Here is a 72,089-nt window from a genome sequence, read left to right as displayed (position 1 = left end):
AAAAACAAGATTACAAACATCACAAAACAAACGGGTCAGACTACTACTTGACCTTACTCCTAAAACCCACCTCACCTCTGCCCACTTTGACTACCTAGGATGGCTTAGAGTAGATGACAGAGTACAGCAACTTGCAATGGGCCTGGTCTACAAGATACACTACACCACACAGGTGCCCATGTACATGTCGAAATACTTCCCAAAGGTTAGTGAATACCACGCCCACAACACCAGAGGGAGTTCCACAAATCATGTGCAACCCAGATTCGGCACAAACAAGGGACTAAACACATTTCGCAATTATGCCACAACAATGTGGAACGCCCTACCCACAGCCGTAAAAAGATGTGAATCCCTACCCACATTCAAAACCGCTCTTAAAGAGGTCCTACGGGAGGCTGCAATTTGAAACTGGCAACCGTAAATGCCCAACCCCCCCCCCCCCCTCCTAATAGACAGTCTCCTCCCCACCGTATGTATATATTTTATCCCCACTGTATGTATATTTTTCTCCCACCCCCTCCTGTATGTACAGTCTCCTCCCCATCATATGTATATATTCTCTGTTAGGATCTATGAGTAACAGTAACAGTACTGTATATTTGCATATCGTATATGTCACAAATGTAACAGTACTATATACCTGTATGTCATGTATGTCCCTATGCCATAAATGTCATGATGTCATGTATGTCATAAATGTCACTATGAATTGAAAATGGGGGACCCTGATGTAAACAAGACAAACGTCTTTCTCTGGTCTGCATCTCCTTAACAATATTGTGTGTATTGAGCCGTACTGTATTGTACCCATTCTGCAATCTGTTAAATACAGTTTTCAATTAATTAATTTATTCATTCATTCACATATACAGTAAGTATATAAGTATATTCGGTTGTTAAAGAAACCCGGACGCCTATCGTAAAGAGTAGGGGGCTCCCCGACGTTCCTGGCCAAATTCCCAATCAGGTCTCTGACATCAAGGCCACCTAATCATCCCTTCCCCTTAATTGGCTGATATCAATCCCTGTCTCCTGAGCCGTTCAGCCATGGTGTAGTGTGATGTGTGCCGGGTGCCAGTGTATGGTAGCCATTTAGCCTGCGAGTGCATATCCCAAGGTTGGGTGCTACCAGTGGTGGTGAAGGAGGCTATTTCCACCCTACATTGTAAAGCGCTTTGAGTGTCTAGAAAAGCGCTATATAAATGCAAGTAATTATTATTAGTGGGAAAAGAGACAGCTTCTTCTTTACAAATGTAACAGTATACTGTATATCTGTATGTCATAAATGTCATGATTAGATTAGATTATTATATCTGTATATCTGTATGTTGTGTATGTCATAAATGTCATTATGAATTGAAAATGGGGGGCCCTGATGTAAACAAGACAAAAGTCTTTCTCTGGTCTGCATTGATTGATTGATTGATTGATTGATTGATTGAACCTTTCCTGGACAAATAATGTTTTTTTCCTTTTTAACAACGGGAGCTTTATAATTATGATTTCCTCCCGCATGACTTGATTGATTGAAAAGTGTATTAACAGATTGCAGAATGGGTACAGTACAGCTCAATACATACAATTGTTAAGGGGATGCAGACCAGAGAAAGACTTTCGTCTTGTTTACATCAGGGTCCCCCATTTTCAATTCATCATAACATATATGACATACAGATAGACAGTACTGCTACATCTATACATTTATGACATATCAGATTTGCAAATACAGTACTGTTTGTGATACAAAGTGTCCAGAAAAAGAGTGTATATACATTTGACGTAGAAACTGTACATTGGAGGAGGTTGGGTGGGTGGGTTTGGGCTGTACATTGGAGGTGGGGGGGGGGGGTTTGGTAGGGGGGGGACACACACTGTACACTGTACATTGGAATACTGACAAAGCCATACTTGGTCATTTACTGTACAACTGGGTTAGGACATTTGTAGGGGCCAGTTTCGAATTGCAGTCTCCTGTAGGTGTTCTTTGAGAGTGCTTTTGAAAGTGGGTAGTGATTCACATTCCTTTACAGCTTTGGGTAGGGCGTTCCACATTGATTTGGCATAATTGCTAAACGTGTTTAGTCCCTTGTTTGAGCCGAATCTGGGTTTAACATGATTTGTGGAGCTCCCTCTGGTGTTGTGATCGTGGTATTCACTGACCTTTGGGAAGTATTTTGACATGTACATGGGTAACTTGGTCGCGTAGCACCCCCGCACCAGGCGTTCCACACTGGGAGACCGAGCTTTCGCTGCAGCTGCCCCCAGACTGTGGAACTCCCTCTCCCCCCTCATCCGAGGCTCTGACACCATCAACCTCTTCAAAACCAAGCTAAAAACCCACCTGTTCACACTTGCCTTCACGCAACATGGCCCCGCTCCCAAGTAGCTCATGTGGTAGTTTTCTCAACAAAACTGTGTAAAATTGTACTGTACACCACAGACTCAGAATGGCGAATTGGACGGAGGTAAATTGCAACATTATATACATAACTAACTCAAAGCTACCCCCCCCCTCCATTGCTCTAAACTGTCCTTATTTGATCTCCTGGAGAGGAGGCGAATAAGCAGCTGAGTAAATTAGCACATACTGACATTCCTACCATAGGCGGCTGTTTACAAGTCTCAGGATCAAATACACTTCTTGGAAGCAAGATTTAGAGATAATGTTGATTGTAAAGAAGAGCCAGACAGTTGGTCTCAAAGTATAATAAGATCAGAGGAAGCCTTTTGTTGAGGGGAGGGGGGAAACACGTAGGTGTTTTGCACCCGACCCCTGAGAACAAAAGCAAGTCGGAACTAGCTCAGATTAGAAAGTACCCCTTTAGAAACCAATTCTGCACACCCCTTCTTTTAGAAACTGCTAGAAAACTCCTAATAAGGAATTCCGTTCTGTCGCTATTCAAGGGTGGGTAGCCTATCAACAGACAGGGCTACTGGTCTTCCAATAAGGGAGCTCGGTAACGCTCAGAACGACCCGCCCTCATGACGTAATGTTGGGGGCGGAGACCTAGACTTTAAGATGACGGACTCTGAGAGAGAGCGTCAGAACCCCCACGAACGACAGACAGGAAACAACAGCGAATCTACACTCTTCCTCCACTGGACAAAGGAGACAGCGGCGAGACGACCCCGGAGCAGACGAGAGCTAACAACGGAAGAACGAGAATAAGACGTCGAGCCCATAGATATTGAATATTTAGCCTAAAGTCTGATGAACCTCGGCATAGTGAGGGCATCCATCAGGTTTTATTGCAATTGTTCTTTCAAATCGTTGATTTGTATTGATTGAAATCCTTTTTCATTAAACACGGATTCTTCAAAGTATCAAACTGCTCGGACCTCACTTTCTCAAGCCGTCGTAACCACCGGTGGCCGTGCCGCAGCAGCAAACCATTACCTGGTATTGCTTGTTTGTAAATATAGTACTTCAGGGCTTTTTAAGGTTTAACACAACGCAGAGCAGATAGGGGTTTAGTTTCTGATAAAATCAGAAACAATAAGCTAGAAAAGTACTACATTTGGTGTCGCGACCCCAGAACGAGAAGCGGCCGTGGAACGAGAATTTTTTTTCCCTTCTTCATTCATCACCCTCAACAAAACAACATCGTCGACCGGAGCTGCACCAGTTTCGATCCTGGTAAATAGGTGAGTGATGACGAGGAATATGGTCGTTCAGTTCGAACCAAAGGGGGGGTTGATAAGGTATTACCTCATATTATAGTGAATATGAAGACATGTTAGGGGGCACAACTAACTGGTTTATGGTGTAGGTCGAGGCGTCGGACTGCAGCAGATGAGATGCTTACTGATCATGGGCGCGGTATATCTGGTATTGGCATGTTCGACAGATGCGTATTCTGGGTTATGAAGACCTAATACATTTCTCAGAAGATGGGCGCAATAATGTTGGTAATTTTTGCATATCTGAACAGTGGGGGAGCTATGTGTTTGCGCCGGGGAGGTGGGACAGGTCTCGCCGGGGTGGTGGGTACTCAAGACAACGCCCAGGCGAGGTGTGTTTCACCGGGACGTGGATGCAGTGGCTCAAACGCTGTTTGGATTATGTAATCAGATGTGGTAAAATGAAGGGGCGATCGGTATAAATCAGGGGACTTGTTGTGGGTCGCAGGAACAAATCGAGTTATGAGCAATGTGTGAGCGATTAGGGACTGCTTAGGAGTACGCAGGTTGTTGCAATGTTGGTACGATTGGTAGCAGAGGAGGTTTCAATTCGACGAATCTGCGTTCCTGGTACTGAATATCGGCCGAACTAAATGGAGAATTATACCTGATTTTAAGGTGTTTTTCAAGTAGATTGAGTTGACGAAGGGCTGTCCACATGTTGAGAATGTGGATTTCAGAAGCTCCAGAGTCGCCAGATCTTATCTAGTGGGTGACTGTCTGAGACATATTGTTAGAACTCGATCGCTGTGATAGCTGGCGAACATATTGGTACTTTAATGACATGTTGTATGTATGGTAAGACCAGCCGCATTTCATTGTATACCGTGACAATTAAAACTCTTGACTTGACTTGACTTGTTTCAACGTACTTATTGTATTTTGAATGATAGGGGCGATTACAATAGACTATTGCGCTTGATCTCGTTTTTTATAAACACAGAGGATATTAAGAATTGTAATAATACAATGTGAACTTGTAAAGGTGTATAATCAGGTTATGAATGTGTGGCTGGTTAAATGAGTATGAATGTGTGGTTGAATAGAAGTGTATCGCATAACAAGAGGACTTATGGTTGTGTTATACGTTAATTGATAGAATATGGATTAAATCTGTACACTAGCGCTTATGATATGATTAAGAACTGTTTTTAACGTTATACCAGTGTGTGCGCCACGTCCGTTGTGCCACTGAACCATGAAGCGGGGGCGCGTGCATGCTTGTCGTGGCTCGTGCTACAAGTGGAAGCGCGTTCTCGACAGAGACTCGTGTGCGGCAGGGCGCGTGCGTGTCGTGGCGCGCAAGGCGGTGTGTGACTGAATAAATGTAATGATGTGATTAACTCGTCGGGGCTCGTTATGATATTGGTAAATACTGCATGGTGTGGATAGGACGATGGTTCAGTGTAACTGATATTGTCTATAGATATTGAATGAAATGTATGGGATGCAGTGTTGGCCGGTGTTGATACGAGTGGTGTGTATGAGACGTTCGCGCATGCGCATTGATGAAATGGGTGAAGTATGTGTGATGTGGATGGAGGATGGGAGGAGGGGAGTGAGATGTGGTTATAAGTACACTAGGTGGCGCCAGAGTCTGGGCAAGGGGACCATTGGGGGGGAATTATATAGTCAGAGGTGATGTGGGTGGAACTGCGCTAGGGGGCGTTAGAGGCAAAGTTAAAACTCTCGTCCAAAGCTATTGTGGAAAGTTAGGCGGCTGCAGAATGTGTCGCTCTTTTGGGAACCCCACAGTCTCTCTCTCTCCCCCCCTCCCTCTCTCTCTCTCTCTCTCTCCCTCTCCACATCTCCTTCCTTTCCCTCCCTCCCTCTCTCCTTTTCTCTCCCCCCCTCCCTCTCTCTCTCTCTCTCCCTCTCCACACCTCCTTCCTTTCCCTCCCTCCCTCTCTCCCTTTCTCTCCCTCTTTCTCCTTCCCTCCCTCCTCTCTCCCTCCTTTCTCCTCTCTCTCTCCCTCTCCACACCTCCTTCCTTTCCCTCCCTCCCTCTCTCTCCCTTTTTCTCCTTCCCTCCCTCCTCTCTCCCTCCTTTCTCCTCTCTCTCTCTCCCTCTCCACACCTCCTTCCTTTCCCTCCCTCCCTCTCTCCCTTTCTCTCCCTCCTCTCTCTCTCCTTTCTCTCTCCTCTCACTCTCTCTCTCTCTCTTCCTCTCCCCCTCTCTCTCCCTCCCCCTCCACGGGAGGCATTTGGGCGGTTGCAATGTATGACGTATTGTGTGATATATTTTACGGTTAGGAACGGGTCTGTTTGGGACCACATGCCCCCCCCCCTTCTCCATTGTTTTCTCTCTCTCTCCATTTTTTCTCACTCTTTCCCTTTGCTCTCTCTCTCCCTTCCCTCTCCCCCCCCTTCTACATTGCTTTCTCTCTCTCTCCCTTTTTTCTCCCTCTTTCCCTTTGCTCTTTCTCTCCCTTCCCTCTCCCCCCCCCCCCTCTCCCTTTTTCCTTCTACCCCCCCCCTCCGTTGCCCTTCTGCTCCCTTCTGCCCCCCCCTCTCTCTCTCTCCCTCTTTTCCTTTCTTTTCTGCTCGCCCTCCCTTCCCTTACTCTCCCTCCTGCTCCCTTCTATCCTCCCCCCTCCGTAGTTTCCTATATTTCTCCCTCTTTCTCTTTCCCTTTTACCCCCCTTTACATTGCTTCCTCTTTCTCTCCCTCTTTTCCTTTCTCTTCTACCCCCCCCCCCCCTGCATTACTTCCCTCTTTTCCCTTCTACCCCCCCTCTCCATCCTTTACCTCACTCCCTGAACCCTTCTCTCTCTCTCCCCCCTCTTCCTTCTTAATCCGGCCTAGAGTTACATGTTTTCCCACTGGCCCGGTCCTCTCTTGATCGGTCGGCGGTCTCGTCACGGCCTCTCTCTCCTGCCCACCAAGGGGTGCCGGTGTGTCCTGGTATTGTGTTTAGGTTGGGGCCTTCGTGTCAGTGGACTGTGGAGTGTGTAGTTATAAAGCTATGTTGTTATTTGTGGGGATTGCAGGACATATTAGGACACGCGCCGGTGAAGGAGGAACGAGGAGGAGGACGGAACACTCGACATGGTTCCTGGTTTGAGTGGAAATAGTAGGCGGGTGCTTCTGGGGTGTGCTGTTGCAATGGTTTGGTTGTGTGTGTTGGCCAGCGTGATACTGTATGGTCCATTTCAGCGGCCTGAACTGCCAGAGGTGGTGGTAGTGGGTAAAAGGTCGCTGCCAGACCATCGCGGGAATCTGTTTTTGGGGATGGCGAGAACAGTGGCTAAGATGGCTAATAGGTCAGATTGCTATGTGTGCGGCTTGTCCCCACAAGCGGCCGACGCGGGCCTTCCTCTGATTGCGCACCCCATAACGAAGTGTCATGCCAACGTGTTAAGGGATTCGCCTGCCCCTCACCTGTGCGACGGGGTGGGACATGATAGAATTGAGAAGTATTTGGGCCGAGGGTCAGGTGCAAATAAAGTTGTAGGGTATGGAGCACTGAGGGACAGTAGCCCCATTCCGGTAGCGTATAGGGCGGCTGGGTTTGAGATGTGCGTGGAGGGGAAATCCGATGGTAAAAGCGTGGGGTATTTGGACGGCTGCTTGGGAGATAGTGGGGTCTGGGGTAAGGATTCAGAGGCGCCAGCCCCTAGTGGGGCGTTTTGGATTTGTGGTGAGTTTGCGTATGCCGCGTTACCGATTAACTGGAGGGGAAGGTGTGCGTTGGGGTATTTAGTACCGGCTATGAGGGTATCAGACGTTTTGCCAGCGCTTCCCAAGACAAGGAGAAGGAGGGATGCGGACCACTTTTTCAGGGTGGCGTTTCCCTGGTATGGGACGTATGCAAACATGGGTGAACTGGACCATTTAGCTAGGGTATTTGAAGATATGGCGGCTACGACCGCGAGGGGCATGAGCCTGGAGGCTCAGGAGCTACGACCTTACGAACTACAAACGAGGACAGCTATGGACTTCCTGTTGGCGAGTTCAGGGGGCACGTGTGCATTGATTGGTCAGGAATGATGCACATTTGTCCCAGCAAATGATGAAGGTGGCTTGCCGGCGATTATAGAGCATTTACAGAACATTACTAGGGATATGCAGGTCCCGCGGGAGGACTCGTGGGAGGACTGGGGTCATGGTCTGCTGGGCTATATAGGATGGACGGTTGTTAAATATCTGCTGTGTGCTGTGGTAATGTTTGCAGTTATAGTTGTTTGTGTGAATGTGATCAAGGTATGTGTGACGTATGTGTTCAGGACTCTCGGCGCGGCTGGTTCTGCGACTGAGAAGCCACATTGCTCGGCTGCACCTGCGTATACTATGATGATAGTGAGGGATGGCGCGGAGGGTGGCAGGGTGGGTGTGGGCGTTCCGTTAAAGCCGAGATGCCCGGCATACGCACTGGCAACTATTCTCTGATCTGGGTGGTGGAGATTCAGGGTTGGGGAGTGGGAGGGCCGGGGCGTGCGTGAGGGTGTGGGGCGGGGGACGTGCCTGGACGAACGTACGTTACTGTTGGCGAGATATGAATGTGTATGCAATTTTGTTTTTTTCGATAGTAGGTACGTGTGAGTTGACTGTATAATGTGGGGCTATGTACCCGAAGTTCGGTGTTGGGTCTGGTCGGCTGTGCATGGCCGTCCGGCAGGGCACTGGACTCTGGGGATGTTGGCCTGAAGGACGGGATAAGTTGCTGGGATGCTGACTGCTTTGTACCTGTGGTGAGGTGTGTTCGAACCGCTGTGGAGGGTCTGTTATGGTCTCTTCAGAAAACAGGATTGACACCTCACGGCGTGCGTGGCGCGGTGTCCGAAGCATTCTTTAGATTATCTCTGGGGGACACGAGTCGGGGTGACAAGTGTCCCCTGGGGGGTGTGGTACTGAATAATGGAAAAGAATGTGAATAAATGGATGTAACTATACTAATCAAGGTGTTTTTGTTTTCCGAGGAATATCAGAATTGGAGTGGAATCAAGCGGAAGTAAAGGAGAGCCGAAATTCGACAAAAAATAGGAACCCAGTGTGTTGACGGAGATCGAACGAGAAGAAAAACAGGGAGTAGAAACTGGCGGTATCACACACATGTATCAATTACAAATGTCTCGTGTTTAAGAGTGTATGAGGAAAGTAAAAAGATACTCATACAGTGAATGAAAAGAACCTCTCAGGAATTTGATTATATAGACAGAGTAAAGTACAAGTCCAGTTGATAAATTAACAAGAACTGTTGTCATTGTGTGCTCTGATCTCCAGCAGTTCGATTGGACACGCGGAACACCACAAATCAGGTAAGAATAGGAATTTAAGGCGAACAAGGGACAGAAGAGAATAGGAAGGGCCCACAGTGCCACTATTGGTTGTCCGAGTAGGAGTCAGTCACAAAGAGCATAGACACCTACATTTAGATAGGGATTACAGAAGATACTTTTCTGCCTGTTGCCATTGTTACAAGATAAAAAAGATAAGGGAAACTTTAGGAAAATGGGGAGAAAAAGCGCATATAAGAAAATGAAAGCCGCAACCCAATCAGATAAGTCGACCCTAATTGGATGGATGGAAGAGAGTCCAGTACAGATTATTGCCAACGAACACGACCAGACAAAAGGTAACGAATATTACTTGGAAAAAGCAATATATGTATCAAAAAGATGGAATAAAAGATGGGAAACGCTTGCGAAACGTTGGCCTGTCGAAGGTTCTTTTGATTTGGAGCTAATAGCTAATATACGAATGCTAATTAAGACATATGCATACCACGGGGACAAGGTGGCAAGGGCAAAGAAATATTTGCAAGAAACAAGCATGATAGAATCTTATGCACGGGAAGCCGAGAGGAGAGATAGTGAAAGGAAGGCCATTGCAAATGGCAATGATGCAGACAAACCAGTAGAGGTGGTAGTCCCGGTCACCATAACTCCCCTGGCCCCTAACACAACACCTGTCACCGCCCAAAGTGCAGTTCAGTTAGCCTCACCCACCCCAGCCTCCTATCTTATTGCTCAACAGGAAAGAATTGAGGGAGCTTTAGCACCCCCGCCATATGCCAGTAGGAATGGGGAGCCAATATACCCCATCCTACCTGTATTAGAGATGACAAGCCCTTATGAGTTGACAGATGATCTGGGGAACAGAGAGACGGGACAAGCAAAGACATCAATTCAGCTGATAGCTAGGCTACCAGACAGTTCAACCCAGGCTCGTTCAGACAGAGAGTATGTGGCCGCATCGCGGCAAAGGGAAAGGACGGAAAAGGTGTCAGATCGAGCCAGGGTGATCCAAGAAGCTGAAAGGGCGGGACAGAAAAGCTATGAGACACTGCTAAAACAGAAAGATTGGGCAAGGATGAAGGCAAGCCACGGCCACACCCCAGAATTGTCTGACCACCAGAGAGAGTCTGACCGCCGGCGCGAGTTATTACAAAGCTCCCCATTTCCTGCGCCCCACTCCGGATACAAAACTCTCCCTTCCCCACGTGAGTCCAGCAGGGGTGTAACAAGTGACAGTTCCGAGATTGGTCTCACGAAAGAACAGAAGGCGCAGGTAGGGGGAGCCGCCAAACCAGCGCATGAAGGTAAGGAGCCTGAGGTAATCGACATCGAACTTGGGGGGGAGATGACAAAGATAAAAGACGGTCTGGTGGAGATAGGCGAGACGCTCGTGGGTTTGGACAATGACCATGCAGCCGTAGTAGTGATGTTGTCGGGCCATGATGGGACAGACCCTAAAAAAGAGGGGGAGTATCGCGAGATCCTCCAGATGCGGGAAAACATTGAGGATAAACAAGACGCCCTGCGAGGTAGAAGATCGGAACAGAAAAAAGCCCTCAAGAAAGTAGAGGAGGTGGTAACTAATAGAGTAGAGACCAGATCACATACGAGGGATAAGCAACCTCATACCCAAGCCCCCGTCCACATGGCTCCTATAATAGTAAGAGGACAGGACTTGGAATATCACCCCTGGAAGGCGTCTGACATGACACAGGTGTCTGAGAAATTGCCGCCCCTCCAGAATCGGGCCAACCCGTGGATTGCCAAACTGGAGGAATTGATGGTCGGGCAAGAACTGGCAATGGGGGATGTAAAGAAACTATTGACAACCATGATGGGAAAATACGGCATGGAAAGGATACTGGAGATGGCTGCCCTGCAGGGCCATGTGGGGACTGGAGCGCATGATGCGGACCTGTTCGGACGATACAGGGGAGTAGTGTGGCTGGCCCTCCGAGAAACCTATCCGACGAGACTGCACCCAGACCAAATTCAGATTGGTACTCTGGGGGCAACAACCCACCCCAGGCTGTACGTACGACAAGCCTATGCCGCGTGGAAGAATACAACTGGTCGCGAGGCAGAACTTGACCGTATGCATGAAGCCACGTTAAGAGCCAAGATTGAAGACGGTCTCCCCCTAGAGGTAAGGCAGAAATTGGCCGAGGTGGTGTCTTTGTCAAGTATGGAAGTGGACTTTTATATTGATCAGGTGGCCCATTATGTTGAACTGTATCGGAAAAAAGAGCAAAGGACAAAGGAGAAGGATATGGATCAACAACGTAGGATCCTGTATCAACAGCCAACCGATAAACGGACTGCGTTTGACACCGCACAAAATGATGTTAGGTCGCTGCATGGTAGTACCAGGTTTGCGCACGACAGGCAAAGGTCCAAGTTTGGACATCCTGGACAACGATATGCGTGAGTACGTAAAATACATGTCAAAGATACACAGAAATATTCTGGATCATGTCTCCAGTAGACAGGAGCATGAAACCGGGGAGGAGGTGAATAGGCAGACTACACCTCAAATCATACAGGGCGACTACGTTTATGTTAAAGTATTTAGACGTAAGTGGTTTGGCGCGAGACGGGAAGGGCCATACAAAGTCGTCCGAGCCACCGAGAGGGCTTTACAGATTCAAGGATCACCGATGTGGTTCCACATTTCTCATTGTGTAAAATCAATAGATACGGGCCAAGAATGGGAACCTGAACCACGGGACCTTGACAATGAAACCGGGGCGTCGCAACCGTTACATGAAGGCGAAGTGGAAGTGGCAGACGATGAAATTGGGGTGGCGCAAACCCCAAACGAAGGGGAAGATGCGAATGATTATGGCGAGCCAGACCGAGGGGACCACGATTGGCCACTAGTAGAGAATGAGGGGTTTTTACAGGAGCCAGACAGAGGAGAGGATTATGAATTGGAACATAATAATTTCTCCTCTGTGGATTTGGAGAGTGTACCAGAAGGACCGGAGGAACCAGTGCTTAGCACAAGCCCGGAACGCGATACTCGACCACAACGAGTCATCAAGAAACCTCAACGGTACACATAGGCGAAAGAAGGGATAGTGTAGTTAGATAGTTATGGAGAGAGCGTGTATATATTTTTTGATTTTTCATTATTGAGCTCTCTCCTTTTTTAGAAATGTTTAGAAAATGAATGCAATGTAATAATCTTTTCTTTCAGAGTGGTTCGCACAAAATAGACATGTTTGGTTAAGAAACACATAAGTATAGTCTAAACCTGGTAATTGGTACGATGCCCTTTTTGTATAAAGGGACGGACCTAGACGGAAGTGAAATTGGAATAACTGATACATTGTGTATAATCTGCAAATAACTGGAAATTGTTAAACGGTGTGAGTGAATTGAGAACTGTGTAAACATCAACTGATTCATAGTGGTTCATTGGGGTAAGGGAGCTAATGTGGGTGTTGAAAGCAATTGATACTAACAAATATGAACTATGAGCTAGAAGGATTCTGGAAATATTTGGTTCTTAGGATTTGGCTAAACAGTAAAAAGGTTAAGGTATTTGTAACAGTTTGATTGAAAAAAATACTAACAAGTATATTGGGGATCATTAATCCCCAAACCGGGGAAACTGTGGTAGTTTTCTCAATAAAACTGTGTAAAATTGTACTGTACACCACGGACTCAGAATGGCGAATTGGACGGAGGTAAATTGCAACATTATATACATAACTAACTCAAAGCTACCCCCCCCCTCCATTGCTCTAAACTGTCCTTATTTGATCTCCTGGAGAGGAGGCGAATAAGCAGCTGAGTAAATTAGCACATACTGACATTCCTACCATAGGCGGCTGTTTACAAGTCTCAGGATCAAATACACTTCTTGGAAGCAAGATTTAGAGATAATGTTGATTGTAAAGAAGAGCCAGACAGTTGGTCTCAAAGTATAATAAGATCAGAGGAAGCCTTTTGTTGAGGGGAGGGGGGAAACACGTAGGTGTTTTGCACCCGACCCCTGAGAACAAAAGCAAGTCTGAACTAGCTCAGATTAGAAAGTACCCCTTTAGAAACCAATTCTGCACACCCCTTCTTTTAGAAACTGCTAGAAAACTCCTAATAAGGAATTCCGTTCTGTCGCTATTCAAGGGTGGGTAGCCTATCAACAGACAGGGCTACTGGTCTTCCAATAAGGGAGCTCGGTAACGCTCAGAACGACCCGCCCTCATGACGTAATGTTGGGGGCGGAGACCTAGACTTTAAGATGACGGACTCTGAGAGAGAGCGTCAGAACCCCCACGAACGACAGACAGGAAACAACAGCGAATCTACACTCTTCCTCCACTGGACAAAGGAGACAGCGGTGAGACGACCCCGGAGCAGACGAGAGCTAACAACAAAAGAACGAGAATAAGACGTCGAGCCCATAGATATTGAATATTTAGCCTAAAGTCTGATGAACCTCGGCATAGTGAGGGCATCCATCAGTTTTTATTGCAATTGTTCTTTCAAATCGTTGATTTGTATTGATTGAAATCCTTTTTCATTAAACACGGATTCTTCAAAGTATCAAACTGCTCGGACCTCACTTTCTCAAGCCGTCGTAACCACCGGTGGCCGTGCCGCAGCAGCAAACCATTACCTGGTATTGCTTGTTTGTAAATATAGTACTTCAGGGCTTTTTAAGGTTTAACACAACGCAGAGCAGATAGAGGTTTAGTTTCTGATAAAATCAGAAACAATAAGCTAGAAAAGTACTACACTCACCCCTGACTTTTTTTTTTTTTTTTTTAGCCACATATTCCGTTGTTTTGTTTTGTTGTTTGTTTGTTTGTTAATTTCAACCACTTCATCCAATTGGACAGAACTTGCCTCCTTTTTTATCTTTTTTATCTCTTTTATCTTATTTATTTTTTCTTGTTACTATACACAGATCTTTTATGTATTTTATTATATTTTTTCAATTTTATTTCTTATTTTTTCCATCCTTTCCTTGTACAGTGTCCTTGAGTCTGAGAAAGGCGCTTCTCTCTTAAAATCCAATCTATTATTATTATTATTATCTTGTAGACCAGGCCCATTTCAAGTTGCCGTACTCTGTCGTCTACTCTAAGCCATCCTAGGTTGTCAAAGTGGGCAGGGGTGAGGTGGGTTCTAGGAGTCAGGTCAAGCAGTAGTCTGACTAGCTTGTTTTGAGATGTTTGTAATTTGTTTTTTAGTGCCTTTGAGGTGCTTTGGTACCATGAGGTGCAAGAATAGTCGTAGTACCCTTGAATGAGTGCTCCTGCCAGAGTCTTCAGGGTATTCTTGTTTACCAGAGAGGAGATCCGGTACAAGAATCGAGTTTGTTGGTTGACTTTTTTTATTACATTGGATGCCATTTTGTCACAGGAAAGATTAGCCTCTAGGATGGAACCCAGGTAGGTAATTTCATCTTTCCTTGTGACAATATTGTCACCCACTGTAACCGAGAAGCCGTCGGTCTTGCTGAGTTTGTTATTTGAACCGAAGAGAATGGACTCTGTTTTGCCCATGTGTAATGATAGTTTGTTGTCGGCGAGCCATATGCAGATTTTGCCTAGTTCCGAGCTGAGGGCTTTTTGAACCTGTAACTTGTTCTTGTCAGAGACCAGCAGGGCTGAGTCGTCCGCAAACAGGAACAAGTTGCAGTCACAAGCTGACGACATGTCATTTGTATAAATTAGGAATAGTAGCGGTCCTAGTATGCTTCCTTGTGGAACACCACAGCTCACTGTGAGGCGGGGGGATAGGGTACCGTTTACCTCCACCATCTGTTCTCTCCCCTCCAGGAAGGATTGTATCCAGCTCACTGATAGACTATCAAAACCAATTGCTTTTAGCTTGTCAATCAGAATGGTGTGATTGACAGTGTCGAAGGCCTTTTGTAGGTCCAGCATGACCATGCCGCAGTATTTGCCCGCGTCCACCTCTTGTTTGATGTGGTCGTTCAAATAGAGAAGGCATGTGTCAGTGGAGTGGGATGTTCTGAAGCCAGATTGGAATTCGTAGATTAGATTTTTTTCCGCAAGGTACTTTTCGATCTGTTCGTATACTATTTTTTCCATGACTTTCGAGATGGATGTAAGGATAGAAACAGGGCGGTAGTTGCCTGGGTCTAATTTGCTGCCCTTTTTGTGCAGGGGTGTTACTCTCGCAATTTTGAAGTCCTTGGGGACGTGTCCCTGTTTTATGGAGAGGTTTATTATGTGTGTGATGACTGGGGTGATGGCGGCTGCTGAGTCTCTGAGGAATTTGGAGGGGATGTTGTCATGGCCAGTGGCCTTGTTCGGTTGGAGGGCGCTCAGTTTTTTGAGTACCTCATCTGTAGTTACCATTTCCAGTTTGAAGTTGTCTTTGTGGACGCCTAGGTTCTTGTAGTATACTACTATGTGTTCTACCCCATATTGCCCTGAGTGGGAGGGTAGTTTGTTTACCAGTGTTGTGGCTATGTTTGTGAAGAAAGTGTTTAAGTAATTGGCTACATCCAGCTTGTCTGTGATGAGCGTGTTGTCCGTCTTTATGTTTATGTTTGAGAACCTGGTTTTAAGTTTTTTACTGCAGCCTAGTTGATTGTTGAGTAATTTCCAAAGTTCACGTGGTTTATTTTTGTTTTCCTCAGTTTTGTCATTGATGAAATTTTTACAAAACTTTGATGAGAGTTTACGTCATTTCTTAGTCTGTTTCTTTCTAGTTTGAGTTCAGTCACGTGGTCTTGGAGTTCACTGCTCGTGCTTTTGGTAAGCTTTGACTGACTTTTACAAAACTCAGAGCATTTTTTGTCTCTGGCTTTCATAGCGGTCAGTATTTCAGTGTGCATCCATGGCTCAGCGCGATTTTTTACCCTGGTGGTTCTTAGGGGGGCCATGTTGTTTAGTATTGATGAAAATTTGGTTTTGAAGCCAAGCCAGGTTTCTTCAACCAGTGTACCATTGAGTTCATCTGACCAGTCCAGACTCTCCAGTTCAAGGTTAAAGGCCTCACTAGAGTAGGTTTTGAGGTCTCTAGATGTGTGTTTTGTGACAGCCAGCCTTTTGCTTTAGCTTTTTGCGGGTACAGATATCATATAATGATCACTTAACCCGCATGCTATAACCCCTTTATTGGAGATCTTGGACTTGTCAGAGGTCAGGATGAGGTCAATGGTAGTCTGAGTTGTTTCACATACCCTTGTGGGTTGGGTGATTAGCTGGCTGAGGCCGTGCAGATCACAACACCTATTGAAGGATTTGAAAACGGGTGCATCTTTTTGTTGCATATCCGTGTTCCAATCCCCAATAAGAATCTTAATCCAATCCCCTTAACAATTGTGTGTATTGAGCTGTACTCTACTGTACCCATTCTGCAATCTGTTAATTAAAGTTTTCAATACATCATGCTTTGCTCTCTCTCTCTCTCTCTCTCCTATAACCCATTTAGGATTTTTGAGTGCTTTGAGAATCGCATGCATTTTGTTTGGAGGAAATAAAATAAATGCATAGCCTACATACAAAAGCGAACAGGAAAAGAATGGCTGCCAGATTTACCATTTAGAGAAGAAACACATGAAACAGGTAACTTAGGTCACTAATTGTCTACATACTAAATACAGCAGCACAGGCAAGATTAGATATTATAGTTTCAGCAATCAGTAACTTTCAATGGATTTTATAAAGGGTCCCTACATTTTAAGAAACCTTTTAGGTGAGTTTGATTTGCTATTGGAACTGTCATTGTGCCTGTGCACCTCAGTTCAACACTCCCTGCAGGCAGGCCTCCAGTCTGGAAACCAACGCATGTCACGTGTACAGAATTGTTGCAACACAGTACATTTGAATTCCACAGTCAGCAGCTAGTTGATTGATGTGAGTGAGTGTGTTTAGACCTATAGTAGGTCATAGATGTGTCTGATTTAACCCCTTCCCCCTCCCCCCTGCCAGAGGGCAGAGGTGGAGGAGGTGATGATAGAAGAGGGGAGGCGATACGGCACCAACCAAAAGGTCAGAGTCCGCTATGTCTGTGGCGGGAAGTCGGTTTCCAAGGCCTCTGTGTTGCCTGTCCTGGGTGTTGGGGTGGGGAGTTGTGCTGTGAGCTGGGTGGAAGTGAGAACGAGAAGGTACACTCATATTGCAAAAGCCTGAGAATGACTAACAGCAACTCCTGTGTTATAACACCATTTAGATTTCTAAGGTCTGTTCCTATAAAAATAAATCATACTCTTCTAACATACAGAGTTTAAAACCATTGATCACAAAGCGCTCTGCTTCTGATTTTTCTTTATTATCTCCACTGCCGGGGGAGATCATGTAATCGGTTGCGTCTGTGCATGTGAGGGTTAGCGCCAACATCAGACCAAACCTTCGATTTTAGAATTAGTGTATCTCGAATACCTTTCGTAGTTCACATTTTTATTTCCTTTTTTTTTTATCTACTTTTTTCTCCCCATTTCTATTTTTCTCCCATCCCAATTTTCGTATTATCAAATTCTTCCCTCCCAGGTCTCGAACGTTGCTAGACCATGCCTCCCACTGGTCGGCTGCAATGTGGACAAAGCCTTGCATCACGTGTCCCCTCCGGTACACGAGGAGGCAGCCGTCGCATCTTTTCACCTGTACAGCACGATCTCTCAGTGGCGAGGAGTAACGTCCGATCCCCACCCACCTGCTTTCCCACCCCCTAATACTGCCAATTGTATTAGTATGAACGACCAGCCAAGCCGGAAGCAACGCAGAGCTGGGCTCGAACCCAGCATCTCCTGCGTTAGTGGCGAGCGCCTTGCCCACTGCGCCACTTAGCCGCCCTACATTTTTATTTCCTATAATCAAGTCTAAAGTTGTGTTTAGGATCTTTTTCATTCTAATAACAACTCATCTGCTGGACCGGGGATTGAACCGGCTACCACCACTGTGATCACAAACCTGCTTTTCTGACACTTCTCTTACAACGCCCACACAGAGTACAGTATAAATATAGCATTTCATATGGGTTCTCACAAGCCATTTGTTTGAAATATGCAGCAGACTGCTCTAAATGATCTCTATTGTGCCTTTTCTGATTAAAATAAATGAAAACATTACATTACATCACATCAATACAGTATGTTATCTCTATATCAATGCTGAACATCTCGGCCTAGGTTCATTTTGACGGCTTATCTTTTATTGTCGAGTCAGGTGAATCAGTTTGCTGTGACTTCAAGCGGTTCCTTCAACCTCTTCCTCTCGGCATAGTAGAGTACGGAGCGGATTACTACTACAGATAGACATTATACTGCATCTCAGACCTTACGAAGGAGGATGTAGGTTGTGACAAAAAGCAGGTTATGCTGTCAGTTGCTGTCACTCTGCTTACTATTTTTTTTTGCTATATGGCACACTATATATATTTGTAATGATTTTATTTATTAAATATTTAATTTATTTATACAAAGGATGGACAATGAAAATAAAATTACAATACACACACTAGTCATCAGAAGTTAAGGTATTATCCTGTGCACAGCTATTTTAGGTTTGCCTGGTTTAATTGTGTAATAATGCATTTATAACCTCAACCCTGTATTGCTAAATGAAGTGATACACATTTTTTCCAGGACAACCTGGCCTATCATAATATCTATGCTACAGTTATGTCATATGGATGTATAAATGAGTTACATCACTATATACTAGGGATGCTCGAAATTGGCTTTTTTACCGATACCGATATTGTCCAACTCTTAATTTCCGATACCGATATCAACCGATACCAATATATGCAGGGTTCCCCCCCCCCCCCAAATAATTGAATAATTTCAGGTAATTAACATTACATATCTCTTGTTGTGGAATTAACACAACATTATGCATACTTTTGACAATAAATAAAATCAGAATTTGTTCTTACTTGCTTGCCTGGGTAAATAAAGGTTATAGAAATGTAACAAAACAAAAAAAGAAGAAAAAAAATTTAAACCGATAGATATTTTCCGATATCACATTTTAATATCGATAGGCCGATAATATCGATAGGCCGATAATATCGATAGGCCGATAATATCGGACATCCCTACTATATACAGTATGTAGGGGAATCAGAGGGGGGGAAGCTAGATTTGATCCAACACAAATAAAAAACTATTTCAATATTTTCAAGATAAGTCATTATGTAATTAATATGCAAGTCATATTTGTTTTTATAAAGGCTCCAAAAAGACGCTGCTCTTCCAAGATGGATTACAGAGCTTCTGGAGGGATTAGGATCACACTAGATGGCTCTTTGGAAAGCTACAAAAAAGTCAGCTAAAAGTAAGGTTGCTAACAGAAAAAGAAGTGTGCAGATAGCATGCAGCCACAGAAATGTTCTAAAAAGAGTAACATGAGTACAGCTGGATCCCAGGCGTTAATGGCCAAGGAGTCATCAGTCTCATGAATAAAGTACTTTTTTTTTGTATAAACAAAACATACAATTACCATAATCTTTCAAATGTATAAAATGTGCTATTTCGTTGCAATTCTAGAAGAACACAATGTCATATAATGTAATGTGATGTGATAAGATTTGTTCTCGAAACATACAAGTTTGTATCCGCTTGCTTGGGGACATAGGAGTTTGTAGTTTGGTCACATGAAACCAACGATTGTACATTTAAAGCAGCTGGTTTCTATTGTTGTATTAAGAGCAAAGCTCAAGAAGCAGATGAGAAACACTTTGGCTGCTTGTTGTTTTACTGTGCAATATTTAAAAGAAGAAGTCACACTTTTCTGTGTGCAGTGAGAGTACTTCTGTTCCATTTGAGATCACTGAACAAATATGAACAAAGGCTGAATGATTGAGACTTAAAAAAAAGGATGGTTTTCAGTCACTCACGATTATCATAACCCCCCCCCCCCCCCCCCCCCCCACACTGCACTGTTGAGTGCTACAGTGTATACAAGTGCATGACAGTAAGGTTAGTTAGGGTTAGAATCGTGCAGCAATGGGGAGCCAGTGCAGGTCCCTAAGAAGTGGGGTGACATGGGCTGACTTCGGTAGGTTTGCGATCAGGAACCACCCTAACCTTTGATTGATTGATTGATTGAAAACTGTATTAACAGATTGCAGAATGGGTACAATACAGTACAGCTCAATACAAACAACTGCTAAGAGGATGCAGAACAGAGAAAGACTTTCATCTTGTTTACATCAGGGTCCTCCATTTTCAATTCATCATCAAGAAATGTCCCACCGGAATGGCAACACTGCATGTGTGCAGGGGCGTAGCTGTAGATTCTGGGCCCCATGAAAGAATGTATTTGTAGGCCACCAGTGAATGAAATTTTTTTTGCCATTTATTTATTGATGAAAACGCATAATATGGTTTTTACCTATACATTCGGATCAGCAGTTCAGCTCCTGCACTGTTGGTGGGTGAGCCTAGTAAAGGATGTCGCATTGTGTTCATCTTCAATGAATGGACCAATGCAATAGTCTACCAAAGCCCCCCCTCTCTCTCTATATATCTCACACACACACACACACACACTTCAGAAACAAACATAGTATCAATGAGAGCATCAATAAATACACCTGAGTGATGTCTAGTAAAAAAAAAAAAAAAATAAAAATCTGCCCCCCCCCCCCCCCCCCCCCAGTGCTGGGCCCTTGGAATTATCCTAAGCTCCCCCCCCCAGCTACGCCCCTGAATGTGTGTGTGTGGTGTATGTGTCAATGGTGTGTGCAGGTGAAAAGATGCAGAAGTGTGAAGGTGTGAATCACACGGATGGTGCACGAGGGGTGTGAATGTGTGTGTGTGAGTGTGTGTGTGTGTGTGGTCTCATTTGGCGTTGCGTGCCTTGTTTTCCATCAGCAACTTGTTCAGCTTCTGATTCAGAATGTTCCTCTCTGTCCATCGACCTGCAGACATGACAAAACAGCATGAGAACAGAACAGAAGAGAACAGAACAGAACAGAACAGAACAGAACAGAACAGAACATAGAATAGAATAGAATAGAATAGAATAGAATAGAATAGAATAGAATAGAATAGAATAGAATAGAATAGAATAGAATAGAATGAATAGAATAGAATAGAATAGAATCGAATAGAACAAATCAGATCAGAACAGAACGGATCAGGACAGAAGAAAACAGAACAAAGCTGAGCAGAGCAGAATAGAATGCAAATAAAACAGAGGGGGGGGCTCACCCATTTCATCTGTCTTGCGACCGTACCAGCAGTGGGGGTCTGTACGTGGGCTGAGCAAAGGGTGGCTGATGTAGGACTCCTTAACCAGGGATGTCCATGTCAGAGGAGCTCCTGGAAATAAGATATGTTGGAGGAGATGTTAAAAAGATACAAAATGTATTCACAAATTATTCAAATATAATAATAATAATAATAAATGTTGGAATATGTTTGAACCTTTCTAATGACCTTAAAACTAAGGTCCCCCAAAGATTCTCACCAGGAGGAGGACAATGGAAAGGAGAGGAAAGTCAGGGGAAGGATGGAGGTGGGCAGGAAAAGGAGATGGAGGATGCTAGGACCTCTCAAGGTCTATAATCTAAGATTTGATGTGGTGGAAGTGAATATGTGCGTCATGGTCGTTTTTCTACCCTCTGTCGGTCTGAGGAGGGTGTAGACTAATCACATGTCTCCTCTGTCAGTCTGAGGAGGGTGTGTAGACTAACCACATGTCTCCTCTGTCGGTCTGAGGAGGGTGTGTAGACTAACCACATGTCTCCTCTGTTCGGTCTGAGGAGGGTGTAGACTACCACATGTCTCCTCTGTCGGTCTGAGGAGGGTGTAGACTACCACATGTCTCCTCTGTCAGTCTGAGGAGGGTGTGTAGACTAACCACATGTCTCCTCTGTCGGTCTAAGGAGGGTGTAGACTACCACATGTCTCCTCTGTCGGTCTGAGGAGGGTGTAGACTACCACATGTCTCCTCTGTCGGTCTGAGGAGGGTGTAGACTACCACAGGCCTCCTCCAATACATCGTCAGCCACTTGTTTTCACCTGACAGCTAGGAGTTTCACTGGGAGAGAGTAACGCATGTGCTATCTCCCCCAGACTGATCTGTCGACAAACAAACAATGTTCATCTTGTTATCTTGCTTTGTCTTCATTATCAAGACCTGAATAACTTAAGAGACCATGATACAGTCATGTCCCCAGTGAATAGTAAACTAGACACATACTTGTTCATACTTCGCTGATTCATACACATAACTGCCCAATTGCACAGCCCTGCTAATTATCCCATCCGACTGTATTGTTATTTCATTCTAATTAGTGTATATACTTGACCACATCTTGCCCAGTTGTACAGCCCTGGCCTATTCTTATAATTGTAATTGTATAATATTGTGCTATATTTAATTTAAATGCCATTTTATTTTATTCAACCTCTTTATTTACAGTTGTACAGCCCTGGCCTATATTTTATTTCATAATTATATTATATTCGACTGTGCTTAACTTACTCCATATTTCATTTTATTTTACTCCACCTCTTTCGTTAATGTCCGCACCGAAAACGAGCAAATTCCTTGTATGCGAAAACTACTTTAGGCAATAAAGACCTTTCTGATTCTGAAAAGATGTTAAAGCTAAACAGGAGATACAAAAGGAGAATGAGCAGTTGAGCTAATTACAGTATTATCCAGAAAAGTAAACGTCCATCAATGTCAAAATGTCTTCAATGGTCATTGGCCAGGAATGAAACGGCAAGTGTTCCAGGTATCATGGACCATATTTAAACATTGTGGCCATTTTGCTCTTATGTCATGCTCAGGTTTGGATTTCTTTCCACCCTGTTTCGGTGGGAACAGGTGGAAAGGAACTCGACCTGAGCATGATATGAGAGCAAAATGGCCACTGTGTGAATATGGTCAATGGACCTGCAAAATTGACAGATGTCGACGCTACCAAGTCCATTCAAAACTGTAGTCTAGATCCCATCCCCTGGAAGGATGTTTAAATGGGGGTCATCACTTTTTGGCCAAGCTGCAAAGCCATAATTTGTCATAGAATTCACCTTAAAAAGTTGTTTATAACCCTATCCCTTACTACCATTCAAAAGGGCCCATCTGAAATAACACTAAGTAGTAGTTTAAAGTGAAAGGATCCAACTTGTCGTCACTGTGTGCACTGTGCTAGTGCTACCTTGTTCATTCATTCATTTGTATTTATTCGTACATGGAATTGTTAGTCCAACAGTACATATAGTTCACTTAATATGATCCACTAAATTCCATGGCCGAAAGGAACAGGAAGAAGAAAATTCATATTGTACCTATGCCCCTACACACATAGACTGACAGAGTACACCGATAGACTGTTCATAGTGCAATGTTTACCAAACCAAACTAAATGTACATACTTATTTAGCAGAAATGGAAACATCTACACAATTAAATTAACATAAATAAATACATTTTGTGTATCTATCAGTTCAATTGCATATATTTACTGAGGTTCATTCATTTATTTATACACACACACATTTATCTATATATTTATATAATGTATTATTCTATATTATACTTCTATAATACTATATAATTGTATTATTTTTTATTTTATTATACTTGTAACAATGCACATAGCAACATTCACACATTTACCAGGAAATGTAGGTTCAGTTACAGCTTACCATCCCATGGCAAAGTCTCCATGAAGACTCCAGTAGAAGATACCGGCAGCACACTCTGAGATAATGTACTTCAGTGTATCTTTAATGGCATACTAAGTAGTTTCAGCCACTAGACGCCACTAGAGCACCACCAAAACAATATGTTGTTTACACAGAAACGTCAGATCAAACTGTCAAACTAGGCATTGCAGATCAAATATGACTCAAGATCCAGCGATATATCAAACCTACCACTAAAAATGTAGTCGGAAACATATTTTAGGCTCAACTTTCGAAAAAGAGAAAGTTGATATGCAAACAAGCCACCATTTTCTTTTGGAAAACGGGAGCAGATATCCAGGTACTGCCCACTGGCAGTGCGTTTATCCAATCAGGTGCATTCCACGTAGGGAAATGGGAAGTAAGCAGTGGCGTCGCGTGGGTAAAATAACAGGGGAAGCCAAAAAAAAATTATAAAAAAAAAAATTATTCAATATTTCTATTAATAATTTTTTTTTTTTTTTTTTTTTTTTTAAGGCAAGCAGTCACCATGTACACTACAGTATGGCTCGGCGGCCAGTCAAACGTTATTTTTATTTATTTAACAGATTGCAGAATGGGTACAATACAGTACGGCTCAATACACATTTACGATGAATTGAAAATGGGGGACCCTGATGTAAACAAGACGAAAGTCTTTCTCTGGTCTGCATCCCCTTAACAATTGTATGTATTGAGCTGTACTGTACTGTACCCATTCTGCTATCTGTTAATAAAGTTTTCATTCATTCATTCATTCACACACAATTGTATAAGGGGATGCAGACCAGAGAAAGACGTTTGTCTTGTTTACATCAGGGTCATTAATACTGCTGGAGCATTGGTTAATTTTTGGTCCGATTTTTCCTTGCGCGATTTTGCGCGCCGCGTGGGAGCAAATTCGAGACACATATTCGGTTGCAAAAAGGTGTCCCACGGTCTCCTCTATGGCCGTGAATATTTTCACGCGGATCGGAATCACGGCGCGCCCGTGGGACACTTTTCCGTTTCGGCGAGTTTATTCCACGCTTTCTGTTTTCCTTTTCTAAGCATTTTAGGGGCTACATGTGAATCAGTAAAAGTTGCGGGACGCCCAGATGTTTCCACGATAGAAAGCTCGCGTGGATCCCATAATAGGCTCACTTAATACAGCGTTTTTAAAATCACGCGACATTTTCAGGGTCGCGAGCCGACCTTTTCCCCTCGTTTTCGATGATGGAAGTGATGGAAAAGCTTCGGCACGCCGAGAGGTCCCAGTGGATTTAATCTCGCGAGGATCGGGGCAATATTCGGCCCGTGGGAACAGTTACGGGTTAATACAATGTTCAGAGTGCAGAGGGGAAAATATGGCACCTGCCCCGCCTCCAGGTGGAATATTATGCTGAACGTCTTCCTCCCAGCTCCGTTTTAAACTTTTAGGGTGTGGCCCAGTGGCAGTCAGCTCGAATCTGATTGGCTAGGATCGGATTTGGAGTTTGGACTCACTCTATAATGCTGGAAGCCTGGAGAAAGAGACCTACCCACTGCTTCTCTCCTATACTAGCTGCAGTAGTGAGCACAGTCTGACAGTGTGTTAGAGGGAGTGAGAAGGAGAAGAGGGAGACATATAAAAAAAAAAAAAAAAAAAAAAAAACACAGATGCACAGATGAAAATGAATGTAAACTATATTAAAAAAAATTATATTTTAATTTTTTTTTTTTTTTCATATTTCATATTTCATAATTTGATATGAAATGTATAGGGAGGCATGGCTTCCGTTGGCTTCCACAAGGATTCGCCACTGGAAGTAAGGAGGGAATACATACACGCAACATGGACATAACGTGGACATAACGTGCACATAACATGCACTCACTGCCTTAACCCTTTCACTACCACACTACCAATGGGTTAACCCTTTCACTGCCACATGACAAATTGTTAACCCTTTCACAACCACACTACATGAGGTTCACCCTTTCACTACCACTCCACAGATGGTTAACCATCTATAGTGTGGTAGTGAAAGGTTAACCTTCTGTAGTGTGGTAGTGAAAGGGTTATGGTTGACGCCCAGAAACATCCAGAGCAAAGCAAAAGAAAAGAAAACCCAGACAGAGGGATGCAAATAAAGACACCACCACACACTTCTAGTGGGTCATAAAGACACCACCACACACTTCTAGTGGGTCATAGGTGATGGTTTAGAGGGATTATGTTTGTATGAATCTTTAGGATAATCATACTCATTGCACCAGGTCAGAAACTATTCTATGAGTTTAAGCCGTGCTTGTTCACAGTTACAACTTCTTCCTGTGGGCAGTAAATATATGAATTCAATATCTATGATTATTATTACATTTCTAATAATTAGAAATTATGAATTGCAGTGCCCCATTTGACCCCTTGACAGTAGCCTATAATGTATTGAATCAAGAATGCCACTGTCCACGATAGGTGGACTGATCTACAGTAGTGATGACCTTGTGGGGGTGAGAGTCAACAACATTAGCACTGGTCCGATTGAGGTTGACAGACCAAAACTTCACCCATGCTTTCAGATTAGAATAATAAACAGAAGTTTCTTTCTTTCACTCGGTCGACAGTCCGATCTACAGTAGTGATGACCTTGTGGGGGTGAGAGTCAACAACATTAGCACTGGTCCGATTGAGGTTGACAGACCAAAACTTCACCCATGCTTTCAGATTAGAATAATAAACAGAAGTTTCTTTCTTTCACTCGGTCGACAGTCCTAAATCCCATACGGTGCTCCATAAGGTCACCTGTGATGTAATCTTCATCGCCGAAGTGAGCTCCACATATCATCGTGTCGCCCTTGGACAGAAGACGCAGTAAAAGCCCTTTTGAGTTGCACAAATTTCACCCAAGCTCGGAAAACTAGGCTATTTCTCTTCTGGGAAAAGCGCACTCTATGCCAAGAATTAGAACAACCTCAACAAACACAAATGTTGTTTACTATTATAAAGTTACACGAAATATGAATAATTAACTCACTAACTTACAACTCTGTCGAAAGCCTAGCTAACAAGCACTGAAATAAAATGAGTGCCAACTAGTTTGCAATACATAATGACATGATAGGAGCCAATACACTTTGTAAAAGCATGTGCCATATAGACCTTTGCAGTAGTCAATTATATTGCTGAAACTGGCTCGATTAAAACATATTTTTTCTTACTATGTTTTTGAACATCACTTGGGTCCTATTGTGGTAGAAAATAGTGTGTATGAATGATATATGAATATACTGTATATGATTTACATGTTTCTGTCTGACACATGATGACACATTTCACAACCAGCTGACACACAGCTCCAAAAAGACTGTCTCGTCTCTGTCCCCTTGCCACATGAAAACACATTGAACAAACAGTAATCACGTACACTCACATATTTCACAATTAATGCCACGTCTACACTTAGAAATCACGTACGCTTACATAATTCACAACAGAAACCATGTCTACACTTAGAAATCACGTATATAGAGGTTGGTTAAGGTCACCTAGCTCCACACAAAAGTAAGTTAAGGTAATCTGGCTCCACACAGAAAGGTAAATAGCACACACACACACACACACACACACACACACACAGTGTACCACAGTGTACACAAGTAACGTCAATTTCATTATAAAAAAGTAGATCTGAAGGTTGTAAGAGAGATGTTTTTTCATGTCTGAAAGCTGTGATTGCAATTGAAGAATAAACTTCCTCAAGCAGGTTTTAACCAATTAAATCCTGTGTCCTTAAGTCTTGTCCTGGATCGTGATATCTAAAGTATAGTTATTGAAATCTATCATACTATCTGATTGATTGATATTTTTTATTTTTATGTCTTACATACAGATGTATGCCCAGCCCATATGGGCTTACAAAACACATAACCAATAAGTGATCATATAGACCAAGATGGCCACAAAAAAAGAAAACAAAATAACAAGCTGTAAATGTACTTCAAAGAAACAAGAGGAATTCATATAAAAACTTTTAACATTACATAAGGTTCAGTAAAATACTTTAATTTCAACATATTTTCTAAGTTTAGTTTTCTTCCATATATCCACCTTCCACTTATCCTGATGGATTGTTGATAATTTTGGTTTAATTATATTAACCATACACTGCAATTATTCATAAAAAATCATACTTAAATCAGCAGAAGAAAAAATCATGGACATCTCTCTTGACCAGGGATGACCGTGTGCTCTGTCCCTGTTAAATATCTTTTTAGTCACCCTGTCATCTGGCAGCTGGACCAGGCGGTTGCATAACCTAACCATTTCACATTTTTGCTTGAACAAACCTGAGACCCAACCCATGTCCCATTCTATAGCCGCTTTTGCTGTATATTTATGGACTCCCAAGAAGTATCTCATGGCACGGTTCTGGATAGCATTACATTCAGGTGCATCATCAAAACCCCATACTCCAGCAACATAAGATAAAACAGAACCAACCATTGAATCATATAGTTGTGTAAATGTTGAAAACCCAAGGTCAGTGCACACTTTCATTTTACTCAACACCCCCCCCCAGCGCCCTTCCTGCTGACTCAGACAGTATTTTCCTTCCTTCTATGAAGCTCATGTACTAATTAAAGATAAAACCAAGATATTTATAAAAGTATGTGTAAGTCAGGGGCGTTGGTCCAAATTGAAACCTATGGTTACTCTGCTGGTTACTCTAATGGTAAGTCTCCATTTCCTGCACCAAGAACTCGTAATATTCAACATGTTTTGTAAATTTGCTTAATTCTCTGCAAACAGGACAATATCATCAGCATACAATAAAATACTTAGGATTATGTTATCGATTGGAATATCAAGATTGGCTTGCTTAATGTCTTGCACCAAGACATTAACATAAAGGGCAAACAAAGCGGGAGAAAGCACATCTCCCTGTTTTACACCGAATGGAGTGGGGTACCAGCCAGTCCTAATTACATCATTCAGCTGCAGACAGGCAGATGGGGCTTTATACAGGCTTTTGATAGCCTTATAAAATAGACTATCAATACCAGAACAAATTAATTTATAATCCAAAAGCTCTCTATTAATCGAATCAAAGGCCTTTTTAAAGTCAACGAAACAAACAAATGTATTCTTGCCCTCGTCCAATCTGGCTCTCACCACCGATGATAAAACAAAAACATGAACAATACAAGCTCTCTTAGCCCTAAACCCATTCTGCTCATCCACCAACATTTCATTATTATTCTAAGTATTTATTTAATCTATTATTAAGAACACTTGAATATAATTTATAAACTGTACCTTAAACTAATACCTCTGTAATTTAACGGGACTCTGGGGTCAGCTTTTTCAGATTTGGGGATGGGCTTAATAATGGACTTGTTCCATATCGAGGGGATGGTGCCTGTGTGAAAACAAGTTTGACATAAACAGTGTAATACATTCAGCAGATAGGGAGTTTTAAGGACCTCGTTAGACAACTCCTCAATATATACCTATGGCTTTATTCAGTTTCGCTCTGTCCACTACACTCTGCACCTCGTCTAAAGTCATGTCACTGTTCAACAATTCACAAACTGTAGGGCTATTGCTCATCCTAAGTTCGGCCTCACATTTTACCTTAAATGTCTGCTCAGTTTCAAAACATGATTCACCGTTGTCCAATACAATCTCCATTGGGACGGTCTGGTTTTTTTCGGGTCTAGTTTATTTATTTCCTTCCAAAATTGGTAAGGATTACTGACCTGTAGTTGTTCTATCTATATGGAGAGCTTGTCCTCTCTTAAAACATTGTTTGAAAAATCTGAGTTTCTTATCACATTTGGTTTGACAAGATTTAAATTAATTCAGTAAATCTCTTCTCACACTGTTCTTTGCATTTCAGAAGAAAAAAAATCAGCTGCACGTAAATTAAGCCATAGCCCATTTAATTAATTATTCCAATAAGGTTGTTTGGTCTTATAATACTTCTTGGGCGTACAGCCTTTCTTTATAGCACAGTGTCGACCAATTTCTTTATGCAGAAAACTACATAAATTATTGTAACAGATCAACTCTCCTGGTTTTTCGGACTGTTATTCAAGAGCTCCATGACATCCAGTAGAGCCCCTCGTCAAATCTCAGAGGAAAGAAAGTTAGCTATTACATCGTTTGATTTGCTCCAGGGCTTCAACCGTGCTCTGGATATTAACTGAGTCACCGGTCTGAAAGCGTAGGCATAGTACTTCTGTATGACAACTATTAAAGAAACTTGAACTAGTACTGAATGGTCAGGTAATCTACTATGGATATCAATAAGATCCACACCTTCAGAGCCAACAAGTTTAGATGGTGTATGAACACTAAATTCAATGCATGATTTTCAAGTCAACATGAGGAGTTACAATGTAGTCCACAAGAGCTTTCCCCTTATAGAAATGGAAGTGAAATTATCTTTGTCAGAGTCCCATTTAGTAAATTTTTAAAAGACTCAAAATGCATTTTGAGTCTTTTAAAAATTCAATGAAGGATTGCCCGTGTTTATTTACAGTCAGATCTAAAGCGGATCTAGACGGGATGTCATCTGTCACCTATCAGTATTGTTTATTGGGCAAAAACAAGCTGCATGTTAGACTTTAACCTGAGAGAGTGTGTCACACGCCTCATCCTCCTATTTACATCCATATGTCATCTTTCTCTCCCATTACAGAAGCCGAGACCCTGACACTGGTAACGTCGAACCGACTACATGCCAGCTGGACCCCACTCCTCCAGACCATAGCACCGGACATCCTCCCATTCCTAACTGCAACCATCAACTCCTCACTCAACTCGGGGGTGGTCCCCACCTCCCTAAAACAAGCCAGAGTCACGCCCCTCATAAAAAAACCAACCCTGAACCCCACCGTCATAGGCAACTATCGTCCTGTCCCTCTTCTCTCCTTCCTTTCTAAAACACTTGAATGTGCTGTATCCAACCAACATACTGCTTATCTCTTACAGAATGATCTCGTAGACCCTAATCAGTCTGGCTTCCGGACTGGCCACTCCACAGAAACGGCCCTCATTGCGGTCACAGAGGCACTTCACTTAGCAAAAGCGAAAGGCCTCTCCTCTGTCCTGATTCTCCTAGATCTATCTGCAGTCTTCGACACAGTCAACCATCAGATCCTCCGCGCGGCCCTCGCAAGATTGGGAGTGGCTGGATCTGCGCTGACATGGCTGACATCATACCTCAATGACCGCTCCTACCAAGTGTCATGGAGAGGGACCCTGTCGGCCACCCGCCCCCTGCGGACGGGTGTCCCCCAGGGCTCGGTTCTAGGACCCCTTCTCTTCTCCCTCTACACTAAATCACTGGGTAACATTATAACGTCTCATGGCTTCTCGTATCATTGTTATGCAGATGATACTCAACTCTTCCTCTCCTTCCCTCCCTCAGATATCCACGTCTCTGAGCGGATCTCGGCTTGTCTGTCCGACATCTCCGCCTGGATGACGACCAACCACCTCAAACTGAACCTAAGCTAAACAGAATTGCTCCACCTGCCGGCCAAATCCTCCCCCCTGACCGACCTTTCCATCACAGTCGAGAATGCAGCTGTGACCGCGTCCCGACCGCCAAGAACCTTGATGTTGTCCTCGACGACCAGTTGAAGGTCTCTGCTCACATCGCGACAACCAGAACCTGTAGATTCCTCCTGAGCAACATCAGAAGGATCCACCCCTTCCTGACAAAAGAAGCCACCCAACTCCTCGTCCAATCAACAGTCATCTCCCACCTCGACTACTGCAACGCACTGCTCGCTGGCCTCCCGGCCACTGCCACCAAGCCTCTTCAACTCGTTCAAAAACGCAGCGGCCCGCCTGATCTCAAACCTACCGAAGTCGGCTCATGTCACCCCACTTCTTAGGGACCTGCACTGGCTCCCCATTGCTGCACCTATCCGCTTCAAGGCCCTCGACCTAGCATACCATGTGGCAAAGGGAACCGCTCCTGCCTACCTCCGGTCTCTAACTAGACACCCTCAAGACCCCTACGCTCTGCATCTTCTGGCCGCCTCAGACCTACTCCTATCCAAGCTCCGGGAGGGTAATCAAAGAGAAGCCGCCTATTCTCAGTCCTTGCCCCACAATGGTGGAATGAACTACCCACTAGGGCTGCAACGATTAGTCGACATAATCGACGACGTCGATTATAAATAATCGTCGACGAGAAATTGTTGCGTCGATAAGTAATTAAAAAAAAAAAAAAAAAAAAAAAAAATGTACTACCTATCTTTGTGAGAGTGGCTTCTCAGGGTTCCAGACAACATCATAACATGATGATCCCATAGCAAATTTTGGACATTGAAAACATTGTTCCCCTGCAGGAGATGATGATCAGACTAGACACACAATACATTACACACGCACTCCTCTCACTCACACACAGCGATCAGAGTAAGACACACACACATACACACTCCTCTCACTCACACACAGCGATCAGAGTAAGACACACACACATTCACACTCCTCTCTCACACACAGCGATCAGAGTAAGACACACACACATTCACACTCCTCTCACTCACACACAGCGATCAGAGTAAGACACACACACATACACAAATTACACAGTACACACCTCTCACTCACACAGCGATCAGAGTAAGACACACACAAATTACACAGTACACACACTCCTCTCACTCACACAGCGATCAGAGTAAGACACACACACATACACACACACACGGACTCCTCTCACACACAGCAAACAAAAAACCTAGAAGTCTGTCTGATCTGACTCATCCCCCTCTCCCCTTACAGCTGTTCCACGTCACCCTCCTGGTCCTGGACCAAGTTACAGCCCCATCAGCCGCGGTGCTGGGGGCAAATGCTGCTAGTTATTTCTTTTTTATTATTATTTTTTTAGTTATTTAAAGTACACTTCCACTTTAATTTGTATTATTTAATTTATTTATCTTGTTATGAGTGATTGCTGTATTGTTCTTCAAATACATTTTCATTTAAAGTGGCTTAAGATCCAAATTCAAATGTTTCATGAGTCATTATTTTAATTTGCTATGGGATCATCACGTTATGATGTTGTTGTTTGGTCCTGACAAGAGTCTCAAAGTCTGGGGTGATGGTAGACAAGCAACTCTGAGGTCATGCTCAATGTCCAATCTGTTCCTCTGCTCTGTCTTCAGCTGGACCAGAGCTGAGAAGCCACTTTCACAAAGATAGGTAGTTAAAAAAAAATATATCCTTTTTTTTTTTTTTTACATAATTGGTTTTCGATTAGTCGACTAATCGAAAAAATAATCAACAGATTAGTCGACTACCAAATTAGTCATTAGTTGCAGCCCTACTACCCACCCCAGTTAGGACAGCCGAATCCCGTCCAACCTTTCGCCGTCGACTAAAGACGCACTTCTTCAACCATTATCTGAAATAATAATTAAAAAAAAAAAATCTAACCCTAACTAACCTTACTGTCATGCACTTGTCCTAATAAACTAACCTACACTGTAACATGCAACACTTTGATGAACATTGTTAGTTACTCAGCTGATAGAGTTGTACCCTTCCTGATGACTTGTCGTACAGAATTTTAAGTCGCTTTGGATAAAAGCGTCAGCTAAATGACTAAATGTAAATGTTAATGTAAATAAACAGATATTGACACTACATATTATGGCCATCCTCCACACTCTCCTAAGGCCACTTTCAGCCCATTCACTGTGGGAATGCAAGAAAAGAAAAAACGTTTTCATTGGCAAGTGGAGAATGACGACCAACTCCTGACCTGGGAATGCGTCCCTGCGGAGACAGTGTCCAAGGCTGTGGTAGCTGGAGTGAGGGGAGCTCAGGTCTGATTCAGGTTCTGCATAGTGAGGCAGCAGTAGAGGAGGTACCTGGGGACATTCCACAGCCCTGACCTAAGACAAGAGATAGATATACGTCACACGTCACGTATGCATGAAAGCACAGACACATGCACAATTTAATAAGTCTACCAGCTGCTGGTAGCCAAGCCGTGCACAGCTGGACACCTGTTGCAAGCAGTTTGGAAGAGATGCATTAAAATAGGTCACTCACCTGTGCCTCTGTTGTTTTTGTCGCCTCTGTATGGGCCAGGAAGGTCATAGTGACTAACCACAAGAGAGGCGAAAACAAAAGGTGTTAAAATTCTAAAGAGGTCACACGTCACCAACAGAGCATAATGCTTCGGATAGGATACGTTTCGTTTTAATATACATATATAAAGATGCTGAAGATGAACAGTCAGCCTGACTTTGATGCATGTAGCAAAAAAATTAACATTGCTTTCAGCGCTTTATTTATGATAGAAAAAATAGAAAAAGAAAGAATATCCAAACCAACAGTTCCAAGTTATAGGCCTACTGTAGGTATATTTAAAAAACGCTTTGGTTAAGTCGGTTGCAGATGTCGCAGAGCCATTTTGTGTTGCAGTTGCTCGAACATGTAGAGCCCTTAATTATGCCGACCATAATACGGTCACTCATACAGCGATGTGCTCACTCACCGGTCAGAGTTCCTTTGCCATCCAAAAGTCCCACGTCTGAAATTGGACTCCATGTTGTTTGCCTAATTGAATTGGTTAATGATTGATATTTGTGGACCACGCGGATCGTCCAACGTGAACGCCGTTACCAAGGTGACTTGTTGTGACACAAAAGGATGCCGTGTATCCCGCTCATCACCTGTTGATCGTTTTAAAATGCACTTGCGGTTCAGAGCCATTTTCCTAATGATTGAGGCATCACATTACATTTAGGCTGCGTGATCATGAGATCCAAATATAAACGCTGTGCACAACCATGTTGGTTACCTATAATATTTATTGTACTTTGACTCAACACTGACAGCTGATGGTTAGATAGAGGCCTCTGAATATTTGTGTAGTTTTCTTCCAACATGGCTGCCTGTCACCATTGGTAAACAATTTAGAAAGATTATGCCAAATGTTTGTGCAGTGGTAATCGGTAAAACATGAAATTACTGTTCCACAGACTTGTTAACACACAATCCAGTAATAAAGCACCAAATTGATTTTTTTTTTATTATATATATATTTCTCATATCAACACATAGCAACCATCGATCCTCCCAATGTGGACAAGTGGGCATTGTAAACATTGTCAAAAGGCCTCTACTGTAATGAAGCTAAACACATTTTGTACTTCTTGTATTCAACTTTATTTCACAACTTTATTACATGTATTGTGTTCATTACTTTTAATACCACACACAAATGTCAACTGGCTAAAACAATATAAAACATAGCTTCCACAATTCTCAGTATTTATATTATGTACATGCACTCATGTCTCCAGAGGTCAGAACCTCTTTGGCCTTCCATCTTTCTGAAGTGCACTTTCAGCTGTCTTCCTTGCTGGTTGAGGGCAATGAGGGGCCATTCCAATGAAAATCATTCAGCTAATTTATTTAATTGCCAAGTGGAAATAAGAGAAATGTAAGCGCTTTTTGACATTAGAATGGCTATATTTTGCATGTCTAAGAGCTTGAATCTGTTGAATGAATGACGTCGAATACAATACGACAGGATATGCTTGACTATATACATGTCAAAACTGTTTACCCCACAAATTGCAGTCAATGAGTGACAGAGCAAAGAAAACAAAAATCATCAAGCATTCTGGTAATAGGAACCCCCCCCCCCAATTCATAGCATACTAATGTATTTTGAGAAGCAGACTGTATACTGGTATGAATGTATTAAAGCCCATTATCACAACTCGTTCTCCAGTCGCTCTGGGCTGGTTTATTTAATAGAACCTACACTCGTCATTATGGATGTGCTGAAACCAGTCTCACTACAGATAACAGTTCCGATTACTATAGCTTCCAGTATGGTCCCATACGGAGTAGCGAAGAGATCCACTAGTTTAACAGTAAATTAATACATAGACCATTATTTTAGATGATTTATATAGTATCAATATTCTCTGCTAGAGACATTTACTCTATTTCTGTGTCAAAGATGCAGAAGTTCACGTGGCTTTGCTTTCATGCAACACATTGCTCTTGGCATCAGGTTTTAGTATGAACCATATTCACACGGCAGCCATTTTGCTCTCATGTCATGCTCAGGTTGGGTTCCTCTAAGCAGGGGCGTAGCTGGGGGGGGTAGCTTAGGATGATTCCAAGGGCCCAGCACGGGGGGGGGGGGGGGGGGGGGGGGGGGGGCAAAAAAAAAAAAAAATGTTTTTTTTTTTACTAGACATCACTCAGGTGTATTATTGATGCTCTCATTGATACCATGTTTGTTTCTGAAGTGTGTGTGTGAGATATATATAGAGAGAGGGGGGGCTTTGGTAGACTATTGCATTGGTCCATTCATTGAAGATGAACGCGATGCGACATCCTTTACTAGGCTCACCCACCAACAGTGCAGGTGCTGAACTGCTGATCCGAATGTATAGGTAAAAACCATATTATGCGTTTTCATCAATAAAAAAAAATGGCACAAAAAAAAAAAACGCTCGCGCGCTCGCATTCACTGGGGGCCTACAAATACATTCTTTCATGGGGCCCAGAATCTGGAGCTACACCCCTGCCTCTAAGCATGACACTATGAGCAAAATGGCCACCATATGAATATGAATATGGTCAATTGGGGAAAGTTCTCCTGCTATTTTAGACCGATACCGACATGATGTCAACACATCCCTAATCGTCATAGTTCCACAAATATACGTTTGTAACACAAACACCAAAAGATGAGCTTGTCATGCTTCTGGGGAAACTTAAAACAGCGTTATAATAGACCAGCCACGTTTATTCTACACCAACGAGAGGCTATTGACATTATTCACACAGCGGCCATTTTGCTATTATGTTCTAGGGTGGAAAGAATCCCAACCTGAGCATGATATAAGAGCAAAATGCCTGCCATGTGAATATGGTTATTAATAACCACAGATCTTGGAGGGGGGGGCATAGTGTTCAGGATACAGCACTCTTTACAAAGCCTGTTTCAAGTGTATTTATGACATCACTCAGATGGTGTAAATACACTATGGGTATTTCTAAGGACTGTTCTTTCCCCATGACTGCTGAAGTGATCTGAGGGGCACACAGCACCACCTAGTTCCTACAGAGTTAACTACACCCCGAGAGATTACAATTAATTTAATTCCTAACAGTCCCAGAACCACCCCAAACAGTTATATTACTACCAAACTAAGAACCACCCTAAATCCCCCCCCCCCACCCCAGGGACTGTCCTCAAACACCTTATTTTTTTTTAATCTTATTTTATTTATTATTATTTTATTTTAAATACCATACCAGACCATTTTTATTGTCCCCAAGATGTCGGGACGCCCTTAAATTTCAAGGCATACTCACCCCACTACGCCAATCACATCATAGCATAAAGTTAACCTTTGACCTGCAGTGAAGACAATCGGACAAAGGTAATCTTACGCAATACTCCACACAGATGCCAAGAAACCCATCCAATTTGTGTGTCATTTCAATCCATCGATAAAGCATTTGCAATTTGCACCAACGTTTTGGTTTTGATACAAGTAATAATTGTTAGCTTTTATTTTTTTTTAGCTTCCAGTAACATCGCTAAGAAAAACTAAACAAAAAATATTTAAAAGGTTTCTTTAAAAAATGGGTGGAGTATCCCTTTAGTGTTAAGGTGGTATTGGGAAACCTGGGCCTTTGTGATGAATAGGGGATGAAGGCAGAGTGAAGAAAAATAAGTATGCAAGGGAACTCGCGCCAAGTTCATAAATCATGTCCTAGAATTATGTAGCTCGACACAAAGCCATCAAAAATATTTTTTTTCTTCCTTTTATCAACATTTTACACTGAAGGGATTTTTTTTTAACGTGTGCCACGTTGTAATATTTAAGCTGGCAGTTTCACTCAAGTGTAACCCTGTATTGATTGGACAGACCGAATTAACTTAAAGACAGCTAAAAACCTGTAGGATGGCCTCGAGTGCATTAAAAGGGAGATGACGACTTCACAGGAGACTGCGGCAACCCGAGCCAGAGTGGTCTGCGTCTCGCCAAACCCGACGTTCAGCCATACAAATAAGAAGTCTCAAGATGAGATCTTATTTCTATCGCTTTGGCATTAACATTACCGTAATACATTAATGTAACATGTGGAAGCAGGACAACGCTCATGGTAAAAAAAAAGGAGGTATAGATTATACAAGAATTTGGCAAAACTAGCAATACATAGGATACAATATTGACACCTTTCCAAGAATCGTGAACTATGCATTTAGGATTTATTTGAATGCGCAAATCTGTAGTTCTAGAATGTTGGCAACAATTTGACCTTTATTGACCCGGTCTCGAATGCCATCCTCTTTTCTTGATCCTCCAAATCGCAACTGTGGGAAGCGACGGTTGCAATTGGAGGGAACAAGAAAAGAGGGCGGGGCTCGAGATAGGTTTGTCCTTGTGAGGCAGGTTTGCTTAACTCCTGTATAATCTATAGGTCATGGGAAAAGAACAATGAAAACAGTAGATTCTTATTGGAGTGGTCCTTCAGGTGCGGCCTGCCTTGCCGTTCAATACCCATATCTGTTCAGGCTGCTCAGGCGGGATGAAGGCGCGCTCTCTCTCTCTATGTGGGGGCAAACTTCTTGGCCTGCGCCCTCACCCTCTTCTCATAGTCCATCCTGTTCTGACTAGAACACCAAAAGAAGGTAAAAAGACAATTAAACATACGACACCTGGGAGCTGTAGATAACATCCAGCCACTAGATGTCACACTAGAGCACCAGCGTGTCATTTATCCAATCAGGTTCATTCTAGCATTCCATGTGGGGAAATGGGAAGTAGGGAAGGGGATACATGCATATGATCAACGTACATGTTGGACCCGCACATTTCTTTTTACCTCTTAAGCCCTAGCCATATTTTCAGAAAGAGATTGTTCCACTTCTACGAAGGTCCATTTGCATGTTCTTGGTATCTAGGGACATCTATGGATCTCAGGGAATGTATTCCCAGTGTCAGAAATATTGTGTCCGTTATTAGGCTTGAGTAAATTGTAATGAACCAAAAGGAGAATATAAATTCTCTTAAATCTTTTAATCTTTGACGGTGAATAACACCATGCTAAAAAAATAATCTGTACTTACAGTAGATTTCAATCACGGTCTTTGCTGCCCCGATACACATGCCTGGTGGTACTAAATCCAGATTGAAAGGTAATTTATAGGCCTGATATTCTATATTCATATTTAAAATTGCATGTGTCTGGATGGCAAAATTCCGTAATGTATCTACAAAAAAACCTGTAAATCATCTGCCCTTTATTTATTTGCTTAGAGGTTTTGTACACTTGATCTCAAGAAGGTGCTGAATAAGATTTTCACGTCTGGTCAATGTTAGCATGGTGTTATTCACCGTCAAATATGAAATAAAAATGTATATTCTCCTTTGGCTCATTACAATTTATTCAAGCATAGTAACAGACACAATATTCCCTGATGTCCATAGATGTCCCTAGTAAGGCTGAGCCCGAACGTTCGATCGTTACGCTGGCGTTCGGATTTTAATTAATGGGTTCGAACCTTCGCAAAAAATAATAAAAACCGAGGCGCGCGAGTCGAGGTGAGGAGGCGCGCGTCACCGCTCGGCTCATTTATTCAGCAGCTGTAACGGCAAGTGGGAAGAAGTCACCTGTGTGCAAACACTTTAAATTAGCGGAGGATAAAGGAAAGGCTGCGTGTCAAATGTGCGACAAGCACTTGGCATTCCACGGTCACGGTGGCACATCAAATCTGGCTGCTCATTTAAAAAAAATTAAGTAGGCCCCATTGGCAGGGTGCGAACCATGGGGGAGCCCTTAATGAAGCATCAGCTCCGCTGAAAACATGAATACTGACAATAAATGCTATTTTTGCCATGCATTTCTATTTCTCAATTTTCTGTATAGTCATCGTGTATAATGCGTAAAATTACAAAATGTACGATTCATGATTGCTCACTAATTCGCCGTAATAGATAGCGAAATGCATGCTATTCTTGCATCGGAACATGGTGGCGCTGCAGGCTCAAATCAAACTTCACCCACGTTTTATCAGAAGAAAAAACAAAACATCTGCTTCTGTTTTAAAATGTAAGGTAAGACCTGCTTTTCCTAATTACAGTAACTGCATTATCATTATTGCTCATTTATAAATTTTCTATGGTATGTGTAGTGGCCGCTTGTCATTCCCTAATATTGTGACAACGCGCCACGATGCACCTACTTTTCTACTCGGGTCGGGTAACAAAAGTTGTGGATGTTGACAGAATTGAATGTCCAGGCTGCAGCTGATGTAGTTTGTAAGGTTTATTGTCCAAAAGAAAATGATGATTGAAAACAGAACAGTTTGCGTCTCTCTATTGCTCTGTGGCTCCGGTAGGAAACATTGCTCTAATTACAGAGCCTACAGTATATAAGAGGTGGTTTGCCCCTAGTGTTGCGCTTGTCTCGTGTCTTTTAGTGTTGGATCATGGTCTGAACATGTGTATTTCAATATGTGCGTCTTCATCATGCATGCAGACCTGTGTGGACTATGTGTGGTTCTGTAACGTTACTCATCTACAGCAAGTGTCACAGTAAAGTCCTGGCGTTGCGTGCCACTGACCAACCAACCCCCCTGCCTATTGGGCGCTAATTAGAAGTATCGCCATTCGCCATGTGCAGGCTGCTGCGCGATGCCCTGTTGGCCTGGCCTCAAATAAATGTAATAAGAACAAAATGATATAGGCTAATAATAATAACAAATTCATTATTTTAGGTACATAAACTGGATCTGGACGGCGGGCCCACCTCCTCAACCACGCAGACACTAATGCAATTTGATAATAAACCAATGAGCGAGAAGAGAAAGAAGGAGTTATTGGATTTCATTGCTTTGGACATCATCAGACAGTCAGTACTGGATCTAACTAAATGGATTTATGGATTGGATACACATTTATGGAAAGTTCAAGCCCGCCAGACCAGAAAGCTTCTGGGAGACATGCGACGGCTATTCCAATTCATTCGGCGATGTTCTACCGGGCCGGCAGCAAAAAGTGAGTCTGCGTTATATGATATTATGTCCGACTGCTGTCGGACCCCGATACGGGTCGTCTTTTCCCTTAATTTTCTTCTGAGTGCTTTGTTTACATGAACAGCCACCACTGTAAACAAAAAAAATCACTGATAGACTATGCAATGCCGCCTCCCGTAGGATCTATAATGATAAAATGAATTAATAAAAAAGCGAACATTCAAACGTCCGTTCGAAAAACCCTGGCGAACTCCGAACCAGTGTTAATTTTGGCAGCTATTTAAATTTTTGTTTTAGTCTTAGTCATGTGTCAAATGCTCCTTTTTAGTTATCATATCACCTTCAATATCACCTTCATTTATTTTTCGTTTAGTCAGTTTTAGTCAACTACAGGTCTGACCATTTTAGTCTTAGTCAGTTTTAGTCTCGATTTTGTCTTTTTTGTTTTAGTCTAGATTTAGTTGCAGAAAACAGATGACATTTTTGTCTAGGTTTCGTCAATGGAAAAAAAGGCACTCTTGTAATGCAATTCTATGTACCGCTACAGTCAGTCAAATTCACATTAATTTCTATTGGTATCATAGATTCATGTAGACGCCCCTCTCCCCACTCCCCCCATAACGTAATGAGTTAAAGATGTAAACAGGTAAAGACCCTCACCAGTCTTAAAATAACAAAAACAGTAAAGTGAACCGAACGTTTCCACAGCCCATGGGAAGCAGACATGACCCCTGGTTGTACAAAAATAATATATATATATACATATAGAGCATATAAGTGCTCCATATACACCATAAGACATAATCAAACCAATAGTTTTAGTCATGTGTCAAATGCTCCTTTTTAGTTATCATATTTAGTCACCTTCATTTATTTTTCGTTTAGTCAGTTTTAGTCAACTACAGGTCTGAGCATTTTAGTCTTAGTCAGTTTTAGTCTCGATTTTGTCTTTTTTGTTTTAGTCTAGATTTAGTCAGGGGAAAAAGCTTTGTTGGCGAACATATTTAGTCATCATTTTCGTTGACAAAATTAACACTGCTCCGAACCGTAAAAACAGGGTTCGGGGACAGCCTTAGTCCCTAGATACCAAGAACATGCAAATGGACCTTGTAGAAGTGGCGCAATCTTCCATTTACTTGGGTATATACGTTTGGGCGATTTTTCAGAAAATAGGGCTAGGGCTTAAGAGGTTACGTTGTTAACACATTCAGTGCCATTCACTGATTTACACGTTTCTAACACCCGACTGTTGAGTGCCAATCACATGTTAACACGTTTCTGGATCGTTTTTAATTTTTTCGATTTTAATACCCTATTCCATCCAGGGAGCCTGGTGTTATCATAGGGAATGAGTCTGAGATCACAAAAGTTCAATACCACCACCGCCTGGTAGGATGCGGCCGGTATTGCACATCCTTTGAAACGTTGAGTCTTGGGCTGTGCGTCGATTATATAGGTCCGGGCGGACTTTTCTTTGTCGGACAAGTGTAGTGGTTCTAATGCTCGGATTGAGAAGAAACAATTACTCCCGTGGTGGATTCTGTGTTGGATTATGTTGGCAAAACGATGGACATCAATACTTGGAATCGCTATCAGATAATTGGAATATTCTTTTCCGGGTACATCCTAGTCAAGGTAAGGGCTATATGGTATCAATCTTGTGTTGATCCAAGAATGTTTTCATTGTGATCCGAGCGTATGTGTGTAATGCTACTCCATAACGTATTCCGTTGGTGACGATCAAAGCAAAGAAAAACGACCCCCGCCCCCCCCCCCACCCTTTCATGCATTCATGATGGAACTTAATACCGATCATATGCATTTGATTTTTTAATTGTAGCGTGTGTAGGGACAAAACGTCAATGGATTTAGTATAATACACATTGCGGCTTATAACCAGCCTCTCAGGAATTGGCCCGGATCATTCCGAAATAACACTCATATTCACCACGGTATAAAACGGGAACGTATGGACAAATTATTTCTTTTTTGCATCTTGACCGAAAGAAACCCAGTGTCAAATGACTATAGTATTGTATCCATAGCTATAATATAGAATATAGTTACTTATAGCTCTACAAACAAGGTGACGGACTCCATTAGTTTAATGGGTTGCATCGCATTGCCGTTTCCCGGAAGAGGCGTGGCACAGAATGTGTTAAAGATGGAGCATTCTTGATCAATAGATGTCAGGAGTGTCAAACTTAAGCCCCAGGGGAATGTTCATCAGGCCCCAAGACTGTTCACTTATCAATACATTTTGGTCTGCTGCCTCTCCTAGCCCCAATTCACTGGCTGTGATACAAATCAAACACACCTCTGTCTTCATGCCCAGCAATACAAATTGTCTCGACTTTTCATGCAAACATGCAGAGCGTTATCTGCACCTGCATTGTGTTTGGTCAATAGTCCAACTCTGCTTTCTTGGGCCATTGGAGGAGGACCCAGTGTTTGGACTTGAGTTGTACCTCGTGTTTATATTTACTTTTGCTTTTAGTAATAGAATAATAGTATTCTACTTCGTTCTCCAATGTGTAATTTACATGGTAAAAATGTTTTATCTATAATAAAGCCAATATCCATAAATGATGCCTCCTTACCCACCCTTTAGCCTTCCTTTGTATTCATTGAGGCACTCAAGTTCAACACTCCTGGACAACCCATTTAATTGCTTTTCAATATTAGAATTTTGAAGAAAATGCACTTCATGCCTTGGGCATTATGAAAGTGAATGGCCGGTATGTGGGATAGACTGAGTGAAAGCATAAAGCCTGAGACACTGACCAGTAGATTGTGTAGGCTTCTGCTTGTGCTGGGTCTTGGATGTTGGGCTCGTTCAACAGCTCCTGGATGCCCAGAAGGATCTGAAAACACAGTGGGTACAACACACATTAAAAAGGGAAAAACCCACCCTAAAAACAGAATTTACATTGCGCTATTCAAATGATCTTAGGTCTATAAAAACACAGACAACCGTCTCCCTAAGCTGGAAATCTAATCTAAAATCTAAGGATCAAGACTTGAATTTGAGATGTCATCTAATTAAATTGTTAGCAGACTTTGTGGGCTCGTAGAAACTTTGCTTAAGCCATTACATCTAAATGAGCTTTATTTAAATGTAGGGGCCTACAGCTCTGAATCAGAAAATGTACACATATCCTTGTCAAATCACCATGGGTTACTGTCATGGTGTCCTAGCAGTTGTTCCACTATTCACCGTCTACGGAGCAGCTCCAGGATCTGTCTCTAGATGACATCATCACCAGAGTCTTGTCTCTCCGGTATTCAGCTTAAGGAGAGACTTGGTCATATTCACAAATCGAAACTGAGCTGTACTGTCAATATATGCTAATTATATATGGATTTTTCCTTTAACAAAAGTGTGTGTGTATTCAGCTCCTACCTGTTTAATGGTGATGGCAGGCCTCCAATCTTTGTCTTCCTCCAGGATAGACAGACACACAGTGCCTGATGGGTAGACATTGGGGTGGAATATAGGCGGCTCAAACTTGCCTGAGCAGAAATAGGTAATAAAAACAGATCACAAAATTCAGTATTTGAACATTGATGGAAAGTATTAAATGATCCCTTTAATTTTCATGTTGAAATAATAACACCTGCAATATTAACACAACGATAACCTTATCTGGACAGGATCCAAATTTTTATTTCTTTATTATTATGTCTAGGTGGTATACTTCAGGCTACAGAACACAAGATGCCATTATTGTGCATTCAACATGTCTACTCACCCAATTCGTTGCAGGACATAGAGTCAACTGTACAAATCACTGGATGTAAATAGCCCTAATGCAAGGCTTACAATGACTTGTTCTCCAGGAGCAGAAACATAAATATATATATATATATATTCTGAATTTACCCTGCGAGATTCAAAGTAGTGAAGGTATTCTCAATCATTTTCACATCATGTGCCTATTTTCCCTGTGCTTCAGAATTGCTCAACAGCTTTCATTTTTACCATTGGCTTAATGTATATATAAAAATAGGCACATATGTGAAAATTATTGAGAATACCTTCACTACTTTGAATCTCACAGGGTAAGCGTGGATAGACTGTGCTGAGAAATTACTACCAATCAACAACATCATTGGTAAGTAGTAAATAGGGCTAGGGGTCCAAAATTCTCAACTTCCTTGTCTTTTTTCAATCATTTAACGGTTTGGTTGCAGATCTCCTCCAAACACACTTAGCACGTCTCTGCCTACTAGTGATGCTCACAGCTGCGTTCCTAGTATTTGATTATGGAAAAGAAGCAGCCAATCTGACCGTGGCCTAAAGATGCACTTCAAGCGAGGAGCTTTTGTCGACCAATTGGCAAATGTTAAAATGGTCACACTATGGAAAGAGTGGCATCTCAAGTACACTACAAGACAACCCGATTGGTCGGCGGTACTCACATTTGGGCGGTGAAGAGGGGTAGTCATCTTTGAAGAGCATTCTGAGTTTGTACTGGCCTCCCTCCCACAGGGTCTAAGAGGAAGGTTGAAAAGAAAGGAAGGAATGATCACCGCTTCCATGAGCGTCAAGTCTCATCATGCAGTTATTACCAGGAGCGCTGCCATGCTTCCACATGTTAAATTAATGCACTGTTAAACCAACATTATGAGAAATGCTCTTGCAGTCTTCTCCAGACTCAGACAAGATAGATACCAATTCCTTCTGTGTGTTCAGTAGAAAACTATCCGACAGCAAGCTAGCCTAAGCACAAATTAATGGAAGCGGATACAGACCACCAAGCCTAGCTGTTGGCCAAAAACTCCTCTCCTGAAGTTTTGTAATATGTAATTACTCTGGGCCTTCACTAAGAATACGTTATTTGTGTCTACAAGTATGTTTTCAAATGCTGATTCAAATTCATTGTATGTGATTTGTTTGTTTTTCCTATGCTTTAAATGTGAGTTATATGATGTTTTATGCCTATATCCAAATTAAAGTTAACATTTTTGACAGACGTCTTGTAAACGTCATTTGAACTGTAAATTGTCTGTTCTTTTTTATTTTACAAATGGCCAACAGCTAGGCTAGTGGTCCGTATGTGCTTCCATTAATTTGTGCTAAGCAAGGCTAGGCTAGCTTGCAAGTGGATTGCTTTCTACTGAACGCACAGAGAAAATTGGTATCCATCTTCTTGTCTGACTCTGGAAAAGGCATTAAGTGCATTTCCCATAATGTTGACATGTTCCTAAACACATTGAGTGCCACGGACGCGTTTTGTCGTTAGTTCAAGCCAACCTTTGAGTGCCCCCGACGCTATACAGCATGTTTGCTTTTTTTTATTTATTGGTGATTTGAATTCATATTTCATCAATCGAGCCTCGGGTTAGTGCTGCAGTCTCTCTGAGCTCAATTGGGAAGATACCGCCCCCTATCGTCTCTCCCTGTGGTACTGCACCCCATTACTTTACACTGCTGAAGGGGGGGTGGCCAGTTTGCTCATTTTACTTTTCCCTCAAGCCAACTGAAGGATCGATTGTGCTCGCCTGCCCGGAAAACGCGTGGATTATGTATTTACAGGACCCAACACTGTAATCAATAAGCGTGATTGATATTTGGAATGGCGATCAGGAATTGGAATAATCTTTTTGGATAACATCTGATCTCAGGTAAGGAATTTATTTTACCAGTTTTAGGATAATCAGAGCTGTTTTCACAGAGATATAAGCGTTTGGCCTATGCGTGTGTGTGGCTGTGATCGCTGATGAGGAAATGAGAATAGATTTTTCAGCCCGCCTCTATAGCGTGCATAAGTACACATATACTATCGATAATCTAGCGTTTATTTGAAAACGATTCATAAATAGGCCGAAAAATTACAGTTTGTGTATGCTAGAATATTCCAGTAAATGCCTTTTATCACGGAATCTATATATTTTCCTGAATAACGAGGGCTTTTCAAAATGCTATAAAACAAAAATGAAGCTATTATAAATCAATCCGTTTCGACAATGTTGAGTGCAAACAAGTCATTGATAAGAGACAGGCAGATTAGACACATAATTTAAAACAGAGATTATGCATTCACAACGCTATCATTGAAGTGGGTCCTGGCATTTAACCATGTTTCCCATGTTAATGGCCGGGCAGAGCTTTTGCACACCTAGTCACAAGGGCCCAGGAGTTCAAAATGTTTAATCCCTATCGGATTGGATCAGATTTGTATTTTGGGTAGTTGAAACCAAAAAACAGGATTAGAATCACTTTGATATCCGATCAGATCAGGAAATTAAATCCAAGCTTTAATCTGGATCAAATCTTCAAAACGGGTAGTTCAAACTGACAACACAGGATTGGGATCAGTTTGATCCAAAAAAACTGGATTATCTTGATCCCACCAGAGGAGTGAGTTTCCAGTGGATTACCAGAGCAAAATGTATACAATTTATTTAAAAATATGTTTCAATATGAATAAGATGGCAACATTTGTTAACTGAAATAATAAAAAGCCTTCATGGCAAATCAATTTTATTGTAAATGTTTTGGTCACGTGGTGGCCTATTTAGTTTTCAACCAAATGTTGATGACATAAATGTTTATGCTCATAAAAGTATCACAACTAAGATTGTCAATCACAAATGTAATTTAGATTACAGAAAAAATATCTTCACCCAAAAAAAAGTCCATCATCCGTCATCACCTTCAGCAAACTGAAACCTCAGAATTTAGCTCCTCAAAGCACGCCTGGATGATCAGCTGCCTTTGAATTAATGTTTTTTTGTCGTTACCCTAGTGAGAGTATTTTTTATTATTACAATTCCATTATGATTTTATGTCCTTTATGTATTTAACAATATAATTAGACATTATAGACGTCTCTGCAATGTGGTCTCTTGTCTTCCTTGTATTCTTTTTCATATCCACTAGATATGACTAGGGATGGGTACAGAATTCGGTACTTTTAAAAGGTACTTACCGAAACACGTTGGTACTACCGAGTAACGATTCACGTGAGATACCGGTTAAAAAAATATATAAATATATATAAAAAAATGTCATGTCAACGTTCACACGCACAATATACGCTTACCTAGGATTCGACTTGATTCAACAACAAAGCAGTCGGGGCAATGGCAAGCCGAAAACGGTCGAAAGTGTGGTTATTTGAAGTTTGGATTTTTTTATTTTATTTTTTTTACAACTGAGGTAGGTAGATTACATTTTAGAGACTAAAGTACAGAAAAAAGGTACTGTTGGGTACCGGTATCGATTCACAGGTACCGGTACCGTATCGGTTCAAATGTGAAAGGTACCCATCCCTAGATATGACACTAGGTAGGATACTGATATTCAGGATCTAGTAATCTTGAAAAGTCTGAATCTGGATAAGGGTGATCCTATCCTGGATTGCTTTGAAATACCGGGACAAAATCTGGCCCGAGTTGTCTGATACTGGATCACAAAAAAATCAGGATCAGATAGGGATTAAACGAGGTTTTAAGTACTGTGGTGGAAAATAAAACCACAACAGTTATGAAATATGTTTATGAATAATAGAGATTTTAGACTAATCCGGCCTTTTTAACAGTTGATGCTGCAAAAACGTATCTTCACTGCATGATATTCTCACACATTGAATACTGCTTTACAAACTGGTAATTTGCTGGTGTCACTGTCATGAAACACATCAAACAGCTTCATCATAGAGCCATCAAGGTATTTGCCAGGAAACCATTGGCATACCACCATTGCAATATTTTGAAACAATATAGGTTTTTGAGCTTTGAAAATTTAAAAGTCTTAAAAAGCTCTTGTTTCATCTACAAATGCCTACATGGACTAGCTCCCCCTCCTGTACAGGAATTCATCTACAAAAAAAGAAACACTGGACTCTGCACCAGGTCAGACACCAGAGGTGACTGCATGGTCCAATGTAGACTGACCACGTTTGGCCAAAACGTCCCGTCCATAAAAGGCAGTCAAACATGCAACAGTCTCCCCATTTCCATAAGGGAAAGCCCCACCCTTGCTTCTTTTAGAGGGCAGCTCAAAAAAATGGCTGAAGACCAACCTGTCATGTGAACACATGTATGTAACATATCTCTAGCCACACATATCTTTAGGTCCTTTACTCTTCTCCCTTTACATGTTAGCGCTGGGTGATATCATCAGAGAACATAATGTAAGTTTCCATAGCTATGCGGATGATGCACAACTAGGGATGCTCGATATTGGCTTTTTTACCGATACCGATATTGTCCAACTCTTAATTTCCGATACCAATATATGCAGGGTTTCCCCCCCCCAAAAAATCTGTTCCCTTATTTGCTAAACTTAATACAACTTGTAAATGAGTTAATTCTTTTTATTTGTCCAACAGTATTGTGTCCCAATGCTGGTGGAAAGACTGTAATTAAACATTAAAACACCTGCAGCTTATAGTCCAGTGCGGCTTATATATGTACACATCATTCAATTTAGCTGCTGCGGCTTATATTCAGGTGCGGCTTATAGTGCGAAAATTACGGTAACTACCTAAAACTAAACAAGAACAAAACTGAAATTCTAATTATCTGCCCCAAAACAAAAAATAATAAAGAACCTGGGAGGACTAACCCAGGGTATCTGCAGGTTTAGCCCAGTCAGATTTAATGCTTTTTAAGACTTTTTAATGCCACTCAGAATTAAATTTAATACCAATTTCACAATAACAAAAATCATGCAACGACACCAATTAGTTTAAGTTTAGGGACACATTGGTCCAAAGATGTTTATTAAAACATAACTTGGAAACTTAAAAATCTTGAACTTAAAGGAGTAACTGGATTGGATGAATTTCAACAAAGGGGTGACCAAACATAAATAGCAAATATAGCTATACAAAATATACCAGGGGCCAAGCAGCCACTGTCAGAACACATAACTATTACCACCCTCCCCAGGGTATCAAAAAAGTCAACCAACAAACAAGATTCTTGTGCCGGATCTCCTCTCTGGTAAACAAGAATACCCTGAAGACTCTAACAGGAGCACTCATTCAAGGGTACTACGACTATGCTTGCACCTCATGGTACCAAAGCACCTCAAAGGCCCTAAAAACAAGATTACAAACATCACAAAACAAACTGGTCAGACTACTGCTTAACCTCACTCCTAAAACCCACTTTACCCCTGCCCACATTCAAAACCGCTCTTAACACTTTGGTTGCCTAAGGTTAAATTAATGATATACCATAGATTGCCAGCGCTATTTGTCTATGGAGAACGTCCCCTTCTTTGCAGGGCTATAACTTTTTAAATTCTATTGCTACATTGCCATTATTAGGGCCCATTCAAAGTCCTATATGTATTGTTCATTGTGTAGCAACGTTAAACTTTTTCATTCACATATTCATAGTAAAGTATGGTCTAATGTATAAGTATGTTTTCATCTCTTTCTGCAGCTTTCTCCAGAACGTGATATATAGCCCCAAATGCATTATATTGATGATGAAATACAGTTTGATGGCAATCAGCGCGATATAAAAAATTCCAACTAGACGTACTTCTAGAAGTTACTACACGTCATCTGATGTTGACCGGATGGGCGAGGGGGCGTTTATAATTCCGTGGGCAGCGTTATACCAATCATCTAATGTGGGTCAAATGTTGATAATATCAGTTATTATCGAAGACGGTAACGTTACACGCTGAAACTCACCCCAGTCTCCGCGCGCCGTTGGGCGATCATCGTCGAGTAGAAATTTTATCATTATGGGATATATTATTACCCGGTCCATCTCCAGCTTGTATAATGGTATATACGTCCAAATCATGTTGTTTATCGAGTTATTGGCAATCGATCGCTATGTAGTGTGACGAGCTAGAGTGCCGGAACCTATCCCGAGTGGCCGGAAGCAATACGGACATCTAGCACAACCTCTACTGCGCTTCCTGTTAAGCGGTTGCGCGATCGGCCACCAGATGGCGCTCCTGAACCGCCAGAGAGCTCAGTGGGTCCTGCTGGTGAATCTCAGGCCAGCGGAGGGACATTATGAATCCGATCGCAGATTTTTGAAATATTGATATAAAGACGACGTACAGCGTCCCCCGGCAACTTTAGCATGGCCAGCAAAGACGTCTAAAGACGGGTCCCGGCACCCAAAGTGTTAAAGAGCACCTACGGGAGGCTGCAATTAGAAACTGGGCACCGTAAATGTCCAAACCCCCCCCCCCCCCCTCCTAATGTACAGTCTCCTCCCCATCATATGTATATATTTTCTGTTAGGATCTCTGGGCAACAGTACTGTATATTTGCATATCGTATATGTCACAATTGTAACACTACAGTACTATATAGTATACCTGTATGTCATGTATGTCCCTATGCCATTAATGTCATGATGTCATGCATGTTGAGTATGTCATAAATGTCATGTCACTATAATTGAAAATGGGGGACCCTGATGTAAACAAGACACGTCTTTCTCTGGTCTGCATCCCCTTAACAATTGTGTGTATTGAGCCGTACTGTATTGTACCCATTCTGCAATCTGTTAAATAAAGTTCTCATTCATTCATCCAGTTGTTTTGTTTTTGTGGTTTTGGTTGAATGAATGAATACTTTGTTTAACAGATTGCAGAATGGGTACAATACAGTACGGCTCAATACACACAATTGTTAAGGGGATGCAGACCAGAGAAAGACGTTTGTCTTGTTTACATCAGGGTCCCCCATTTTCAATTCATAGTGACATTTATGACACTCAACATACATGACATTTATGGGATAGGGACATACAGGTATATAGTACTGTACCGTTACATTTGTGACATATACGATATGCAAATATACAGTACTGTTACCCATAGATCCTAACATACATGGGAGGATACTGTACGTCATTAGGAGGGGGTGGGTGGGAGGAAGAAATACATAGTGGGTGAAGCTCTCATCGAACATAAACACAAACGTGTCCTTGTTATTTTCAAGTTAAGACCTCAGCTTCAAGCTTTGGCGTGGAGCCAAATGTTATCCGGACTTCTGTTGGTGCAGATGTTATAGTCCTACCTGAGATGGCGCAGCTGGTGTGGAGGCAGGGGCCGAAAATAAATGTGAAATAGTAGTTTGCAGGCGGTTTTTGCAGAGCGCTCAGCATGTGCGACGCGACTGCTCTTTTTTTTTTGTTGCAGCAGGGCTTGTGATGGTATTTGACTGGGACCAACCATCGCGCAAACAGTGGATTGTCGAGCCAGTTCTCGTTATTGCGTGCAAATGCAAATGCTAAACTAAACTAAACTAAACGTAACGCTAGCGTTATCGCTTCGCCTTGCTAACGTTAGCTAGACTCCGTTGCTGAAATGGTTCCCCGGCCAACACATTACACAAGGAGTTGTGTTGGTTCCGCCCCATTCCGGTCTGCGTGATTCTACAACACGGTCAATGAAAAGTCAAACTTTATCTCCCGTTAACCGTTTTCCCCCAGATTTCATAATAAAACATAAGATGACATGGCATTTTATCTTTCCTTTCTATGGCATTTTTAAGACCTCTGAAAATGGATTTAAGACATTTTAAGACAAACTAAGGCCTTAATTATTGATAAACAAATTTAAGACCTTTTAAGACTTTTTAAGGATCCGCGGACACCCTGCTAACCCCTTGGATCAAATCTGAGGTCACAAGTCTCGGGGTTATCATAGATTCAGAACTGAACTTCAATTCTCATATACAAAGTGACCAAAACATCGTTCTTCCATCTCAGAAATATAGCAAAAGTACGACCATTTATTAATCAAAACGATGCTGAGAAGCTAATTCATGCATTCATATCTAGCCGGTTAGACTACTGTAATGCACTTTTTACAGGTCTCCCTAAGAAAACCACAGAGAGGCTTCAGCTAATCCAAAACTCTGCAGCCCGACTGCTTACTAAAACCAAAAGGAGAGAGCACATTAGTCCAGTCTTAGCTGCTCTACACTGGCTTCCTGTAACATTTTGAATTTACTTCAAGGTCCTTCTCCTTACATACAAAGCTCTAAATGGACAGTGTTACAAAGGGTCAGATTAAACCGAATATATATATTTATTACTTGAGATATATTGTATAATATTTGTATATCGTCCGATATCCCTTGTATATTCTTTGTACATATACACGGAATATCCCTTTACCTAGGTACAGGCCAGACCATAATATTCGTTCTCCTATTGGACAGCGACCCCTAGGCGCCAACGGCCATACCCCCAATGGCAAGTTCAAAGCTACCGCTAAGACATGTCTCAACATGTCCAGGTTTGCGCAGTAATACGAGACAGAACTGAGGTTGGCACTAGATTATTCACCTTACGTAAAAATACGTCGCAGGTGGATACAGAAGCACTTAGACCAAAACGTTGAAGCCTTCACCACGATACAACGTGCCGTGAAGTGGGCCCTTTTTGCCCCTAAATAGAGCCTTGAGAACCGCGTGCGAATTGATAGCTAAAGTGTCAGAGTTTAACGCTGTATCGTCGAGTTCGACTTATTCTATTGTAAAGTAATAGTCTATTATTTATAGTGTATCGTGCGGCTACCGTTCTACAGTGACCAGCATTACCACCGGTTCGTCGTACCGAGCTAGTGCACTTATCCAAGCTGGGCGGCCTAAACTCGTGCCGCCATCCGCGGAGTCCTAGACGAGAACCGTTGGATATGTACACCGGAGAACCTACACCGACGAATGCAGAGCCTTTTCTGGCTGGATTATATTGCTTTGGTACTGTGGCTGCTGGAGCAGAGAACCGTCTACCCCACTGCTGTGTGGGATCTACCCTGTGAGGAGCACCGTCGAGCCCGCCTCTAGGACCCACAGAGGCTGGCTAGCTTTCATCCATGCTGTTTTGCATACCGGAGTATAGCTGTTGCTTTGTCTACGGACCAAGGGATTATTGCACCGTCTCCTGTATCTGGAGTCTCTTTATTCCTCGTTGATCCAGACTTTGCTCCCGACCATTCCTCTCCCCTGCTGGCTTACAACCGGAGGGAACCCCCTTAGTATCTCCAGCTGACTACGAGTGTGCCTTATGTAATTCTTATGCTACAGGTGGTGTCAATTATACCCATCTTAATATGCTCATGGACTTACGCTCTTGACCTACTTAAGTGTTCTTCGCCATATAAGCGCAATTCATAATTCTCAATATTGTAACCTATTGTTGCTGCTCTGATAATAAATACTTCTAAATATAACTTTCTTTGTTAAGCCGTGTTCTTGTGTGGGTGTTCACCAGATATACCGTGTACTGTATGGCCAGTAATTAAAGTACATAACTAAGTAGTGGTTTAATGATACCATACTCTCAATACAGTCAGGGAATTGTACCCCTCAGTTACAGACAGGGACCTAGCTACATCGCCAACACTAATAAATTACAGGCCAGCAAGAACAGAAAGGCCTATTGGGATGCTAGATCCTAATGTGAAACACTGATTTACCTTACCTTGCTACCTCTCTATCTTTTTTTATGCTCGCTTATGCCTGTATTTTTTACTGTTGTGAGGCACATTGAACTGCAACTTCTGTATGAAAAGTGCTATACAAATAAAGTTTATTATTATTACTAGTATTTCTGTGTATTGCTGTTATGTATTTGTAAAAAAAAAAAAAAAAAATGTTTTTATGTATTTGTACATTTCTTACTGTTTCTATGAGTCCTGTTTTTATGTTTGGGGACAACAATTAGCCTTGTGCTAAATCCGGCAATTTTTACACTCCATTGTTCATTAATTTTGCATTGTCCCGTCCAAATAAACAAATTAAATAAATAAATAAATAGATATACATAAATACTCTGTTAACTAACATGAAGTATAGCATGAAGTATACGGACACGTCAGTCCATAGGTCCGGTTTCATGCCAGAATGCCAGGATCAAGGTCAAGACAGCTTTACAAATAAGAGCACGATAGACTTTCTCCCTTTGGTCAACTCTGTAGTAGAATCAATAGGACCATGAGGCCATGCAGAGGCTCTTTGTTTATTAATGTGTTATTTATTTACATTTTGCCCAAAAAAAAACACTCCGAACTCAGTTTTGATCTTGTAATAAATAAATAAATAAAACTAAACAGATGTGAATAGAATAATATATATGGACACTGGACATATATTTACTTCTAAAGTTTACCAAACTAGGGCTGGGTGATTTTATTTGATTATTTTAATAATTAGCACAATAAAATTTGCAATGATAAATTAATTGTTGATAATTATAAATAGGAATAATTTGATTATCAGTTTTTATCAACCTACCCAATGCAGCAAGATCCGTCAATCACATGTGCGAAATAGGCTTGATCAGGCAATCAGGCATTAGGAACAGGCTTCTGTGACGGTAATGTAAAATACCTACTTACAACAATACCAAACAAGATAGAATGTGATGTCTACATTGTGCTTCTACCCAATAGTGCGCCACAGTATTTGGTTATTTTTCTACAAATTAATTTGATTCAACATGGACACATCAGAAAACCTCTCCCTCTTCCTGGTTGTGTACAGAACACAGGAGATCGCCGAAAAAAACAAAGCTGCACTTTCTCTAATCTGATAAATCATGGAAACCTATATTTTACATAATAAAAAAAACTGGTTCATTCAAGGTTCAGTCTTCAGTCCTAGTCCTCTCCAAATATAAAACGTTATGCATATCATGATAAATATAATCAACATCAATCAATGAGAAAACTAAAAACAGTTTTTGACTATATCACCCAGCCCTATAACATATAGCATTAGAAACGTCATGACAAAGATCTTATCCTTTTAAGTGTCTATATGATTATAAAATATACCCTATGAAATGTAGCTTTTGGATGATACGACACCAGGAGATGACTTACTCCTTTCTTTCCAGGGATGGCACACTCCCAGTTCATCAGATTCATAGTGCCATCAGGATTCTTAGTTGGCACGGCAACAAATCCCTGCATAATAAAGTAGAGTGAAAACTTTTAGTTAATATATGACGATGTTCTGGGACATTATCCCTGTGTATCCTCCTCATTCATCATTAATTTAAGAATGCCTTAAAAAGGGGCACTTCACCAAAAAAACAATGCTGATTTAATTTGCACATAATCTCACATACATCCAAAAACTCTTAAATCTGTTTTGCACACACATTCATTTAATTTGACAGTTATTGAAAGTCAATTCGTTTGAATATGGCCATCAGAGATGTCATGAGGGACATTGAAACCTTGTGTTGTGTAAATTACAGCTCAATTAAATTATAAGGTAGCAGTCCCTATAAAACAAGGTATTGCTATTTTCTTCATCTATGTCATTCCATGGTGCTGTAATCAACACAACACAAGGATTCAATGTCCCTGATGACATCACTGGTGGCCATATGCAAACCCATTTACTCTCAAACTAAACAAATGTGTATTGCACTACCACAGGACCTAGCATGTCCTACCATGCTCTGTGTAAATAACTCATGTACATATACCAATATGCCCTACTTTGATTACTTGTATTATGCACAATGTCGTTCTATTGGATTCTTATTATATTATGCACAATCGTTGCGGGCAAGACCCCCGCATTTCATTGTATACTTGTATGCTGTGACAAATAAAACTCTTGACTTGAGCGCAAAACTGTTGAGGTTTTGGATGTGTGTGAGATTATGTGCAAAATAAATCAGCCTTGTTTTATGGTGAAATTCCCCTCTGACAATTAAATGAACGAATAAAAGACTCAATTAAAAAAACACAGCCAATTCAAGAGCTGTATAACTCACAAATGGGTGGTCTTTTCTCCACGCCTTGCGCTCCTGGGACAGTCTGCTCAGAGCGATGCCAGACATTACTGCTCATCAACACCTCCCTGCTGAAATCATATCAAAGTCAAAGAGAGAAATAAATTAGATGGATATATAGCAGACACTACTCTTATCCGGCATAATGTTACATGGTGATAAACAATTGTTCTATAAATAATCTTAAATAGTGATACTTTTCTGCCAATACCGACAAGTTGTATTTTTTCCTTTATAACAAGACTCTAAAATTGAAGGCAAAAGTATTGCCAATTAACTGAGCCTGTAGCCAACCGTGGTGGTGGTAGGCATCGTTTTGTGCCGATAGTCTAATAATTGAACATAAACAAAAATTCCTCCCTAGAACATTTACGCCATGACGTTGAGTTTATGCTTCCAGTTGTGTGCTCCGTGGGGCCCGACGCCGCGCCGCACACAGCAGCATGTCAACAGGCCCGCAAACACACTGCGAGCGCCTCGACGGTTTGTGCAAAACAGCGCCATTAACGTTGCCAGTTTACAAATATTTAACTAAAGCAAAATTCCATAACGCACACCGGGCGGTACTGGCGAGTCAATACTGGTCACTTTGACGTCGAAACATATGGTTGTAAACAAAGCCGCTACTGCTCATAAGAAAAATTAACGCTAGATCCAGGTTAGCGTTCGCCAGCTAGCAAGACAGCAATTCGTATCGCGTTCAGTTGTAATAGGCGATAACCTTTCAAATAAACTTACCGTATCAAGTTGGCAATCAGACTCAGATAAGTAGCTAGCTAACGTTAGCCAAGAAAAGGTTGAGTGGAGTGGCGGAGTGGGTTATGATGGTAACGCTAGTAGGCTAGCTTGTTTGCTAACGCTATATTAGCTAACGGTATGCTAGCTAAAAGTGAACAACCCACCAAAATACAAAACCCTTTTGGTGGTTAAAACAAAGCTATTGGGCTAATTAGGACCGGGTTGAACAATCACTTGAAAATACTATATAACTAACGTTCCTTTAAAATCTCCAATCTACGGGTATCGTTGTTTATTGATGAGAATTCAACACATTTTGTGTAAGACAATGCGTCTCGTATAGCGCTTCGTTAGCTAGCTAGCATATCGACAGAAAGGACCCCAATTTGTTTATTTCGTCAGGCCCTTCAGGCAGTTTGCCGGGCAACCTTTTCCTGCGTCAAGAGTTGTCGGCCATAACTGTTGTGGCATTTTTAACCTTGGACGGATGGGAACCAACTATCAATAGATGATAAACATAGCCTATAAACATAATTTCAACAAATCAGCATTGTGATTATTCTAGATATTTTGTATATATTTTTAACAGCATTTTCTCATTCATAGCTAATGTCAGTAAGCCTGGGCAGTCTTATCTATAATTATATGCTTCTATCTATAATCTATAATTAAATCCTATGCCCTCTTAACAATTGTGTGTATTGAGCTGTACTGTATTGTACCCATTCTGCAATCTGTTAATAAAGTTTTCAATCAATCAATCAGTCAACAACTGCACTGTTTGCGCTCCGTAGTGCCCGCCCCCTTTGTTCGAAGATGGGCTAATTTTAAATAGGGGTTCTTTTTTACCTTCTGGTGCTTTACCACTTAGATCAATTGTTTTGCCTAAAGCCAGCTCCTTCTGCATGCCATATAGTGTCTGACATCAGAAAATAAACACAACAGGGTGGACATGAATTGAAAATGGGGGACCCTGATGTAAACAAGACGAAAGACTTTCTCTGGTCTGCATCCCCTTAACAATTGTGTGTATTGAGCTGTACTGTATTGCATTTGTACCCATTCTGCAATCTGTTAATAAAGTTTTCAATCAATCAATCAGACAAAGTTAAATGTTGTGTATGTCATAAATGTCACTATGAATTGAAAATGGGGGACCCTGATGTAAACAAGACAAACGTCTTGGGGTCTGCATCCCCCATTGTGTGTATTGAGCCGTACTGTATTGTACCCATTCTGCAATCTGTTAAATAAAGTTTTCATTCATTCATTCATGCTAATACTCTACACCAGCAATGGTAACTGTGAAACCTTTATGTTTGGCAATTCAAAACTACTAATATTAAACTGTCTTTAATATCACACCCTAAAATGTGATGTGGGTGTGATTTACTCACAGCTGCATCTGTATGATGGCGACGCCACACTTAATATGGGCCCCCTTACCATCCATTCTTTCAGGGACTTTTACATAGCAATACTCCATATTTGCATAACATCAATTATATAAATATCACTAGTACACGGAAGCATCCCAGGATCACAAAAGTTAGAAAATAATTATATTTATTTAGAAAATCAGGCATATTTCCAGTCACCCCAAATCTGGTGTTGGAACCGGATTGAACTGGTTCTGAATTGCTCTGCGTCAGCAGCCTAATTTCCCCGCCCCCCCTGTCAAACCAAGTAGAACAGGCTATTATTATCAGAGCGTGGTATTGGTTCTCAGCATTAGTGTTACAAAAACACACAAAGTTCCGGACAGGTTTGTTTCTCTCAAAGCTCAGACCAAGATTTTCACTAAATGTGAACCAGGTGCAGTATCGACTGTCCTGCAATCCACAACACACTGTACCTTTAAAAGCATACTGACAGCCAATTAACATCAGAGCCAGGTGGGCGGGCCTGGTTGTGAGGAGCATAGATCTATAGTTTACGAGGGTCAGGTCACAACAGGAACATGCATACCGGTAACGGCCCGGGAGCATGTCTATGTTCCCCGGGTCCTATGTTCCCCGGGTTCTATGTTCCCCGCTTTGATTGATTGATTGATTGATTGATTGAAAATTTTAGACCACCAGCCCTGATTCCAAATTCTAACCTTAACCAGTTTGAAAGAGGGCCTAAGCTTAACCGTTCGAAACAAGGCGGACATTAATAATTAATAAAATAATCAAAATTAATAAAAATTTCAATCTATTAATCAATCAAAGCAGGGAACATAGAACCCGGGGAACATAGGGATGATCCCCCGGTAACTTGAAAAGCAGACTATAGTCACAGGCCAGCATTGTCCAGTTCGATGGATGCCTACCAATTTACTGCTTATGTAAGGACATAATAAAGTGGGAGAATGAGATTTAAATAATTTTTTATTGAATTTACACAAAATAATGGAAATTTGTCTTTCCGCATATCCTTCCTATTATTTACATTTAGCTGACACTTTTACCTTCTGTAAGTCTCTTTCCCATACCCATTTCCGCTATCCCATATGCAGTCCCTGACACTTAATATATTTCTTTAGAGAGGTCAAATGTGCTCAAACTGCTCATGCTGCGCGAGTATGGACCAGGGCACAGCGATATATTTTTTAATTTTATTTAACCTTTATTTACCCAGGGTAGGTTCGCTGAGCACGGATGCTCTTTTTCAGCTACGCCCTGCTTCACATTCACACCTGGGAGCTGCCCAGTACACAGTCTGACACTGTTGGCCACTGAGCAACTCCACTGGAGCAGTTGGGGGTTTAGTGCCTTGCTCAAGGGCACTTCAGCGGTTGGTGTTAAGGGTATGGGAGAGAGTTATTCATTCACTTCCCCAGCCCAGATTTTCCCTGCCGGTCCGCGTGTATCCTTTCCGCAACGGAATTCGGTTTCCGGGTTCCTCTGATTGGCCGCGACCCCCACGTGACCCGCCCTCCTATCCACCGCTCTGCTCTGCCGCTGCCGCGTGCGGCAGAGCGAGCGGCCGCGGACTCGCTCGCTTCCTCAATTTATACGCATGGAAGTATTGACTGAATGAATGAATGAATGAATGAATGAATGAATGAATGAATGAATGAATGAATGAATGAATGAATGAATGAATGAATGAATGAATGAATGAATGAATGAAAACTTTATTTAACAGATTGCAGAATGGGTACAATACAGTACGGCTCAATACACACAATTGTTAAGGGGATGCAGACCTGAGAAAGACACTTGTCTTGTTTACATCAGGGTCCCCCATTTTCAATTCATATAGAACGACTACGCCGTAACAAATCATTAAAAAAATATACCGTTAACTGGAATATGTTGTGCCTTTACACATATGTTGGATTATGTAATTGGTTTGTCATGACAAACAAATAAAAAAAATTGCGATTTACCCGCTGGCTACAACAACACTCAGTGACTGCATGTAGTCAGAGCTCAGCGATGCCGCTCGCGGCAGCACATTCTCGCCACGGGCTGAGCTCTGGTGTCCGCTGGAGCAAGCCAGAGACAGCCGGCGATGTGATATTTTATTTGTTTGTCATGACAAACCAATTACATAATCCAACATATGTGTAAAGGCACAACATATTCCAGTTAACGGTATATTTTTTTAATGATTTGTTACGGCGTAGTCGTTCTATATGAATTGAAAATGGGGGACCCTGATGTAAACAAGACAAACGTCTTTCTCAGGTCTGCATCCCATTAACAATTGTGTGTATTGAGCCGTACTGTATTGTACCCATTCTGCAATCTGTTAAATAAAGTTTTCATTCATTCATTCATTCATTCATTCATTCATTCATTCAGTCAATACTTCCATGCGTATAAATTGAGGAAGCGAGCGCGTCCGCGGCAGCGGCAGGGCAGAGCGGTGGATAGGGGGGCGCCGGGCGGGTCACGTGGGGGTCGCGGCCAATCAGAGGAACCCGGAAACCGAATTCCGTTGCGGAAAGGATACACGCTGCCGGTCCGGGCACACCCATGAGGCCACAGTGGCTCAGGAGGTATCTAAAGCACTTTGGATAAAAGCACTATATAAATGCAGTCCATTTATCATTTACCGATACTGGTAATACTGAACAATCTGTAATATTTTGATAATCAGGACACAGGACAGGAAGGCCCTCCAGAAAGTGGTGCGCTCAGCAGAGCATACTACGGGTATTGCACTACCACCCCTGCAGGACTTATATAACAGGAGGTGCAAATCCAGAGCCTGCAGAATAATGAAAGACCCCCACCACCCCAACAACAGCCTGTTCAAGCTGCTGCGGTCAGGCAAGCGCCTACGTACACACGCAACAAGAACAGAGATACTACAGCTCAGCTTCTTCCCCCAGGCCATCAGAACACTGAACTCTCAGGGCGGTCGGGTGGCATAGCGGAGATTGCGCTCGTCACCAATGCAAGAGGCTGCGGTCTCGACTCCCGGAGTCAGCATTGCTTGCGGCTTGGACCGATCGTCATACTAACTAGTTTGGCTGAGTTAGCGGGAGGGAAGTCGTGGGTGTTAATCTGGCGTTGTGGACAGCGACACCTACAGGTCAGGTCTGGGCGCCTGCTCAGCGAAAGGCAGGAAGTGGTGAAGGCAGCATGACCTCCCACGCGTTACACTTCACCGAGAGTCCTCGCTGCCAGGTGAGGTTCCTTCGCATGTGTCGGAGGAAGCATGTGGTAGACTTCAGGGTTCCCTTGTACCGACCAGTAGGGGGAACATGTGCACAACGACCAGGTAGGGGAGGTGGGGAATTGGCATAACGACTAAATTGGGATGGGAGGAAAAGCATAGAAAATCAGGCGGAGAAAAAGAGGATTAAAAAAATAAATAAAAAGAACACTGAACTCTCCACACACAAGTACACATAAGAACACACATACACACACAACACACGTGCTGCAATCGCTTTAAAGTTTAAACAGTCGCTTTAAACAAAATGTCACTTTAAACTAAATGGAAAGGTCACTTTAAAGGAATGAGGTAAAATAAAGGTCACTTTAAGGTAGAACTGATGTGGTTCTTGTAGTTTAGATATAGTAAGTATAGCATAATGACAGAGTTAAAACTGTATATTGTATAGTAGTGTACATAGGACCCAGTGCCTTCTCAGGAATTTAGCATGTCTATTTTATCATGCCCATCTTATGTCTTTTTATGTCTATTTTATTATTAGTATTATTGCACAATCGAAGCGGGCATGACCACCCGCATTTCACTGTATGCCCTGGTATGTATGTGACAAATAAACCTCTTGAATCTTGAATAATCTATTAATCTGTCGATTATTACTTCGATTAATCGGATCAAAATAAAAAAGAGAAATGGCTTCAACAAGAGGCCATGGAGGTGCATCACAACATAGACTCAACTAATTGATTATAAAAACAGGGTATAGGCATCCAATAATTTACCCAATACTAAATTACAATACCAAGAACCATGTGTAATATATGTCAGAAATCAAAGTGACTTGCTTTTTGGTATGTTTGGCACACGGAAGGATGCTAGTTCTCTCTAATGGTGAAACATTGATAAAACGGTCAACTCCTATACTGTTGAGTAAAATGAATGCATCAGATTGGTACTCTGTATCGGCCAATACTTACAGTTAAGCAGAATTGGTATCAGCAGTGAAAAAGTGGTATCAGTGCGTCCCTAGTTTGGACATTGCCTGCCTCTGCCATCTTAGCAAAGGTAAATATTTACTGTCTTGGTTACTGAATAAACTGAGAGTACCCTCCATGCCATTACTGTATTATGAATATAAATCACAGACAAGGACCTAATGCTGCACTGTGTAATTTTAGGGGGGTAAACTCATAGAACAGTAATTTGAAATGTCTTAGTTCTATTGACTATAAAATCAAACATACATCTAGATTGAAGATAGGCCTACTTCTTTGTATAGTACTGTAACTTTATTGCTTCAGTGTTCTGGGGACTGTTTCTCTTTGATTACTTTGTTTATTTAGTTATGAAAATATAACATTGATTTTTTTTTTTTTTTTAACTTGTTAAATGTTAAAATGTCCCTCCAAATGTCCAGCTCCAAGCAATTCATACCACAGTGACGGATACTAGTGGAGAGTAATGAAATGATGGGAGGAAAACGGTCATGTGGAGTTTCTACACAAAGCAAAACCAGGGTTCAGAGGGTTATTTTCAAAATATAATCCAGTACAGATTACCTGTTTAAAATGGAAATCAGTCAGGCAGTCCACAGGATTACTCCAACACAAATCACTGACACAGGCCTTTGAGAGATATGTCTATTTTTTTTTTTTTTATTATTGTTGTAAAACATTTCAAAATGAAGACATTTTATATCCTCTGATCACAATTTCATAATGAAGCTAAAAAAGTGCACCTTTTGAAAATCCACCCATGTTAAACATAAACACAGATGAACAACTTGTTGGAAAATAAAGACAGCTGCATAACATTTCAGAAGCCTCTCTAAATAGTTAATAATCAATTACCTAAAAGTACATACCAAAGTAAATGGAAGATTGCTCCACTTCTACAAGGTGCATGTTATATTTCGTATAGCATCGCGTCCCGCTCTGAGCCTTACGAGATACTCTATATCTCCTGTGATACCTAATGTATCTCCCACGAACAAAAAACACATGCACCCCACCTGTATGGGGCCCCGCCCCTTATGGTGGTACCACCCATATAACCATGACTCTGGTCATGAAACACCCTTCCTCTATTTTCGTCCCAGCGTACTGGATGCTTGCACCATACGAGCTAGCGGAATGAAAAGATTAAGGAAGATTAATAATGTTGGAAGCTTACCGGAGGTTGCTGGCCCCTGGCATCTTCGACGCATGTTTTCGGCGACACGACGGGCCTGTGATGTTCCTCGTTTGATGACTGCACATCAAGGTTCAGCTGTACAAGGCTGGCTGTCGGGCCAGCTTGTACTCAGGTAGGCCCTGTGTCTTCAGGCATGGGTATTAGTGTTAGTAATGCTGGTTTGTGTTGTTAACACAACCTTGTTGTGTGTTGGCGCCAGGGGCAAGATGGTTTGGTGAACGTTCTCTGCAGGGAACGGTTTCCAAGCTGTCTTGGGCGTGCTGCTAAAACATCTAAAGCTATGCTAACATGCTATCGCTACTGCCGCATGCTATCACTACTGCTAATTGCTATGCTGTTTTAATGTCTCCGCCGTGAGATGTTGTCACTCTCCCGCCTCTTGCCCGGTTCATCAATGAAGGTCAGTCGGTAGCTGTTGTGGGGTTTTGAGTTCTATTTACCTTTTTCGGGTAAATGGGTTGACAACGGGGTAGGTCGTGGCTAGGTTCTAGCCAGGTATTACCTTGTGTTCCGGCGGGGTTTGTTGAACGGTGTTCCCATCTGGGTTGGCGTCGGGTAGTGGGGCTATGGGTCCAGCCGACATGGTAAACATGTTGCGTGTCTGTGCACAGGCAATTGTTGTCTTGGGTTCCACATTGCCTGGCGTTAGGCTGCAGTAGTGTAAGGGCAGGGCCGCTTGGGAGAAATGTGAGGCCCTGTGCGTTTTTAGACGCGAGGCCCCCCATCTCCTGGGGCGGCCCTGTGTAGGGGGCTATTGTTTCATTTTGTCACTCTGCTATGAGAAGGTCTGTCTTGCTACAAGCTTTCTCTCCTCTCAAACCATTCATACTGACGGTCAATCGGTATACTGGGGGAGTAGTGCGGGGGGGGGGCTTTGTTTACCTTTTTTGGTAAATGGGCTAAACTAGGGCTGGTGTTCTGTTGTGAATATTTTGAATGAAGACGGGTCTGGTCCGTCTCCCCTTAAACTTTGTGTGTATGGGTTTGCTCATTCTACAGTTTTTGTGGTTTAGCTCTTTTATTCATTTAACCTTTTCATGGTCCACACCACAGTGGAGGGTGCTGTTTGCAATCACCACTGGTGCTCCATGTTAACGTCAGTCCTTTGTTTTTGATATATTGAAACAATGCCCCGCCCGGCCGACACCATGGGTCGGCCTGGCGAGTGGCTGGTGGGCTGTTAAGGCTTGTACCGCCACGGTATGGAATTGGCAACGATTAGAACTGTGTTCGAATTGGTGTTTTTTCTATTACAGAAATGGTGTCTGGTGGAGGGGCCTTGAGGGCCGGCCGACGTCAACACATCGCGCACGGTGTTGGTAAACCACTCCGTCGAGGATGTTGACGTGATTAGCTTTGACCCAGCCGCAAGCTATAACCGCTCAGGGTTCCCCTCTCCGCAGGGGATTTTGGTCTTCTGCTGGAGCGCGGGCGGTATTGTCCTAGGCCCTACACCGCCTCACACCGCGCAGCCAGAAGAAGAGAGAGCACGGCCTCGTCAGCGGCGATGACGGGGCCCTCGACAGGCGGCCATGTTTCCCCCGCCAGTGGTGCCCTGGTTGGAGAATCGACAGGGTATCGCGAGGCCGACAGTCTTGGCGGCCGAGGGATCGGCCATTTTGGGTGATTTCGGTGTTGGTAAACCACTCCGTCGTCATTTTGCCGCGAGCAGCCCGCTCCCCGCTCAGTCCGCTTTCTGTTACCCTCAGAAGCGGGGCTCTGGGTGTGTTCCTTTGGCTGCGGGCCGCGGACCTTCTTGAAGCGTATGCGGCCCCATTCTTCGCTTCTCATGGAGACAGGGGCTGACACCCAGTTGATGGCTGAGCCTGGGTCTGTCCGTGAGAATGTTGTGCTGTCAAGCGGCTCCCACACCTTGAACTGTGTTGGTTGAGCCTGGTGTTACGTCTGTCAACTTAAGTGTTGTCAGCAGGGGGGCTCGAAACCTTTTGAGGCACACAGTGCGGGCTTCCCCGGCCTCGCCTTCGCCAGGCCAGGTATCATGTTGGTGCTCCCACTCCTGGAATATTGGCAAGTGGTCGCAGCTCACATGGTTTGGGGTGGTAGTGATATCACTGCAGGGCTACGGTGTGTAGGAACCCATGGGGGCCTTACACCTTGCATGTCCGGCTGCAGAACAACTCCTTCAGCATGTTCTGGAGGGGTGTTCAGTGGGGGGGCTTTTTTGATCGGAAGCCCCCCGTATCAGACAGGCCCTTTTCTGTCGGGGTTCCCCCTTGGGTGCGATTGCCTCGTGGGTGGTGTCAGGGTCAGGTGTTCCGACACGGAACGCGCTCCTCGCACGATTCCAGGGTTGTCTTCGCACAGCGGGGGGGACCGGGCCAACTATCTACAGTTCCTGGCGGACCTGCGCCACGTGACGGCGGGTGCGTTGGGAGTGTCGTCACATATGACTACGGCAGTACCATATGTCGAGGTAGATGGAGAGAATGGTGAGGCGGGGACTTGTGTTTACACAACCCCACCCGTTTTTAGGTTTGGTACAGACCCTGTTGTCGGGGTCTCCAGCAGGGACAGCTCTGGTCGACGAGATCCAATCTCTGTGGACGAAGCAAGCCATCGTCGTGGCGTTCTCCTCCCGGTGTTCTCTGCCCGAGAAGTCGGGAGGGAGGGGTGTAAGACCCAGGCTGGACCTGTCCCATGGGAAGGTTCAGCATTTTTTGGATCGTCTCCTACCTGTTGAACACTGTCAGGTGGGGGTCTGGTTCTCCTCCATAGACCTGTAGGATGCGTATGCGCATCCCCGATCTTCCATCCTAGGGCTTACCTACGCTTCCTTTGCAGGGTTAGCGTATGAGTACCAGAGGCTGCCGTTCGGTTTTCTCTGGCTCCCCGCATCTTCACCAAGTGCGTGGAGGCCGCACTGGGGCCTCTGCGTCATCCGGGGTTACGGAGTGTTCTGCCCTGATGACGTTCTGGTCCTTCGCGGTCAAGGTGGATCGTCAGGTCTCGTACCAGGCAGGTCTCTACCAGCCTGGGGTTGCTGTAGACTGGATGTAGAGTATTCCTCTTCCCAGTCAACGGTTGGAGGGCTATGGGCATCCATCTCAGAGCGTGTTGTCAACACGCTCGGGAGGTTCCGTCCTAGGACGGTTACGGCGCTGTCTCACGTCGCGTTTTCACCGACGCCTCCCTCGCTGGTGACGCGTCGGGCCAACGCAGTAGGGGGCAGCTGGCAAACCATGCTGCCCGGTCTGCGCTACGTTCAATGTGTTGGTGTTGGAAGCGGTCCTTCTGGTCCACAAATGGTGTTGATCAGGACGGACGATACGACGTCAGTGTCGTGTATCGACAGACAGGGAGGAGTACGCTCCCCCTGTCTGCACCAGGCGGCGGGCGGCTGGCTATGGGCGTCCTCCATCTGCGCGGCCTAAGGGCTCCCCACATCCCCGGCAGGGAGAATGTGGGTGCAGGTGTACTGTCGCGGGGCGGCCCTCATCCTGACGGGTGAGGATTGCGTCTGGACATGGCCAGGCAGGTCTGGGACCGATGCCGTGCCGCCAGGGATTCTTCCCCATACATCTGTTAGGTCAGTTGTTGGGACGGGTACGTTGAGGGGCGCAGGTCCTTGATCCTGATGGTGTTACCATCTGGAATGCGCATGCTCCCTCCACTGTCGCGCTTACGCGGGCAGATGACGTATGTTCCAAGTGTGGTGTAAGGCGGGGGGCCAGGACTCAGTCTCCTGCCCCCTGGTTGCTGTCCTTAGTTACCTCCAGTCTCTCCTTGATAGACTGTCGGCTTCGACGGTGAGGGTATATGCAGCAGCTATATCCTCCTATCATGAGGGGTTTGAGGGGATGTCTTGTTCAGCCACCCTCTTGTGAAGCGTTTCCTGCTTGGCGCTCGACGCGTTAAGCCGGTGCAACGCTCCTTGGCTCCGACTTGGGATCTTCAATTGGTCCTCGGTCGGTTGTCCTTGGCCCCGTTTGAGCCGCTCGAGCGGGCGCCGTTGGGACAGCTGTCCTTCAGGACCGCGTTCCTTCTGGCTGTCACTTCCGCTAAACGCGTAGGTGAGCTCTGTGCTCTCTCGGTACGTCCAGAGTGCCTGTCTTTTCGGACCGATTGCAGTGTCACTCTGCGACCTAATCCTGCTTTCGTGCCTAAGAATATCCGGAGTTCCTTCCGCTCCCGGGATATTGTGGTTCAGGCGTTTCGTCCTCCTCCTCACACTGGTGAGTTAGATGCGGGCCTTCACCTGTCATGTCCAGTCCGTGCTTGGGGATTTACCTCAGCCGTACTCAGGATTTCAGGGTTACCGACCAGCTTTTTGTCTGTTACGGTGGGGCTCGTGCTGGTAAGGCACTGTCGGAGCAGCGCCTGTCCCATTGGTTGTGCGAGGGTGTTACCCTCTGCTACACGCTGGCTGGGCAGGATCCCCCTGGGGGCGTCAGGGCGCACTCCACTCGTGGGGTGGCTGCCTCTGCCGCTCTCCTGGGTGGGGCCTCGGTGGAGGCCATCTGTGCTGCAGCTTCATGGTCCTCCCCGGGCTCCTTTGTAAGGTTTTTCCTCATGGACATGACCGGGGGTTCTGTCTCCCAGGCGGTTCTGGGGTCTGTGGCCTTTCCTGCTTCCCGTCCTTTGGTCGGGTAGCAGGAGTGTATGGGTATGGGCCGCAGTGTGTTGAGTCACACGTGGTTCCGCCTGTACGGTGTGTTCAAGGGGTTCTGGCTCCCTCTTGTTCGCATTCAGGTGGAGTTGACTGCGCCCCCCCTTCGTTAGGAAGGATGGGGTGACAGGGCTCCCCGCACCCCTTGATGTGGGCTTACGGGTCCTCAGGGGGTACATCTGTCGGGTCTCGCGCCCGCTCTTCCCCATTATCTCGTAAGGCTCAGAGCGGGACGCGATGCTATACGAAATATAACGATAGGTTATGTAGATAACCTAGTTATATTAGTATTGGCTAAGCGTCCCGCTCTGCGCGCCCTGAGTTCCCTCTTGAGGGGTCTTTTCCTGGGACGGGTTTTTGGCGAGGAAGGGTGTTTCATGACCAGAGTCATGGTTATATGGGTGGTACCACCATAAGGGGCGGGGCCCCATACAGGTGGGGTGCATGTGTTTTTTGTTCGTGGGAGATACATTAGGTATCACAGGAGATATAGAGTATCTCGTAAGGCTCAGAGCGGGACGCTTAGCCAATACTAATATAACTAGGTTATCTACATAACCTATCGTTCTTGGTATCTAGCCCTGGGTCTCCTCTTCTCTTTAGTTTTCCAGTGCAATGTGCAGAGATTTTTATAAACTCATATTTAGCTAATAACACTTAAAATCATTGGCAAGGGTTAGGGTCTTTACTCTTGGCTACATTTGAAAAAGAAACACAACATTACTTAATACAGACTGTATTGATCTATTTATGACATTAAATAAATCTCGTTCCGGTACCAGGCAGATCGGGCTTAAGAGGTTAAGCCTTTCTAAACACTATCTGTATTTAAAACAAGACACAGAAAAAGTCTATTGTAACGGTGTTCACGACAAAGAATTAAATGTGCATGTCAAGTTAACTAGGATTATTCTTGAGCCGCCCATCGTTTCTGTGAACCATCAACAGTAACATACTAAATAGTCATGTTTTTCATAATTTTGTAAAATTTTGTAAATCGATATAAAAATTCCCTCGTATTCTCTCCCATCACTCGATTCCCCTCCAACTATCATTAGCATTTACTCTTTCATTTAGGAAAAGGACGTCCCTGAAATGTCATTCAAGTCTAAACATCCCATCTCTTCTCTCCGCTCCTCTCACATCTGCTTCCTTTTGCCCTCTGAGATTACCAGCTCCGGAGACGCCCTTTTAAACCACTCGCCCCAGGAGCCATCATACACACACACCCCGGGGTGTCCGAGCAGGTGGGCGGCCAGGACCACATGGCACGCTGTGACGCCAGATCCACAGGTGGCCCAGAATGGCTTCTCCAGGTCCACACCTGCCTCATTGAACAGTCTGGACAGGTCCTCCAGCCCCAGCTCCTTCCCAGAGGCGTCCATGAAAGTGGTGAAAGGCATGCTGATGGCACTGGGGAAGTGGCCGGGTAATGTGTCTGTGAGTGAGAGTGAGAGAGAGAGAGAGAGAGATACTTTAGAGACTTCCATGACAACATTACGTAACATCATGTGATCCAGTTGAGCAATTCAAATTCTTTATTTATTTACAATATACTATATTTCCAAGGTTGTGAAAGTGCTTGAAACTGTAATTGCATTAACTCTGTAAATCAGATGTTGCTGTGCTACAACCTAAACTATGTTTCTTGTTGTCACGGAACATGATTTTGCTTTTCTGTTCTGGCTCAATAACTTGTGATTTAATATGGTGATGAAAAGTACTTGAATGTGTAGGAAGTAGGAACCATGTAGAAGTGTTCTGTACATCTATCTACTGTCAGACTCATATGTACTTGTTATTGTTGTAATGCCTTGTATGTAAAGCACCTTGACCTGCATCATGTGTATGAAATGTGTTGTAGAAATAAAGATTATTATTATTATTGTTATTATATTTACTTGAAATTATACCACTCACCATCTCTGGGCTCTGGTTCAGTTCCCTTGAACCTGCCAGCAGACCTGGCATCCACAACTTGGACCTGCTTGGTTCCGATATTTTCTACGATGTGTTCATAGGTCTTGACCCAGGACTGGTTGATGCTTGCCTTGAACTCTCTGCGCTCCGGCTTGGAACACTCTGATGTAACGGAATGCCCTTCGGCCAGCCAGTTCTTAAAACCACCGTCCAGAACAGAAACAGAATTGTGGCCAAATAACCGAAACATCCACCATACGCGGGGCGCACTGTATGATCCAAAATCGCTGGTATCGTACACAACGACATGCGTGTCGTTCCCAATACCCAAATCGCCTACATACTCTGCGAAGTGACTTTCAGTCGGGAGCATATGATCAAATGCAGAACTCTTGTCGGAGCATTCGTCAATATCAAAGAATGACGTGCCCGGTATGTGCTTCTGGTAGAATTCAGATTTTGCGTCCCGTTTCAGTTTGGGTAAGTACCAAGATGTGTCAAGAACTCTGAGGTTTGGACCGATTAGGTTGTTTCTAATGGCATCTGCAAGCCACTTGCCTGAGACGATTGCACGGGTCTGCGCCGCCATGACAGCTCATTGGTGGTGGGAGGCGATTGTGGCTCACAACTGTGAATCACCAGAGAGTCGACTCGCGTGATTACGAAACCTAGCCGCATTTCTCGGAGACGCTCTCTGATTGGCCGACGCCTGTTTCTACACTGGTTAAGCTTAGGCACTCTTTCGAAGTTGGTTGATTGATTGATTGATTGAAAAGTTTATTAACAGATTGCAGAATGGGTACAGTACAGTACATCTCAATACATACAATTGTTAAGGGGATGCAGACCAGAGAAAGACTTTCGTCTTGTTTCCACCAGGGTCCCCCATTTTCAATTCATCATAACATATATGACATACATGACATACAGATAGACAGTACTGCTACATCTATACATTTATGACATATCAGATTTGCAAATACAGTACTGTTTGTGATACAAAAGTGTCCAGAAAAGGAGTGTATATACATTTGGCGTAGAAACTGTACATTGGAGGAGGTTGGTGGGGTGGGGTTGGGTGGGTTGGGTGAGGGCTGTACATTGGAGGTGGGGGGGGGGGGGGGGGGGGTTGGGTAGGGGACACACACACATTTTACACTGTACATTGGAATGTTGACAAAGCCTTACTTGGTCATTTACTGTACAACTAGGTTAGGACATTTGTAGGGGCCAGTTTCGAATTGCAGTCTCACGTAGGTGTTTTTTGAGAGTGTTTTTGAAGGTGGGTAGTGATTCACATTCCTTTACAGCTTTAGGCAGGGCGTTCCACATTGATGTGGCATAATTGCGAAACGTGTTTAGTCCCTTGTTTGAGCCGAATCTGGGTTTTACATGATTTGTGGAGCTCCCTCTGGTGTTGTGATCGTGGTATTCACTGACCTTTGGGAAGTATTTTGACATGTACATGGGTACCTTGGTCGCGTAGTGTATCTTGTAGACCAGGCCCATTGCAAGTTGCTGTACTCTGTCGTCTACTCTAAGCCATCCTAGGTTGTCAAAGTGGGCAGGGGTGAGGTGGGTTCTAGGAGTCAGGTCAAGTAGTAGTCTGACTAGCTTGTTTTGAGATGTTTATAATTTGTTTTTTAGTGCCTTTGAGGTGCTTTGGTACCATGAGGTGCAAGCATAGTCGTAGTAC

General features: G+C 43.1%; 2 protein-coding genes across 3 annotated transcripts; both read right to left on the bottom strand.

The window, feature by feature from the left end:
• Nucleotides 1–34,679: 34,679 nt before the first annotated feature.
• LOC311240075 (SUMO-conjugating enzyme UBC9-like) lies at nt 34,680–57,398 on the bottom strand. Of its 2 annotated transcripts, none has more exons than XM_084328598.1 (7): nt 57,040–57,398; nt 56,284–56,372; nt 55,376–55,459; nt 44,974–45,046; nt 43,955–44,064; nt 43,336–43,415; nt 34,680–38,187 (listed from the first exon to the last, which is right to left on the bottom strand). In XM_084328598.1, the coding sequence occupies exons 2-7, from the start codon at nt 56,347–56,349 to the stop codon at nt 38,124–38,126; spliced, it is 477 nt and encodes a 158-aa protein (XP_084184724.1). In that variant the 5' UTR covers nt 56,350–56,372; nt 57,040–57,398; the 3' UTR covers nt 34,680–38,123. The 2 variants fall into 2 exon arrangements, with proteins under 2 accessions (XP_084184724.1, XP_084184725.1); XM_084328599.1 differs by having other exon boundaries at nt 56,284–56,369.
• Nucleotides 57,399–68,961: 11,563 nt separating this feature from the next.
• mpst (mercaptopyruvate sulfurtransferase) lies at nt 68,962–70,991 on the bottom strand. The gene is made up of 2 exons (XM_084329539.1): nt 70,394–70,991; nt 68,962–69,911 (listed from the first exon to the last, which is right to left on the bottom strand). The coding sequence occupies exons 1-2, from the start codon at nt 70,980–70,982 to the stop codon at nt 69,613–69,615; spliced, it is 888 nt and encodes a 295-aa protein (XP_084185665.1). The 5' UTR covers nt 70,983–70,991; the 3' UTR covers nt 68,962–69,612.
• Between the last annotated feature and the right edge of the window lie 1,098 nt (nt 70,992–72,089).

The sequence above is a fragment of the Notolepis coatsorum genome, assembly GCF_963971535.1.
Source record: "Notolepis coatsorum genome assembly, chromosome: 14".
NCBI classification, from domain to species: Eukaryota; Metazoa; Chordata; class Actinopteri; order Aulopiformes; family Paralepididae; genus Notolepis; species Notolepis coatsorum.
The sequence above is the reverse complement of the archived record's forward strand: the minus strand, read 5'-3'. Positions and strand labels throughout refer to the sequence as shown.

Bases quoted from the DNA above. Each gene is read 5' to 3' on its own strand.
- mpst (XM_084329539.1), bottom strand. From the start codon at position 70,982: ATGGCGGCGCAGACCCGTGCAATCGTCTCAGGCAAGTGGCTTGCAGAT. The intron at 69,912-70,393 runs GTGAGTGGTATA...TCTCACTCACAG, and splicing joins TGAACCAGAGCCCAGAGATG to ACACATTACCCGGCCACTTC.
- LOC311240075 (XM_084328598.1), bottom strand. From the start codon at position 56,349: ATGTCTGGCATCGCTCTGAGCAGACTGTCCCAGGAGCGCAAGGCGTGG. The intron at 55,460-56,283 runs GTGAGTTATACA...TTTATTATGCAG, and splicing joins GGAGAAAAGACCACCCATTT to GGATTTGTTGCCGTGCCAAC. The intron at 43,416-43,954 runs GTAGGAGCTGAA...CTGTGTTTTCAG, and splicing joins CTGCCATCACCATTAAACAG to ATCCTTCTGGGCATCCAGGA.